The sequence below is a fragment of the Vigna angularis genome, chromosome 8 (genome assembly GCF_016808095.1).
Source record: "Vigna angularis cultivar LongXiaoDou No.4 chromosome 8, ASM1680809v1, whole genome shotgun sequence".
In the NCBI taxonomy this organism is placed as follows: Eukaryota; Viridiplantae; Streptophyta; class Magnoliopsida; order Fabales; family Fabaceae; genus Vigna; species Vigna angularis.
Genome location: NC_068977.1, coordinates 20613053 through 20685141, shown reverse-complemented (window position 1 = coordinate 20685141; position 72089 = coordinate 20613053). Strand labels below are relative to the sequence as shown.

The 72089-nt window shown below is 36.1% G+C and overlaps 3 protein-coding genes across 3 annotated transcripts; 1 reads left to right on the top strand and 2 right to left on the bottom strand.

Annotated features, from left to right (window-relative positions):
* Positions 1–353: 353 nt before the first annotated feature.
* LOC108344273 (protein FAR-RED ELONGATED HYPOCOTYL 3-like) lies at positions 354–1322 on the bottom strand. Its single transcript, XM_017582738.2, has one exon. The coding sequence runs from the start codon at positions 1320–1322 to the stop codon at positions 354–356; it is 969 nt and encodes a 322-aa protein (XP_017438227.2).
* Positions 1323–38889: 37567 nt separating this feature from the next.
* On the top strand, positions 38890–46108 carry LOC108344274 (uncharacterized). Its single transcript, XM_017582739.2, has 3 exons — positions 38890–39123; positions 39438–45732; positions 45813–46108. The coding sequence occupies exons 1-3, from the start codon at positions 38982–38984 to the stop codon at positions 45820–45822; spliced, it is 6447 nt and encodes a 2148-aa protein (XP_017438228.1). The 5' UTR covers positions 38890–38981; the 3' UTR covers positions 45823–46108.
* A 10330-nt stretch (positions 46109–56438) lies between these two features.
* Positions 56439–61598, bottom strand: LOC128193748 (uncharacterized). The gene has a single exon (XM_052867840.1). It carries the CDS (start codon positions 61596–61598, stop codon positions 56439–56441), a length of 5160 nt encoding a protein of 1719 aa, XP_052723800.1.
* Positions 61599–72089: the final 10491 nt, after the last annotated feature.

Genomic DNA, 72089 nt, shown 5'->3' with positions numbered 1-72089 from the left:
TAGTTGTGGACGATTGCGTGTTTTGCATGTCATTGTGTAATGATGTCAGCAGTGACATGAACCCAGTGGATTGCACAGCTGATACTTGCATGACAGAACAAGAGTATAAAATGACATTTAAATATATGCACGACTTACTAAATGTTAAATCAATAAATCATGAAAATGGAATTCAATCTTACCGGTCCAATTGAGTTGGATGTTGTGTAATGTGTGTTGAGCGTGACATCAATGTTGTTGCTCAATGTTATATTTGGTACGTCCATTATTGTTTCCTTTATGAGTAGTCAATATGAAGTTAGTTTAACTTGCATTGGTTTGGAAATTTTGACATAACCAAATGATTATTGCAACTAATAACGGTAAAAATTAATAACATAATTACTTACACCAATATCAATGGATGTTTGATTAATGCCTTTTGTTGATGGTTTCTTCCTCTTTATTCTCTCAATTGTTGACTTCAACCTTCTTGTCTTAGGTCGACCCTTTCGCTTGACAAATTTAGGGCTTTGGATTTGAATAGTGTTTGTAGTGGTGTCTACATCATGGCCTATGTTACTATCATACAGGTGTTCTTCTTGTATGTGGCTATTGTTGTCGACGTATGGTGAAGGTGAAATTTGTAGGCCATGCTTGTTTATAAATGAACTAAAGTTGTCAACCAATAATTGTGTCATGTGTACTGACTCACAGGCAATCTCAGCAATATTTCCAAAACTCTTCATTAAGTTATCATATCGTTCAATATGTGGGTCCTTTTCCTTGTTGTTGTATGTTGCTCTAATATACCTGTGCTTTTTGTGGACATTTTTACACCATCTTGTGAGTATGTACTTAGCAGGAACCTCTGTTACTCGCTCTTGGGCCAAAACACAAACACAATGTCTACATATAATGCCCCTAATCTCAAAAAGCAAACAACTACAATTAACATCCATTGTGTCTCGCTGAAATGTAACCATGAATGCCCTCTCTTCCCTTATTTCATTATGAATGAAGTCCTCCATGACCTTGTACAGTGACGAATTATCTTCTACCACAATGCCATCAACGAAACAATTAATTTTACCTCTAAATTCTGACTGTGTTTCTGTAAACTTAGCATGTGTGTAATGCTTTTGGAATTGCCGCTCTATGAGTGATTGTGAACTGCATGCAAGAGTTGTGTTTAATGACGTGAAGTCAGCTTGGGTCTCTTTCTTTGTCTTGTGTTGTAGTGCATTTTCGTATTGTTTAACAAATTCTTGAACAGTAGTGCGTGAGTTAATATATCCATCAAAGAATGCATTCATGCTCTTGCTTCTTTGAGTTGTTGACATGCCAGCCCAAAAACTGTTTCTCAAGTAACAAGGAACCCACCTACGTCGTTCTTCGTAAAGTGAAGAAAGTCATTCATTGGTGTGAAGTGAAAAGGTTGTTATCATCCTCTCCCATCCATAAACAAAACTATCAACTGAATCAGAATTGTACACAACTTGCTTAAGTTGGCGCTTGATATCTTTGTAAGCTGCATAACCTTGTAACTTCTCAGGTATTTTTTTCATTATATGCCACAAGCACCACTTATGACGAGTGTTAGGAAACACTAGTTCTATGGCTTTCTTCATTGCTTTGCACTGATCCGTAACAATTCCCTCGGGTGGTCTATTGGACATGCACCGAAGCCATGAATTAAATAGCCAAACAAATGAATCTGTGTCCTCTGAACATAACAAACCACAACCTAACAATATAGATTGGCCATGATGGTTGACAACAATGAAAGGAGCAAATGGCATGTCGTACTTATTCGTTAAGTATGTTGTGTCAAAAGATATGACATCACCAAAATACTCACAAGCTGCCCTTCTTCGTGCATCAACTCAAAACACATTAAGTATGCGGTTGTCATTGATAACAGTTGAAAAACTGTTATTTTCATGCTTAAATTTGATACTAAAAGCAACCTTTAACACTTAGAAACTAGCTTGAAATCATGTTTTTGGTTATATTTTCAGAAATAAGAGAGCTGGACAGGTTTATGCTTGATTTCAATGTTTTATGCAGGTTTTAAGGTGAATTTGGTGAAAGAAGTGAAGAAGAACAGAAAGGGAATCAGAAAAGACATCAAAAAGTGCAAAAAGAGAAGCCGCAACGACCGCTCAGCGGCAGTTTACCGCTAAGCGGCACTCAGAAACCCATGTTAGCTCCGCTGAAGGGTGAAATGGCCGCTGAGGGGAAGAAACGAACTCGCGCACTTATCCCTGAGCGGTAGTTTACCGCTGAGCGGCACTATTTTGGGCTTGGGCCTAATTTTCTGTAATTTACGAATAGTATATAAGCTTTTAGGTTTTCCTAGGGTTTGTATCTTTGGCTGGGACGAAGCAAACACTCTCTTTTCCACCCCTTTGAAGGAAGATCTTGGATGCTCAGGCTACCTCTCTACCTTTCTAGGGTTTTATCTTTTATTCTTTCATTATTATTCATCTAGTTTAACCATGAATATGGTGAACTAAACCTTGTATTGTTGTTGGGGAATCAATGTAGTCTTGTGAAACTCTCATATATGGAATTTGTATTTAAACATCTTATTTGAGATACATGCTTTCTTTCATCATTAGTTAGGGTTTTTCCTCTTTGCTCAAAGCATGCATTGTTTAACTCATTCATTGTCATGATCATTGATTTTGTCGATATGGGAACGTACAGGGAAGTCTAGATCCGAGGAATTTCTCCCAATAGCATATTGGTTGCCTTTAAGCTCCTGCACTTCAGAACTAATTACTAGGAATGCTAGGAATTGTATGAACTCGTAATTAAGGATAGGCCTTCTTGACAAGGTAATTTAGAGAGTGACATTAACATTGATGAAAAGATTGATGAATTCCTAAAGTATATGAGAGTGGATAAGATGAAATTGATAACCCCAACAACATACTCATCCATATAATTCATTCCGTGTTTTTTTTAATCTTTTTGCCATTGATCACATTCATGCATACATGTTTAATTACTGTCTTTTGCATTAAAACTACAAACAATCGTTCATAAGTCTTAAATAATCAACAAATCAAATAGCTAACCTAGGCCGTGAGTCCTTTGGGAAAACGATACTTGGTCTTACCGAGTTTTATTACTTGAACGATTCGGTCACACTTGCCGATTGTTAAACACGTTTGTGGCGTCGTTTTCGGTGTTCATAAATTTGTCATCAAGTTTTTGGCGCCGTTGCCGGGGGACTCTTGTTTAAATAGTTCATTTGTTTGATTATTGATTAACTTTGACTTGTTATTTTCTATTTATATTTTTCTGTTTTTATTTTATCTTATTTTATTTTATTTTATTTTATTTTTCTGTTTTCTATTTTTTATTTTTCTATTTTTATTTTATCTTCTTTTATATTTTTTTGTGCTAACCAATTCTTTTAGGGATTTGTTTTCTTGTGTATGCAGGAAGCAATCCGAACAAGGAGCAAGAAAACTGCAGATCCTCTTCTTGAAGGTTTGGACGAGAGTAGACGGAGGAGAAGAATCAGAACATCTAGAGAACTCTTTCCTTCTCCGGAAACTCTGTTACAACCATCACCACAGAATTCTGACCATAGCACTGAAAATATGGAGAACAATAGACGAACTCTTGCTGATTATACAAATGTAGCTGGACCTCAACACTTTAACAACATAGCAAGACCTAGAGTCAATGCAACAAATATGGAGGTGAAACCAACACTAATCCAATTGGTTAAGAGTAACCAGTTTAATGGGTTGTCTCATGAAAGCCCATATGAGCACCTCACTACATTTAATGAGATTTGCAACACAGTCAAGATAAATGGGGTGCCAGATGAAGCAATCAAACTTAGCTTGTTTCCATTCTCATTAGGAGGCAACGCTAAGATTTGGTTAAACTCTTTTCCAGAAGGAAGTTTTACAGAGTGGGAAGAGGTGGTAACAAAATTCTTAAACAAGTACTTTCCACAATCAAAGATAAATAAAGGAAGGCAAGAGATTACAACTTTCAGGCAAGGTATGGAGGAATCACTAGGTCATGCATGGGATAGATATAAAAGCTTACTGAGAAAAACTCCTACACATGATTTTGACGAGGGGGAGGTAGTCTTGGCTTTTCTTACAGGTCTTGGTTCTCAAACCAAGATGATGCTTGACGCCACAGCTGGAGGGAACATCAAATGGAAAACTCCAGAAGAAGCTACAGAAATTATTGATAATATGGCAACTAGTGATAATGATCTGAATAGTGAAAGAGGAGCTCTTAGTCAACAAAAAGGAGTTCTACAGCTGCAAACCCATGACGCCTTGCTAGCACAAAATAAGATTCTAACTCAACAACTGGAAGCTCTTACGAAAACACTTGCACAATTGCCGAAAGAGTTAAAGACTGTTGCACAGGTTCAATCACAGTTGTGTGAATTGTGTGGAGGTGACCATATAAATGGTCAGTGTGCCTTTCCAGCAGAAGCTTTGGAAGATGTGAATTTCATGGCCAATCAGTTTCCGTACCGTCATGGGAACTTCAATCAAGGGTGGAAACCACACCCAAGCATTGGTCAAGGGCAGAATGGGCAGGCTGGACAAAATGGGCAATTCAACAAGCAACAACAACAACCAACTTTATGGCAACAGTTTGCTGCATTTAATGAAAAGGTTCATAAAGATGGAAGAAACTGTTAATCAATTTATACAGAAAACTGAATCTTCTCAAAAGAGTACTAATGCTGCCATTAAGAATTTGGAGATTCAAATGGGTCAGATTACCAAGAAAGTGGAAGAAAAGCCTAATAGAAATTTTGGGGCTAATACTGAGGTTAACCCCAGAGAAGAATGTAGAGTGGTGGAGAGCACAAATGATGAAATAGTTGAGTTAGACGAAAAGAAGAAAGAGAAAAAAGGTATAAAGAATCATGATATGCTTCCTTTTCCAATGAATCAAGAGAAACAATTTGATTTTACTAAATTATTCAATATGGTGGACAATGACGCACCTTGGAAGGAGATACTACAACAAATTGCAGTTTATACCAAACCTGAGGAAGAAATCTCTACAAAGAAAAGATGTAGAGATGAAGATACAAAGAAGTATGAAACTGTCAAAAAGGAGTCATTCCCTCCAAAAGCCGAGGATCCAGGAGGATTTTCCATTCCATGGACAATAGGGAAGAAAAGAGTCAGAAAAGCTTTACTTGATTTAGGATCAAGTGTCAACTTGATACCTTATTCTTTACTAGAACAGATTGGTGATGTGGATGTGAAACCTATAAAGGTTAACCTGGTAATGGCAGATGGATCTTCGAAGAAACCTTATGGAATAGCAGAGGACATTATAGTTTGTGTAGGCAAACTACAGTTCTTGGCAGATTTTGTGGTGATGGAGATGGAGACCAAAAAGATACCCATTATTCTCGGAAGACCGTTTATGAAAACGGCCAAAGCTATCATTGATGTGAACGAAGGTATAGTAGCATTCCAAGACCGAGAAGAGAGGGTTATTGTAGATGTTTTCAAAGAGGAGAGACGGATGCAGGAGGAAGAAGCTAGTCATAAAGCTGCATTTCAAGATGTACTCATGACTAGCCCCAAAGATGAAAAGCTCAAGGTTAAAGGTAAACATTGTTTGTTGTTTCAGGTACATGAAAAAGAGAAGATTAGCAGAGGAAGAAAAGTTCATGATGATGGGATGAAAGAACAACTCAAACTTGGTACACATGTGAGATTCAAAAACAAGTTGTGGGTTGTGAAAGGCTATAAAGAAAAGGAGATGATAGAGATAGAGTCTCCATATTCTAGAAGAGTCAAAACAGTACATCGGAAGCAGTTAAGGAGTTGGTTGGATACGGATATTAATCTTGAAGAAGGAACTTGAACTTTACTGGGTCAAGCTAATGACGTTAAAAGAGCGCTTGCTGGGAGGCAACCCAGTGATTTAAGAACTTTTAATTTTTGTTTTGGTGATGTAATTTTGAACTTTGGGACATTTTGTGTTTTGGTTATAAGTTTGTACAGGGTTTACATCTACTGATGGATGTTAGGCGGAAAAGTATCTACTGAAGGATACTATGTTTGTGTACACCTACTGATGGGTGTTGGTAAGAAAGATTTGCACCTACTGATGGGTGTTGGTGGATTTTGGGTCAGGCTCGTGACGTTAAACAAGCGCTACCTAGGAGGCAACCCAGTTGATTTATTTTTCTGTATTATTTGTTTTGATCTTGTTTTAGTTGCATAATAGGGTTGTGCATGAGTGATTTGAAAATTTTATTGCAGGGAGTCAGTGAGGGGGTAGGTCTAGGACGCATCTAGGTCAAGCCAGGAAGAAGAAGAACACTTCCCGAAAGTGCCGCTGAGCGGCAAACTACCGCTGAGCGGTAGTATCGCAGAACGGGCTTGGGTTGCCCCTTAGCGGAACCCGAGCCCATTAGGGTATTTTTATACCCTAAGCTGCGTCTTGGCTTTTCTTTCCACACTTTGCTCTGCACACACACTCCTACTCACTCTTTTAAAGGATCTCTACAATTTTTCCCTCATCCCTATTGAGAAAATCTCTCTTTCACTCACTTTCTTACTAGTTTTCCATCTAAGTTTGGGGTTGGAAGAGAGCATCATAGCTTGAAAGCATTCTCCATTCATCTAGCATCTCCACCCAAGTAAGTCAAGCATTTTTCATTCTAGGGTTCTTGAGTTTGAATTGGATTGTTGAAGCATGAATCTTTAGGGATTTTAATTTTTATGCATGATTTAATTGATGTTTGAACCGATTGAACTGAATGATTTTGATCTGGAAACTAAAAATTGCATGTGGGTGGAGTTAGGACAGGTTAAAAACGAGTTTTTCAGAATTCTGCAGAGGTACCACTAAGCGGCAGTTTACCGCTGAGCGGCACTCTGACAGATTCGTGCTCTTGCTGAGTTTGGGCTCTGGATTGTTGCACTGGTGGCGCTGAGGGGTGATTTTGACCCTCAGCGGTGGTTTAGCTTTGAAATAATGGTGTTGGATGTGTGTTACTAATGCTTAACAACATGTTTGTGGTTTTGTATGTGTGTTTGATATAGGGATGGCATCTTCTTCAGGCAAAAGGATGAAGACCATGGCATCCAAAAGAAAAGAAAAGGAACCAGAACAACCCCATTCTAGTAGGTTCCTATCTTGCAAACATGAGAAGCACTTCAAGGTGGTCCAAGATAGGAGATTACTTATGGAGAGAAAGGTTGGAATGATACCTAACTTTGCTCCTCAATTTGGAGAGCAATTGTTAGGGAATGATTGGGGGAAGCTAGCCACATATCCTACACCTGCCAATATAGCTGTGGTGAAAGAATTCTACACTAATGCAAGAAAGATTGGTGATTACCCAGCTGAGAATTACCTAGGCTATGTCAGAGGCCATGCTATTAGGTATGATCCTGATTCCATCAACAACTTTCTAGATACTGTGTGGGCTGGTGAGTAGTGCCAGTTTGCTCTCTTTATGGAAGAAGGCACTGACTTTGATGATGTGGAGAGAGTTTTATGTGTACCTGGAGGACACTTTCAAAGGAATAGAACTGGCTCTGTGGTTAACATTAGGAGAACTGATTTAACTCCTCTTGCAAAGTACTGGATGGCATTTTCTCATGCCAATATTCAGCCATGTTCTCATGTGTCAGACATTACTCTGAGCAGGGCATTTCTCATTTACTGTGCAATCAGGAACTTGAATGTCAATATTGGACAGGTGATAGCTGATGAGATAAGGATGAGTGCCAACACAACAAACAGTAAAGCACCATTAGGCCATCCTTCTTTGATTACGCATCTCTGCAAGATAGCTGGGGTGGATATTTCTGCTCCACCATTTGAAAGGCCGAGAAAAGCAATTGATGAGGCCTATTACAGACAATATTGTGGAGGTGAGGAGGCGGCTCAACCAGTTCCATCACGCCGTCATCGCAGAGAAAGAGGGCAAGCACAGAGTCAAGCATCTGCTGAGACACATGAAGCAGAACCTTTCCAGATGAGGGACATGTACATGTCTCTTATAGGTGCACAGCTACAGTCTATCCACAGAGGGCAGGTGGCCACTACTGAGATGATTGTTGGAATGTATGATACACCTCCAGCACACAGGTGGACTATGGAGGAATTTCATAATGTGGTAGCTTGGTCAGAAGAGCAGGTACAAGGAGCTAGAGCTGAAGCAGCTGAAGCTTCAGCTATGGAGATGGAAGAAGATGATGCTGATGATGATGAGGATGAGGCATTTGAAGATGCCGAAGATGAGGAAGAAGAGGAAGATACAGATGATAGCTCAGATTGAGGAGGAGCTGAGATAGCATTTACTGATGAATGCTATCATAACTGAAGCAGGACTTATGTTTTTGTTTGGTTTTCTGAACTTATTTATTTGTGTTTTAGAATAGGGTTTGATGTACTCAATTGGAAACCTTGTCTGTTATGATGGTTTGCTTATGATTGTGATTGTTTGATAAGTAATGCTTGATGATGATTTGATATAGATTGATGTTGAGATGTGCACATTACATGCTTATACAAGTGGTTCACAAGCTTTGTGAACAAATGCAAGTTATTGTGATTGTGATTATGAGACTAAGCAGGATGTGTATGTCAAATGTGAATGAGCTTATATGTGAGGTTTTGAGCTCCAGAGTTGTTGTGATTGAGTGCTATTACTTTGGAAGCATGAATAACTTTGCCCAGGTTTTCTATGATTGAATCAATTGCTTGTTTGCATTATATGATCAAGGCCGTTTGTTAGAAACCCTTATATTAGCCAAATTTCATGAAATGAGCCACTAAAAGAGAACACTATGTGTTCTATCCTTTGAACCCTTAGCCTTGAACATAAATTTAAAACCCTTGTTGAAAGCTTTACCTTGAGTTAAGTAGAAAATATTTTGTGGTATTGGCAAATGTTCAAGTTTGGGGTTGTTGCAAAATAGAAAGGGAAATTGAAAGCATTGAGCTAAGAGCTAAGAAGTAAATATGTGAAAAGCAAAAGAAAAAGAGAAAAGAAAGGAAAAGAAAAGCAAAGCTCAATGTAAAGGAAAGTTGGGAAAGTAAGAATGATTGTGTTTATATGACTCTCTTAACTCAAGGGTTTTGTGATCTAGAAAAACCAATTTTCTTGTTAGCCCAGCCACATTGTAATCCATTGAAAAGTCCTTGTGATGATGCATGCTTGTGAATTTATTTGATTGTGGTTAAATGAAAGGCAAAGCCAATTTATGTAACATTGTGATAGTAGAGCGAACGAGTGATTACCTCTTATACACTTGTGTTTGAGTGAAACACTTTACCTAGTGAGGAAATATTCCATGAGCACATGAACATCCATGCTTAGTTGATTGATCATTCATGAAAAATAGCATTTGTTGGATATTAAGTGATTTTTTGAACACCCAAAGCATGTGCACATCTTGATTGAAATCTTTGTCATGAATTTGATTGAAGTTTTTACTTATCTTGAAAAGAGGATTTTGAATGGAGTGAACCATTGTATAGATTGGTAGAAGATTGAGTTACATTTTGTTTGCTTGAGGATAAGCAAAGTTCGAAGTTTGGGGTTGTGATAACAGTTGAAAAACTGTTATTTTCATGCTTAAATTTGATACTAAAAGCAACCTTTAACACTTAGAAACTAGCTTGAAATCATGTTTTTGGTTATATTTTCAGAAATAAGAGAGCTGGACAGGTTTATGCTTGATTTCAGTGTTTTATGCAGGTTTTAAGGTGAATTTGGTGAAAGAAGTGAAGAAGAACAGAAAGGGAATCAGAAAAGACATCAAAAAGTGCAAAAGGAGAAGCCGCAACCACCGCTCAGCGGCAGTTTACCGCTGAGCGGCACTCAGAAACCCACGTTAGCTCCGCTGAGGGGAAGAAACGAACTCGCGCACTTATCGCTGAGCGGTAGTTTACCGCTAAGCGGCACTATTTTGGGCTTGGGCCTAACTTTCTGTAATTTACGAATAGTATATAAGCTTTAGGTTTTCCTAGGGTTTGTATCTTTGGCTGGGACGAAGCAAACACTCTATTTTCCACCCCTTTGAAGGAAGATCTTGGATGCTCAGGCTACCTCTCTACCTTTCTAGGGTTTTATCTTTTATTCTTTCATTATTATTCATCTAGTTTCACCATGAATATGGTGAACTAAACCTTGTATTGTTGTTGGGGAATCAATGTAGTCTTGTGAAACTCTCATATATGGAATTTGTGTTTAAACATCTTATTTGAGATACATGCTTTCTTTCATCATTAGTTAGGGTTTTTCCTCTTTGCTCAAAGCATGCATTGTTTAACTCATTCATTGTCATGATCATTGATTTTGTCGATATGGGAACGTACGGGGAAGTCTAGATCCGGGGAATTTCTCCCAATAGCATATTGGTTGCCTTTAAGCTCCTGCACTTCAGAACTAATTACTAGGAATGCTAGGAATTGTATGAACTCGTAATTAAGGATAGGCCTTCTTGACAAGGTAATTTAAAGAGTGGCATTAACATTGATGAAAAGATTGATGAATTCCTAAAGTATATGAGAGTGGATAAGATGAAATTGATAACCCCAACAACATACTCATCCATATAATTCATTCCGTGTTTGTTTTAATCTTTTTGCCATTGATCACATTCATGCATACATGTTTAATTACTGTCTTTTGCATTAAAACTACAAACAATCGTTCATAAGTCTTAAATAATCATCAAATCAAATAGCTAAACTAGGCCATGAGTCCTTTGGGAAAACGATACTTGGTCTTACCGAGTTTTATTACTTGAACGATTCGGTCACACTTGCCGATTGTTAAACAAGTTTGTGGCGCCGTTTTCGGTGTTCATAAATTTGTCATCAGTCATCATCCACATCAATGTCGTAAAAAAAATCCTTATTTAATTCTCTCATGGAAGAGAAATGGTTTAAGAGTGTCTTAGCATCACCATCTTTTGATAAGGCTCTTCTTTGTTTGGCCATATAATTTCTGCTAATTTACTTAATAACTTATGTACACAAAATGGATATTGGTCATTTAAACCTTTTCATTCACACGTGTTGCAACTACATTGGACATTGGTGGTAGTAGTACATAAGTAATGCAATTTGTGATCGTATATTATACATACTAAACAACTTCAAAAACAATAACAAAAATTGTATCATATTCTATCATATTCCACCAACTTCATTACAAGTTCTATCCCTTCTTTAGTGTCTTCAAATTCTTCATGTTGTCCTACTTCATGACTTCTTCATTTGCTATAGCATTCCACAATTCTTCATTACTGTACTTCTGTGAAGATTTCCTTTATGTAATACCCAATCACAAACCGTTTGTTGTCGAATAAGTTGTAATTGCTCCTGCATTGATATTACAGTTGTGAAATATTACAATTAATAACCTCTTATCATAAACCATATAAAACAATACAAACATATACTTAAAGAAGACCAACCGTTGTGTAATCGGGCATTTTTTTGCCATCAAATTTAGGTTGGTTGTCCCATAACTCCATATATTTCATCACCAACAAACCACAATCATACCTACACATTAAACTAATATTAGAAAGATTACATATATGAGACAACCCAATACATTGGTTATGGATAAGGTCACTAACGTATTTGGTTGGATTGGCAAATCTTCTTTAATGACCTTCAATTGTCACTCCTTACAATTTGTTTCATTATCAATCATATTGAATAACTCTTGCAAACAACCAACCTTACAAATTTGTATTCAACACATTCAATATTATTGTAAAGCTTTTACTCTAAAATAATACTTTCATCAAAAGAATAAGACTACAAAACAACTTCTCTTACCATTGCCTTATCAATAGCATATCTGGTCCGCCTCTTATGACCAAGAGAATCTAAAATGAACAATTCCCTTGATTGGCAATTGACACAATAGCACCACCAATGGTCATCACCCACAGTGGGCACAAACAACTAAAGAACCACAACCACAAAGATCAATATAGTGAACAAGACATGTTATGATAAAGGTATAGGTTGAAGTACTTACAAATTCAGAAATTAACAAATGATTCAATGAAGAACTTTGAGGTTGGAAGAAATGATGGTAATCTGTTGCTTGCAATAATTCTCTCTTTTTTTTTAGGAATCTTCATTTTTTCAATGATCATTGTCTACAAAAATTGCATCTTTAACATTAGTTCTAACATGTGTACTTTAGTAAGGTGAAACATCAATGAATAATTAACGTACCGCAAAAAATGGATTGAAACAACATCGAGTAATCATTCCAGATTTATGCAATTGATTGTACACAGTCATCGCAGTCGCAAACAACATAACCTACACCAAAAGTTCATAACCAATCATTGAATATCCTTTTCACATTTATATTTCATTAATATAAAATAATGTAGATATTTTGATTCCTAACCATTCTATATACTCCTCACATAGTACTTGTACACAACGCTTTTACCTGACTACATACATGGTATTACAAAAAAAAATGTCTCTTGGATATCGTAATAACCAACCGATACAAACAATGATTTCAAGTTTTCGGGTATTTGAACTTACGATGTTATCAATTTTTGCACGAGGTCGAAAGCATTGCAAGTCTCCTCTAGTTAAGATGTTGTTAGACACCTCCACAAGCGCTCTATATACAAAACAAATTCATCATAAATTTCAATTATAAAAACATTTATACATCATTTAATTTATTTTTGTAACCATTGTGTTATGTATAACTTACACATCACCATCATTACAAAGCAATGAAGTGTAGGTGGTGTAAACACTTCCAAAATCAATGTTCTCATGTTTGGAAGCTCCCTCCATACCCACATCCACAAAATTGACAATAGCTAAATCATTCGTTTTGTCATCTGTGGATGATCCCTCCATACCATCATTAAAAGATGGAATTTCATTGAGAACCTCTTCTTGAAGACGTCTTATTTTCATTTCTAACTCATCAAGTCATTCTGCATGCTTATCAAGTCTTCTCCTCAACACTTTCTCCTTTTCCACAAGTCTAGCAAACTCTAAGTTCTCATCATTTGACTCAGGATTACTTTTCCCACCGTAAGTTTGTGATTCCTTTATTTCATCATTATCTAATTGCTCTTCAGACAAGTTGCATTCCCACAATATCTTCAAAACAAAATAGAATTTTACCAACGCTAATAAATCATATTAAGTAAATAACACAACAAATCTAAGGATTATATAAAAAAATATGGAATTACCTCTGTTTGTTGAAAAGTTAATTTGATTCTTTTCCTTTTATCTTTAATAATAACCCAATGAAGAAATCGGGGATAAATACACCCTCCACCAACATAATACAAACTGATGTGTTCAACAACCTAAACTGTAAAGTTCATCACAACAGTTATAACTCTTTCAAAAAATATCATCATTTATTTCCTAACAGTTAAATAAATGAATGTATAAACATACCTGCAAAACTGTTGCACACCCAGCTATGTGTATAACTTCTTGGTAAGATCTGCGATTGTATTTATCGCATGCCCGATTCAAACTACTTACTATCAAACCATGTACAACATCACCCGAGTAGTATATATTTAGATTATTAATGTTATCTAGTTTACTAAAAGGGACACTATTTATCACATTACTATTCCTAGGAAAATAAAATGCTCCAAAACCTAACAAAATATACAACCTACAAAACATGTCAACACTTTTTTTGGATTTAAATGTCTTATGCGTCATCTTTTCCATTATACTTAAAACTGTGATGTCCTCATCCTTAAACAAGTCATTGACAATGCCACCAACATCATTCTCTAAATCAACACTCTCACCAACATTAGGTAAACCTAAAAAAAAACAAACTCCACCAACTCTAAAACGCACTAAATTCTCCCTAATCCTAAACGACTTATGAACCATGTCCCACCTAATAATTAACTCTACAAGAATGGGGCTAGAAATAACCATATTGTCAACCATATCCACCAACCACTTGAAAGGTGTCGACTTTAAACGTTCCTTTTGAAAGGATGACAGGCAACCGTTCTTGAACTATATGTTGTGTCTAGACTCGATGCCTAACTCTAAGTGAGGCCTACAGGTATAAATCAAACCATATGTTACTTAATTGAATATAACAATGTGCATATTCAATATTAAATTATTAAAATTTAACCATACTTACCATTTCACTAACTTCTTTGTCCATATAACTATATCCTGCAAATTTATCAAAACAAAATAAAATTGATTGTATAATACTATGTATCTCACTTGACAATCACATGTTCAAATTAATAAATTGGTTAAATACAATGTATCTAACTAATGCATGCATAAAGTGGACCTGTGATATTAAAATTTGAACATTGACCACTTACTGTACCAAAAAATACAATGTATCTAACTAATGCATGCATAACTGACCATATCACCACTTACTGCAGCAAAAAATGTGAACATTGATATTCAATATAAAAACTTCTACATATGTACAAAACCCGATTTACAAATAACCACATCCGACTAACAAGATAACCAGTTACTGCAGCTCATTACTCAACTAATGCATGCATATAGTGGAATTGTAATATTAAAATACTACCAACTACATACGCGACTTATGGTGCAGATCAAACTACCATACCATGAACAATATGGAAAGTGTAATAATAAAGTGGTTGGTCAACTTTTCAATTCAGATATGCCTTTTATAATCATCAAATCATTTTTAATCCAAAACTCTGTCATCACTTTACTTTCAATCAAGATGACAGTGAACCTGAAGAGGTGAGGAACTTGGTGCAAGACACTGTCCTTCTTACAGGGAACTTTAATGTGTCGGATTTCGTTTGGTTCTTGTGGGAAGAGGAAGAGATGATGATCAAATCAAGGATCTACTTCATGTGTAATTGGACATACATGAAGATAAGAACTCTGACATAAAGTTGACAAAAGAGAACATAAAGGCCTTCATCTTGGTAAGTCCACTTTCTGTGGCTAAAATTTGGTTGACTTCAATTTGAAGAAATTTTTGTGTTGGATCCAAAATTTGTGGAACATGAAAAACTGATGATGTACTTGTATAAATTTTACAGGACGTATTTATGGCAGGAACAGACACTACAGCCTTGACAATCGTATGGGCTCTGACTGAGTTGATCAACCGTCCAGATGTGATGGACAGAGCAAGCCAAGACATTGATGGTGTGATTGGAAGTGGTAGATTAGTAGAAGAATCAGACTAGGAGAACCTATAGTCAAAGAAACACTGAGGATTCCACCAAAGACTCAGTTGTTTGTTAATGTGTGGGCTATTGGTAGGGATCCCAACCACTAGGAGAACCCACTTGAGTTTATACCAGATAGGTTTCTTAATCAAGAGGGAAGTGGTAAGAGCCCGTTAGATTTGAGGGGACAATATTTTCATTTGATTCCATTTGGGAGTGGAAAAAGAGGTTGTCCTGGTACCTCACTGGCTTTGCAGGTTGTATAGGCCAACCATGTTCCTATGATTCAGTGCTTTGAATGGAAGGTTAAAGGACAAAATGAGACTGTTGACATGGAAGACAAACCTGGGTTAACTCTTTTAAGGGCTCATCCATTGCTTTGTGTTCCCTTGCCTAGGCTTAATCCTTTTCCTCCCCTCTCATATACTCTTCACCATAAATTTCACATAGCCCATCTATGCTTTTCAAAATGAAAAGGTTTATTCCAAAGTTAACGTTGTTATTCAATTACAACTAAGATTTCGTTCCTGTTATACAAACCCTTTTTATGTATTGAAGGGTCTCATTGTTTCTAAGGGTCTCATTGTCTCATTGAATATAAAAACTTCTACTGTTGCACAAAACCCGATTTACAAATAACCAAATAGGACTAACAACATAACCACTTACTGCAGCTCATTACTCAACTAATGCATGCATAAAGTTTGTTTTAGGAAAATGCTTCGTGGACATGCATTGTGCTGTCCACATGATTTTGAGATGTGAATGTCTCTTTTTTGCAAAGTTAACACATGATTTTGTTCTTAAAATTATGTATGTACACCATATGTTGTTGTCTTTTAACTGGGGGACAACAAAGGGAAGAGGATGGGCAATTTATCTGAGAATGAGGCACAATCAAGAGGGAAACACACTAACACAAATTATATTCAACTTCTGTAAACTTCATACTACCACTGAAATATAATCTAGTGGAATCATGGCTGCTCATAATGTTAATCAATAATACCTAAACATAAAATATGAAATTAACTTCTCTAAATGAAATTTAAAATTTTAACTATATATATTATAACTATTTCCAATTTATTTTGGGTGAATCTAAATTTTGCATCAGCCAAGGTTTCATTGTAAAGCAACCCAAACCCACCTCGGCCAATGAAGTTCTTATATGAAAAAATATCAGTCACTTTCTAAAGGTCCCCAATTTTTAACAAAATGGACCCCGTATTATGCCTCAATTTACGGGATCAAAATCAAACTCAAAAGTCTCAACCTTTTTACTAGTGTGCTTCCTGTCGCACCAAACATAAAGCTCCTACAGAAAAGTCTCAAAGAGTACTAATAAAACACGTCACCAACAAATTGATAACGGTTGAAAAACCGTTATTTTTATACTTAATTTTGATATTAAAAACATCCTTTATGACTTAGAAACTAGCTTGGAATCATGCTTTTGCTTATGTTTTTGAAATAAGGGAGTTGGATGGATTTTATGCTTGGTTTTCCTTCTTTTCGCAGGTTCTAAGATGAATTGAGTGAAAGAAGTGAAGTACGCAGAAGTTGGATTCAGAAAATGAAGAAAATGTGCATAAAAGAAGAGCCGCAAGTACCGTTCAACGCCAATTACCGTTGAGCGGCACTCTGAAGACCCGCAGTCATCGCTAAGGGGAAAAACTACAACTGAGAGGCAAAATAGAAGAAACGCACTTACCGTTAAGCGCCACTTTATTGAGCTTTGGGCCAATTTTCATCTTTTTATTTTTTATTTTTTTATCTTTTGTACTAATTGGGTGCTCTAGTGCAGTGTCCTTTAGTGTCTGCAGGATCAAATTTGAAAATCTGTACTAGGAGCACAAGATCATCAAGAGAAGAAGCACAACATCTACTGATGGATGCCAGCTGATTGAGTATCTACTGAAGGATACTATGCTATCAGACACTTACTGATGAGTGTTGATGAAAAGGATTTGCATCTACTGATGGATGTTAGTGGAAGAGTATCTACTGAAGGATACTATGTTTGTATACACCTACTGATGGGTGTTGATGATAAAGATATGCGTCTACTGAAGGATGCTGGAGGATTTTGGGTTAGGCTCATGACGTTAAACAAGCGCTTATTGGGAGGCAACCCAATTTATGACTTTTTCTTTTGGATTTGAATTTACTTTGCAGGAATGACAGCATCTATTGATGGATGCTGCTATGATGAGGGTGATGAATGATAGCGTCTACTGATGGATGCTATTGAAGGCGTCTACTGATGGATGTCGATGAAGAGGAGAAAGATTAGCATCTACTGATGGATGCTGATGAGAAGGATCCGCATCTACTAATGGATGCAGGAAGATTCAGATAAGAGAGCATCTACTGATGGATGCTACTAAGAGCATCTACTGATGGATGCTATGCTACTAGACATCTATTGATGGATGTTATTGACAACATCTACTGATGGATGCTGTTGGATCAGGATTTTTATGTTTTTGCTTTATTTTATTTGAATTTTGTTTTATTTTTGCTTATGTACTTGGTTTAATGAGTTGTGCTGCAATGGTTTGGTATGATGTGGTAAATTGTTTGTGATGAGTAATATTCTTGTTTTTGCTCTATTGTTCTATGATGCATGTCGAGTTAATGATTGTTGAGGCGTTTTAAGCATAGATAGTGGTTTCTCATAGTTTTGTTAAAAAACAGATGCATGATTAATATGTTGGGCAAGATGTTTATCAAATTGTGGAACTTGAGTTAACCTGTGAGAGATTAGGCTCCAGAGTTTTTGATTGATTGAGTGCTATTGCTTTGGAAGCATGATTGATTTTTCCTAATTTTCTATGATTGAACCACTTTCTTGCTTGTTACAAAAGATCAAGGCCATGTTTTTTCTTCTCCCTTAGAGCCAATGTTTATAGGTGAACCCAATAAAGATCAATGTTTTCTCTAACCTTTGCACCTTGAGCCTAAATTTGAAAAGTGGAAAAACCCTTTTTGAAATTCTTACCTTGAGTTAAGTATAATATGTTTTTGTGGTAATAGAGAATGGTTCAAGTTTGGGGTGGTGAGAAACCGAAAAAACTTTGTGAAATTCATTAAAGAGTATTGGGCAAAAGCAAAAAGCAAAAGAGAAGAAAAGAAAGAAAAGAAAAAGTTAAACTCAATGCAAGTAAATTTTGGGAATGAGTTGAATATTGGTTTCTCACATAAAAAAGGAGAAAGAGTGATTATTGCTAATGTGAATGAATGAATTATGCACTCTCTTAACTCGAGGAATTTAGTTGTCTAGAAAAACCAATTTTCTTCTTAGCCCGGCCTCAATACAAGCCTTGAAAAGCCCTTGTGATGATAACTTGCTTGTAAGTGTGTTTGATATGTGTTTAAATGAAAGGAAAAGTTTATTCATGTGACATTGTGATGGTAGAGTGTAAAAGTGTCACCTCACTATACACTTTTGAGTGCTTGAGTGAAACACTTTTGAGTGCTTGAGTGAAACACTATCTTTGGTGAGGAATTGTTCCATACATTTTATGATAACATTCTTGCTTGGTTGTTGATTATTCATGAGGTTTGCATCTATTGTGTATGTCTTGATTATGTGAGCACCATAGTTGAAGCTTGATTGGCTAAAGCATCATTATATCTTGACTAATCTTTCTATGATGAGAATTCATGAGTGATTTACTTGTCCTAAGAGAAAAATTCTTTTTAGTGTGCTAGACCATTGTAGTATCATTATTTCATTAAAACCAGGTTTTGTTTTGCTTGAGGACAAGCAAAGTTTCAAGTTTGGGGTTGTGATAACGGTTGAAAAACCGTTATTTTTATACCTAATTTTGATATTAAAAACACCCTTTATGACTTAGAAATTAGCTTGAAATCATGCTTTTGCTTATGTTTTTGAAATAAGAGAGTTGGATGGGTTTTATGCTTGGTTTTCCTTGTTTTTGCAGGTTCTAAGATGAATTGAGTGAAAGAAGTGAAGTAGGCAGAAGTTGGCTTCAGAAAATGAAGAAAATGTGCATAAAAGAAGAGCCGCAAGTACCACTCAGCGCCAATTACCGCTGAGCGGCACTCTGAAGACCCGCAGTCATCGCTGAGGGGCAAAACTACAACTGAGGGGCAAAATAGAAGAAATGCACTTCCCGCTGAGCGGTAATTATCGCTGAGCGCCACTTTATTGAGCTTTGGGCCAATTTTCTGTAATTTTTATGATCTGTTTTGGGCTTGGACCTGTTTTCTGTTATTCTTATGGGCTTGGGCTTACTTTTCTGTAATATTTAGAAGTCTATATAAGGCTTTAGTCTTCCTAGGGTTAGTATCTTTTGATGGCTTAAGCACATAAACACTTTTCACCCCTTAGGGGTAGATTTGGAGATGGTGACGGCTTTCCTCTTCTCTTTCTACGGTTTTTCTATCTCTTTCATTCTTTCATTCCATTATTCATCTAGTTCTTCCATGACGATGGAGGGCTAACCCTTATTGTTGTTAGGAAAGATGTAACCTTCTTAAACTCTCATGTATTGAATTTGTTCTTCAAAATCTTCTTTAAGATACATGCTTTCTTTTAACCAACCGGAATCCTCCACAACAAACCACTAAAGCGCCTCAAACACAGAAATGGGAAGCAATTAAGAGTGATGGAAATCAGGTTTTGAAAGAAAACCTAAATGGGGATTTTACCGTCCATCACTTTGCAATTTTTTTAAAAAAAAGCTTATGTGGACCGTGTCAAATTAGTGTAACACGTAGGCATGTGAACCTATTACTACTCTTTAAAGTAGTGATGTTTGAGCCGTTCTCAGTTGGGAATTTCATCGGCATGTGTGGGTGATAACAGTTGAAAAACTGTTATTTTTATACTTAAATTTGACCTTAAAGACAACCTTTATGACTTAGAAACTAGCTTTGAATCATGTTTTTGTTGATGTTTTGGAAATAAGAGAGTTGGACAGGTTTTATACTTGATTTACTTGTTTTTGCAGGTTTTAAAGATGAATTCAGTGAAAGAAGTGAAGGAGCTAAGAATTGGATTCAGAAAAGGAAGAAAAAGTCCATAAAAGGAGCTAAGAGTTGGATTCAGCGGTAAATGGTGTTGAGCGACACTTTGAAGACCCGTAGTCACCGTTGAGGAGCAAAACTGTAGCTGAGGGGAAAAATAGCAGTCACGCACTTACCGCTGAGCGGCATTCTTATGGGCTTGGCCTTAGTTTTCTATAATTTTTAGAATATTACAGAATAAGGTGAACTAAACATTTATTGTTGTTGGGGAATCAATGTAATCCTTTGAAGCTCTCATGTATTGAATCTGTTCTTCAAGATCTTTTAAAAATACATGCTTTCTGTCATTAATTGTTTGGGTTTTTTCTCTTTGCTCTAAGCATGCAATGTTTAACTCATTCGATGTCATGATTATTGATTTTGTCGATATGGACACATACGGAGAAATCTAGATCTAGAAAATCTCTCCGAATAGTAGTATAAACCTAGACATAGGAGTATGATGGTTGGTTGCCTTTAAGCTTCTGTTCTTTATAATGCATGAGTGATTGTTAGGAAGACAAGACATTGTAAACTAGTGATTATGATTAGGCTTTCTTCGCCGCAACATCGGGTTTAAGGTAATTTAGAAAGTGGCATTAACAATTAATGAAGAAAGATGAATTCTAGAATACATGAGAGTGGATAGAATGAAATTGATAAACTCCAACAACATATTCATTCATATATTTCAAACCACGTGTTTTGTCTCTTCTTGCCCATTGATCAATATATGGATTCATATTTACTTTTCAGTATTTTGCATTTAAACCTACAATATTTTGGTCACAAGTCTTAGATAATCAACAAATCACATAAATGTCTAGGCCGTGAGTCCTTTGAGAGAACGATACTTGGTCTTACCAGTTTTATTACTTGATACGATTCGGTTGGTCTTACCAGTTTTATTACTTGATACGATTCGGTTACACTTGCCGAGAGTTTAACAGTGGAGTAGACATCACTCCTCCAAGCTTTTTAAGAGTTTTTCGTCCGATCAAGACATTGTAGGGTGAGCTAGCATCAACTATGATGTATTGTACTATCACAATTCTATGAACATCAAATGTACCAAAAGTCGTAAGCAGGAAGACGTACCCTTTGTACTAGACTCTCTCTCCAGCGAACCCACGTAGGAGCTCTGGATAAGGTTGAACTAGTTGGGCAGGCACATCCAACTTTGTAAAAGCACATCCAACTTTGTAAAAGCGTGCCAATACAAGATATTTGTCGAGCTACCTTGGTCCACAAGGATCTTATGGACCCACCAATTGGCTATTGTTGCAGTGATAACCACCGGGTCGTCTTGGTTTGGGTCGCTTAGGGAGAAATCTTCGTCGGAAAACACTATGGGTGACAAGCTCCGAGGTGGAAAATTACTTACAGAGTTTATACTTATCCGATATCTTTTCGGGGTAGCTTAGGAGCTTCCTCCTCTTGCAGAACCTTCGACGATTGTATGGATGCTTCCCCTTGGCTGGGTCGAGCTAGGCTGAACAACCTGGCTACGTATGGTCGGTTGCACATTGACAGGTTGGTTTTCCTGAGTGATCTTTAGAACGTGGAGTATCATGTTGGGCTGCTTTTTTTGTCCACGTCCTCTGTCTACGAAGCCACTTCGATCGCGGCCTCGACACTGACTTAGGTAGCCACCACGACCACGGCTTTGTTGGTCGTCTCCCTGTAGAATGAACTGGGCAAGAGCTCTAGAGCAAATAAGCTCTTAAATAATGTCCCTAAGGTGGCGACAATCCTCACTGTTATGCCCTATCCGTTGGTGGTAGGTACACATTTTAATGGGGTCGAATCCCTGCTTGTGTTCAAGTGAGTGTAATGCTCGAATCGATTGGTAGGTTGGTTCGTACCATTGTTTCTCTTGCTCTTCCCTGTCGGGATGTCGGGATGTCGGGTTGCTGCTTTACTCTCTTCAATCTATTTTCTTCAATGGCCTTATATTTGGCCGCATGTTTTCTGAGTTCGTCCAGGCTATCTGGGCTCTTTATGAAGAGAGAATCTAGAAAAGGTTTGGGTAGATCGCTCATGAATGAGTGCATGATCACAACCGGGTTGAGATCAACAATTATGCTTAGGAAACTTCTTAGTGTGTTCGAGAAGGTTGGGAAGCATGGAGAAATTCACCTGCAAAAAGTTCTCTTGACACTTAAATCAGCAATGAATCAGAATATTATGAGTATCTATTAGTGTATATTTCAATACGTGTTTCTAATATGCATGCATGAGTTTATATAGGATCTTAGGATCTATGTCATTTATGCGACCTAAATATGAAATTTGTATGTTGGAGACAGACTGTTAAAGAACAATGATTTTGCAGTTAGAAACAAAGAAAACTTTTGAGATTATAATAATAAGCCTCTAATGGGCCGTGCTACCTAGCCTTTTTGGGGCGGGTATATACAAAATGTTTTTTTTAAGCATGTTTATTGTGAGGATTAAGAAGAGTGATGTTTGGAACCTGTCAAAGAAAGCAAATGGAGAGAGAGCAAGTGATGCAAAGGCTTCTCTATAAACGACAAACACATAAGGGCTCATTCCCTTGGAGATTGCAGCTTTGGGCAACAAGGCCATTCCTGCATACACAAACTGAACAAAAAACATTGCAACATAAGGTTTATTTTTCTCCACAGTGGCCAAACATCCCAATAGAAAACTCTTCATTTTGTGGTACGTACGTATGAATGGTCATGTAGCAAGGAAACTTGTTGGAATATATATAGAGATTTTTTGGAGTCAAGATGAGATGAGATCAGAAAGTTGGCTATAAGCTTTTGTTATTGGTATTGTTTCTTTATATATTTTAACCATATGAAAAGTGTATACAGACAGTAGAATCCATAAAAGTCTTAGTGGCTAAGATTATTGTACCTTTGCATAGAAAATAGGCGTTTTCAATTGAAAGATTAAACCACCACCACCACCAATCCTTACCTTAAATATTATATTTTTGTTGTTTATGAGGTTGCAGGGTTGTAGACGAGGATCAAGAAGGAGCCTTGTGTATGGTAGATGAGAACAAAGATGAAGAACACAGTGGTTGAAAGATGAAGACGAGTTTTGAAGCTGGAGAAGATGAAAAAGAGTGATTTGTTGGAGGCGTATTCAGTTCCAAGTTGTATTCGGTTCTCACTAGGTTTTATTCAGTTCCATCATTTCGCAGAACCTACATATTCAGTTCCCAACCATGGACTACTTTATGCACAGCAAAAACAACACAGTGGGATCTTATTTTAGCTATTGCAAATTATGCCATGGCATGGTCTTAATTGACGTGGGAAAGGGTCGCTTTCACTGTGTTCTTGTGTTGTGAGAGTGATGCAAGGCAAGTAGATCCATTTGAGATGAGCTGATAGAGACACCTTTCTCTTTCCATGATGATTTTTGAGTGTGTGTTTCTCTCCTTCAATGTCTTGTTTATTATTTGGAAGGAGGTATCTTTCTTTGCTCTCTTGAAAAGGAATAAAAACAGAGAGAGAATCATCTCTTCCAGATTCATGTAGTGACTCCAATTTTTGTTTATTTCTGGATTGTTGTTTTTCTTTTCTTTTTTTATTTTATTACCTATCTTGTTACAAATATTTCGTATGTTTAATGTTTTGATGAAGGAAAGTAGATGATTCAAAGAAATAAAAATGAAATTATTTAAATATACGAGTCTTGTAAGTTATTTATATATGAGTGGATGTCATCTTACTACAATTTTATTTTAATAACATTGATTTTAAAACAACATATTTTTTTATAAAAATTATAAATATTAAATTTCACTTCAATAACAAATAAAAATATATCACTTGGTAATAAATTGTATTACAAAAATATAATATTTAAAAAAAATTATTTCATTTTACTAAATTACAAATTTTTAAAATTATTTTTAATATTTAATTTTTAATATTTTCTTTATAAATATTTTTACGATTAAATATAACATTAACCATTATCATTTTATATTACTTTTATTATTATAGGCATTTTGGTAATCTTCAATTTCTACTAATTAAACAATTTTTTTTATCTATAACATCAATTAGAATTTTCACAAATTTCACTTCCAAATTTACTCTCATATTTACTTTTGAATTCACTCAAATAAATAACAAAATTACTTTCTTTTAAATCCATCTACTCATTCTCCCTCCAAAATCATCTCTTAAACACAGTGTGAAAAACCTAAAGTTGTATTCTAAACTAATTTAACGTGAAATCTATTATTTTTGGGTTGGCTATTATGGGATCCGAAGTTTAACGTGAGGTATCAAAGTCTTTTTTTACTAATAGTTAAAAAAATCTGTGGTTAAGGACACGAGCGTGAGAATCCTATTATAGAGTTTCTTTTACTTTTAAAGATATTTTTAATGTTGTTTAGGTATGATTTTGTACCAAATTAGAAAAGATTTATATTAATTTTTAATAAAACTAAAAACCAACTTGATAGAATTAATATAAATTTAAATATTGCATTTGGACGATACATCTGGAGTGTAAAATGTTATGAATATAATGAATCAATTAATTTAGAATGTTAAAAGATGACTCATTCAGAAAGAGAATTAATTTGTTAAAAGAAAAGGAAAATAGATGGGAAGTTTTGAAAAGGATGACGCAACTGAGGCGGACTTCAACTCCAAATTCAACTCCATTTGATATTTTAAAAAGGAAAAAGCAGCTATCCTATTCTTTTCCGAAGAAAACCATAAAAAGGTAAAAATAAATATTTAAATAAAAAATAAGAAACATGTAGACAAAAGACAAAATCAAAGTCCATGTGTAACGGGACTAAAAACGAAAATGTTTCTTTAACAATTAAATTTTGTGAATTATTTTACAATACTATGTGACACACATTGATTGGTTACTTTGAAAGTTTTTTTTAAAAGAAATGTAAGGTGTTGTTGAGGACATTTTAAGAAGGAAAAAGAGGTTTCGTAATTTCATTTAGAAAATTCCTACGCGTTTTGCATCTTTTTTTCCTCTCGTGAATATCATTATTGTTCTCATTCTTTCTCCACCATTGCTCTCACTGTCTTTTCACTGAAGTTCTCATTCTCTCTCCATCTCGCTCTTCCTCTCTCCGTCATTGGCGAAGTTGATCCAATAAGCATGGTTCTCGCTCTTTTCTTTCGGCATTTTCCCCTTTCTTACTCTCTCTCTGTTATGTGCTTTCATGTAAGCTAGATGAGGTCCATTATCATTGCTGGCCATTTTCTACCTTGGTAATCGATTACAGGGGTCTTGTAATCGATTACTAGAGGCCTCAGAGGCATTTATACAGAAACTTCAATGTTACTCCCCAATTGGAACAAGCGCACTCCCTATGATGGTTTTTGCTCTCTTTTTGTTGAATTTTTCCATTTTTTCATATGGGTGAGTGAGTTCAATGTTATTGGGTGTTTCCCTTACACTAATGATGAAGTTAAGCCATTGATTTCTTCAAAACAATGTCCGTTTAGGTGGTTTTCTCCAACTAAGGTGAGGTGCATGACTATTGGTGTAACACCCCATCTCATAGTGTCATAGGAAAAATTTTCATTTTATTAATTAAGAACTATGTCATCTAATATTGTTATAATGCACAAATTTTAAAAGGCATTTTCAATAAATAATACATCTTTGAACAAGAGGAAAAGATATACGTATAAGATAACGTGTTGTCAACTTATACCTTTGTTGACTATTTTAATCATAACTTTTCTCACAAATTTCCAAATGATGAGATTCTTTTTTATAGAAAATAGACTCAAAACGACTTCTAGTGACTACTAATTTGTAACTTTTGGACATCTGAGTAGGTACAGTTTATACCTTAAAGTTAACGTTTTACATATTCTTGGCAACTCTGACCTTTGATGCTTATTTTGTTCTTAACTTTGACCACCGAGTCCAAATGAGTTGATTCTTGTTTTGTTGGAATCTAGACTCAAAGAGCTTTCGAATGACTACTAACTCATAATTTTTAAACCACTATACTAGATGCAATTAATTTCCCAAAAACAATGTTTTTCTAAGCTTCGTAAATGAGTTTACTTTCAAGTTATTGTTTCATGTTTCTTAATTTCCCAAAAACAACATTTTTCTACGCTTCCTAAATGAGTTTACCTTCAAGTTATTGTTTCATATTTCTTATTTTAGATGTGTGAGTGAGTTTAATGGTCATGGGTGGTGTTTAGTGCACAATTGAACACATTAGGTCATTGAATTGTTAAGAAAAAATGTCATTTAGGTGCTTTCATGTAAATTAGATGAGGTCTATGAGCATTGCTGGCCATTTTCTACCCTGGTAATCGATTAAAGGGGTCTTATAATCGATTACTAGAGGCTAAAGGACCATTTGTACAGAACTTCAACTATACTCCCCAGTTGGATGAACAATACTCCTCATGAAGGGTTTTGATCTGTTTTTGTTGAATTTTTCATTTTTTTTGAGTTGGGTGAGTGAGTTCAATGTTATTGGGTGTGTTCCTTGCACCAATGATAAAGTTAGACCATTGATTTCTTCAAAAAAAAATGTTCCTTTAAGTGGTTTTCTCCAACTAAGTTGAGCTGCATGACCATTGTTGTAACACCCCATCTTGGAGTGTCATAGAAAAAATTTTCATTTTATTAATTAAGAACTATGTCATCTAATATTGTTATAATGCACAAATTTTAGAAATAATTTTCAATAAATAATATATCTTTGAACAAGAGGAAAAGATATATGTATAAGATAATGTGTTATCAACGTTTACCTTTACTTACTATTTTAATCATAAATATTTCCATAGACCTCCAAATGATGCGATTCTTTTTTATAAGAAAATAGACTCAAAAAGATTTCCAATGACTACAAATTTGTAATTTTTGGACATCTGAGTAGGTATAGTTTATTTGTTAAAGTTAACGTTTTATATATTCTTGCCAACTCTAATATTTGCTGGTTGTTTTGCTCTTAACTTTCTCCACCGAAATCCAAATGAGTTTATTCTTGTTTTGTTGGAATCTAGACTCAAAGAGCTTTCAAATTACTACTAACTCATAATTTTTAAACCACTATACTAGATGTAGTTAATTTCCCAAAAACAATGTTTTTCTAAGATTCCTAAATGAGCTCACTATCAAATTATTGTTTCATGTTTCTTAATTTCCCCAAAATGACATTTTTCTACGCTTCCTGAATAAGTTTACCTTCAAATTATTGTTCTATATTTCTTATTTTAGATGGGTGAATGAGTTTAATGGTCATAAATAGTGTGTAGTGAACCAATGAACATGTTAGGTTATTGAATTGTTGAGAAAAAAAATTCATTTTGCTGCTTTCATGTAAGTTAGATGAGGTCCATGAGCATTGCTAGCCATTTTCTGTCCGGGTAATCGATTAAAGGAAAAAATTTTGTTTTATTAATTAAGAACTATGTCATATGATATTGTTATAACGCACAAATTTTAAAATGCATTTTCAATAATTAATATATCTTTGAACAAAAGGGGAAGATATACGTATAAGATAACGTGTTGCCAACTTTAACATTTGCTGACTATTTTAATGATAACTTTTTCCACAGACCTCCAAATGATGCGATTCTTTTTTTATTAGAAAATAAACTAAAAAATATTTCCAATGACTACTTATTTGTAATTTTTGGACAGTTTATTACTTAAAGTTAACGTTTTAGATATTCTTGCCAAATCTGACCTTTGTTGGTTGTTTTGTTCTTAACTTTCTCCATCAAACTCCAAATAAGTTGATTCTTGTTTTGTTTGAACCTAGACTCAAAGAGCTTTCAAATGAATACCAACACATAATTTTTATACCATTGTACTAGATGCAGTTAATTTCCCAAATACATCATTTTTATAAGCTTCCTAAATGAGTTTACTTTCAAGTTATTGTTTAATGTTTCTTATTATTTATGGGTGAGTGAGTTTAATGGTAATGGGTGGTGTTTAGTGAACCAATGAACATGTTAGGCCATTGAATTGTTGAGAAAAAAGGTTATTTTCTGCTGGCCATGAACATTCTGGCCATTTTTTGCCTTGGTAATCGATTATAAGGGTATTGTAATCGATTACTATAGGCCAAGATGGCCATTTGTACAAAATCTTCGACTATACTCCCTAGCTGGATGAAAAACACTCTCGTGAAGGGTTTTGCTATAGTTTTGATCATTTTTTCCATTTTTTTAGATGAGTGAGTGAGTTGAATGTGAATGGTTGTTTTTTAAGTGCAGTGATGGGAAAATAATTTAACATTTGATGATGAGCGCAAAGGTTCATTGTATTCCATTACTATTAACTTGACCATGTTCATTAGAATGATACCATGATACATTAATCATAAAAAATAATACAACCATCCTAAAAGATAATACAATCATCCTTATTAAGCACATATCCATTTCCTTGAATTCTACAAATTTTTCTCAAAGAAAAAGCCCACCACTAGAGTTTACCCATCTAACTAATAACTCATTCAATAGATTTCTACCTAACTTAACATTGTCAGAATATTCTAAAAACCAACAGAATGGTCTCTTTGCAATTTACTTCCTCTGCTGCGGGGTCAATCTTCCATTTAAATCACCAACATACTTCATTTTCAAAAAATGATGCACATTCAATTGCATGAAAAATAAATCAATGACCAAAGCGTAAAATGTAAATTGAAATGGGTATATCGAAAATGCTAAAAGGTAAATTAAAATGGAGTAAGTGAAAAAAGGAAAGGGGAAACGGGATAGGGGAAATGGCAAAGGTGATGGCAATACTCTAGCCAGGACAAGCCAAATCTAGAAGCAAATCAAGCCATAAGTTCATGGATGAAGATTGCGAAATTGGCGGTGGTGAAAGGTGTTGATATCTCATGGTTTTGGTGAGTTGTACGGTGAGGGAAGATGTCTTTAAGGGTTCTCTAAGAGAGGTTGGACCAACTCTTAGAAGAAGGTGGATAGAGGAGGCCACTTGGGTTGCTCTAGCCTAGGGTGACCTTAAAAAAGTAGTATGGCAAAAAAATGACAGCATAACTTTACTTTAAATCAAAGGTGATTATGTGATGGAGAACACCTCTATTTATAGGCTAAGGTGTCTCAAAATGGGAAGAAGCTTTAACCTAAAATAGCCACCTTCATTGGCTTGGAGAGCAAGGAGAAATCCTCTTCAATAGGAAGGAGACAAGTGGCAAAAATCCTCTCAAATGAGAGAGTGACATGTGGCAACTACCTATGGAAAAACTCTCAATTCCTAGAGTGACACATGGCCACTAACTAGGAGGAAAACTCTCCAATGGGAAGCCTCCACATGCCATGGACAAAATCTTTCTCCCTTGTCCTCCAAGCTTAGCCAGAATCTTGACTCCTTGGTCGATACACCCATTTTGGATGTCCAAGCATAGTCAACTTTGGGTCTTTGCCCTTTGTTTACTTGTTTGGTCAAAATCCTATTATACTTGGCCTAAAATACAAAACCCAATTGAAATCCTATACTAATAGGCCTATAATACAAAGCCCAAATAAAATCTAGACTAGTTGGCCCAAAATACAAAACCCAAATAAAATCTAGACTATTTGGCCTAAAATACAAGGCCCAAAATTATTTTTACTCTACTAAATCTTCATGATGACTTAAGATGGTCCAAGAGAAGGAGTCTAGGTCCATCTTCCATAAATGCCTCCAACTCTTCATGAATGTGCTAGGTTATGACAAGGGGTATGTCATCATCCCCGCCCTTTTGAAATGAATTTTCCTTCAAATCTTCAACATGGGCTGGCAACTTCCTTCAATTCTTCCTTATTTTTCCACCAAGGTCAAATACACATTTTATAACAAAAGTTAGAACAAGTTTTATAACAGTGAACATATGAAGGATATAGCTCCCAATAAGGATACACCATAAATCAAATGAATGATTAAGGTCTTGGAAAGTAGGAGCATTTTTCTTGAAATTTTATTTCCAACACAAGGATGCTTTGGATTTTTTCTTGTCATGCTTCTAGAGGTAGATGGCAAGGAGACCTTTACACTTTTACACAAGCTTTTGGCCCTTAACATCATAATTTTCTTGTTGGGGGCATTCTTGAGACTTGTGCATCATGCTTTGACACTTAGAACAAAAGGTGTCTTTTATTTTCTTTTTACCTTCTTTTTATCTTTCTTTTTCTATTTTCTTTGTCATTTGTGCTTGATCCTCTTCCACTTGAGAAGGTGTGAGAGGATGAAGTACAAACTTCTTTTTATTGTGAGTGATGGTTATTTCATTGGTGTGACCATTATGTAGAGATTTTCTATCAAAAAGCCAAGGTCTTCCCAATAAAATGTGTCAAGCATCCATAGGTACTATATAACATAACACACTATCGTCATAATTCCCTATGGATAGCTTAACCATCACTTGTTGATTAACTTCCAATTCCTTATCCTCATTGATTCATTAAAGCTTATAAGATTAGGATGAGGAAAAATAGCTAATCCAAGCTTGTTAACCAACCTAGTGCTATAACAATTTGAACATGAGCCACTATCCACAACAAGGGAACATGTTTTGTCTAAGATTTTACATCTAGTGTGGAAGATGTTATCTTTTTGTGTGTGCTCTTGTGAACTAGGTTGATTATGGAGAACCTTTTTTATCATAAGAAGTTCTCCCTCACAAGGATGGGCATCCTCACTTGCGCTTTCTTCTTGTTTCTTTGCACCACTTCTCTCACTCTCACTTTCTTTATCTTGGCTACTATATACATCAATACCCCTTAAGATCATGGTCTTTTTGGTGGGGCATTGTGATGCAATGTGACCTCTAGAAAGACACTTGAAACACTTAATTTCACTAGTGCGAATGTGAGATGATGTTCCCTTGGCCTATCTTTTTCTTTCTCTTCTCTCTTCTGCCCCCTTAGATTCCTAGAGAGTTCTTCTTCTACCACTTGCTTGCCCTCCCTCTTGTAGTCTTTCTTAACACTAGAGTTAGAGTGGAAAACTTTAAAACCTTTTCTTAAAACTTGTTGCTCTACCTTAATGCAAATTTGTACCAAGTCATTTAAGTCTTGGTAGGGCAAAAATTTCACTCTATCCCTAATCTCAAGATTAAGCCCACTTAGAAATCTAGAGATGGTGGTCTCTTTTTCCTCCCTAATTTTCGCCCTCAATATGTAGAGCTTCATTTTTTTCCTATAGCTCTAAATACTCATGTCTCTTTGTTGGAGTCTTTGGAGTTTGTCCATTAGCTCCCTATGATAGTATGAGGGAATGTGCATTCTTCACATGGCACTTTTCAAGTCATTGCAATAGGTGACTTGGAGAAAACTAGAGAGTCTTATCTCTCTCACAAGGGAGGTCCATCAATACATGGCATTCCCTTGGAAACTCAATGTGGCCAATGTGACCTTTCTCTCCTCACTCACTTGATGGCACTCAAAGAGTTGTTCAACTTTCATCTCCCAATCTAAGTATGCCTCAACATCTTTTTTACCATGGAAATGGGGGAGGTCTACTCTAACCTCTCTTGGAGTGTGCTCTCTATCATGAATTCTATGTGGGTGTGGTTGATAGTATTGCTTTGCAAGCCTACTATCTACCTCATGGTGTGTGAGTTAAGTTGAAGTTTTAGAACTCCTCCTTGTATGACTCCTACTTCTCTTTATTTCCTCTTAGGCTTTTTCTTGTTTCTCATTAAGGACTCTAAGTTCTTCCAACTTAGCAATATACTCTTCTCTTTCAATTCTTTCTTTATCTTTGAGAAGAGTTTATTGCCTTTGCCAAATTTTAAGTGACTTTATCTCTTTTGCTAAATTTTTCAAAGTAGGTTTTACATCCTCACTAGAGTCACTTACAATTTCATAGGAATTAGTGTTAGAAATCCTTAAAGGTTTTGAAAAAGATGCAATGTAACAAACAAATACTTAAATTTCAAATAAAGTTCCTTAAGAGACTTAAGGAGGCAAAAGACACTGAAGTTCACTTCCAGGAAAGGGAGGTGAATCACAATGGATTTCTTAAATACCAAACCTTTCCTAGCCAAAGTTTACCTTAGGCACTCTTGAACCAAATTTCTCAAAGGGAACTATAGTTTAAATTAAATTTGACACATACTAAACTATCACAATTAAAGAAAACAAATAAACTAGCTATGCGGCCTAATGATTAAGTTAGAAGAAATTTGGTTCCTCCAACCAACTAAAAATGAAATTTACTAAGAAATAAAGGTTCTTGTTAGGAGATGGGGTTAAGAACCAAAGAATACCCCAAGACACCTAACAAGGTCGTGAGTTATAAGAGAAAAAAAAAAAGATTACAAAGCCAAAAAAGTTACAATCAAATCAAAGCTTCCTCCCAAGATGTTTCCCTCCTTTCTTTTTGGCTACCACTCTAGACTTCTATCTCCCTTTGGGTCTCCACCACCTAAAAGGATACCTCTAAGATATTGGATCACCTCACAAAGAGAACCTACACCACACAAAGTAACCAAAACCGAAATTGTGCAAGAAGAAATAAGGAATAAAACAAATAAAAAGGTAAAAAAAAATAAAGGTTTTGCAAAAGGAATTTAATTATGACAAAACTAATAAATCCAAGAAGATAAGAAATTAAAGTTTAAGAAAGAAAGGTTAGCACTCAAAAGAAATCTTAATGAAAGGTGCTAGAATAGATTCACAAAAGAAAAATTACTAGAAGAAAAGTGGGTGGTTCTTGTCTTTTGGAAACTTTGAGAAAATGGGGCACTAAGGCCACTCTTTTAACATCATAGTGAAGACTTTTAGCCACTGTAAAATTGAAGAGAAAAAGCCCAAAAATAGTGAGCAAAACGTTCCAAACAGATTGCACAAAAATAGTGGTAGTGGTCCAAGCACACAATTGTTTTCAACACTTTTTAGGCTCTCTTTTGGTACTCTTTTGAAGCCTTATGCTTAAAATCTTTTACTACTTCTTTTTCCACTCTTTTAAGGTGCAAAATAAGACAACCATGCACTTGGAACAGAGATGATATATGGGTTTTAAAAGCCACAAAGACAAGAAACACAAAATAGGAAAGAATCCTACTATAATCAAAATGAAGTTGAAAACTAGAAACGTCAATAGAATTTTTTTTTTAAGGTCTTTCCAATTATCTAATGGAAAGTATGAACCCAAAACATCAAAGATAAGACCCTCAAATGGTTGTATATGGTGCAGTTTTTCAAACTAAGTTACATAGTTCTTTTGATGATTTTTCAAAGTTTCAACTAGGAAATAAAGACATCAAAAGGACTAAACATGACTCTAGACAACATGGAAAGATTTGAAACATAAAATGACTCAAAAAAACATATATTGACCAACAAAAAACTTTAAGGAATGACTCAAAAAAGAAAAGGCACAAAACAGTAGTCAAAACTACCAAAACATAACTTGAAAAACGCTAATGCCAACATTCTAGCAGCTTTGACCTTTGTTGAGTGTTTTACTCATAACTTTCTCCAAAGAAATCCAAATGAAATGATTTTTTTTGTTTGAAACTAGACTCATGGGCTTTCATTTGAGTATATTTTACGTATTTTTTGGCCAACTGGGCTAGGTGCAGTTTAAGTTTGAAAATCGTCACAGTTTACTACCAGAACAAATGATATGAAAAAAACACAAGACAAATAAGGAATAACATCAACAACACAGAACAATAAAGGATAGACAAGGACCAAAAGACAAGAATCCTCTCAAATAAGAAAGTGAATTGTGGTCACTACCAATGGAAAAACTCTTCATTTCTAGAGTGGCACATGACCACTAACTAGGAGGAAAACTCTCCAATGGGAAGCCTCCACATGCCTTGGAAAAAAATATTTCTCCCTTGCCCTCCAAGCTTAGCCAAAATGTTGACTCCTTGGTTGATACACCCATTTTTGATGTCCAAGCATAGTCAACTTTGGGTCTTGGCCCTTTGTTTACTTGTTTGGTCAAAATCCTATTATACTCGGCCTAAAATACAAGGCCCAATTGAAATCCTATACTACTAGGTCCATAATACAAAGCCCAAATAAAATCTAAACTACTTGGCCCAAAATACATTGTGAGAGAAAGGAGAGGAACCTTTATGATTGCTTCATGAGAGAGAAAGGAGAGGAACCACACATTGTGAGAGAGAGCACGTAGAAAATGAAAACGAAAATGGAGAGTAGAGAGAGAATGAAAATGAAAATGGGAGGGGTATTTTCAGAAATGAATTCCTAGCACTCTTGCACATATAATTCGTTGTTAACATATCGGGATCCAGCTAAGAATTCGGTTCAAGCGCCTATGTCGTCAACATCATTACATTAGACTCTTTCTTTCTTTTCTTTTTTTTTTCCATTATAAGCCTCCCAAAACGTTATTAATTCACTATGGCAAAAAGTTAACAAACAGGATGTTTCCATTCATGGAATAATTTGACTTTTTTGTTTCAGTATCATTTTGCATGGCATTAATAGTATGTGATATTATAAGCTTTCATTTGATAGAAGTTGCAACTTTATTTCTCTGATTGCTTGAAAAGTGGACTAATATTTTTTAACATATAAGTGAAGAAAATTCATAATTTGACATATCACGTCACAAAACACAACAAGTCACAGAGTTACACTATAGAAGCTAATGAGCTCACTTCCCAAAAGCCCCAAAACATTTAAAAAAATCATGCTCTGATACTACTAATGTAACATCACATTCTTTTACCAAAAGAAATATGAAATTTAAGAATAGAAGCTTTGTTTATTCGAAACATCATTCTTGTCCAAAATACTTAAAACGAATTTTAAATATTAAAACTTAAAACATTTTTCCAAATGCTTTCCGAAAACAACCAAAAGTTTCCTAGTGTATCTCCTCACACTTATACGTATTCAACTATATTTGTATAAAACTTTGTTCCTGTATAACACACACGTTATACGACCATCGCACAAACACAAACAAGTAGGGGTGAGCTAACATGCAAAAGATCATTCATAAAACATGTATAAATATATTACTTCACATAACAATGATCATGGGGTCGTACACTTGTGGGGCCTCCACTACTCTTACAGAGTCATTGTCAATGCAATACATCATGTCATCCACAAGATTAGTCCGTCAACACTTATGTCCAAAAAAGGCACATAGACTAGGATCTCATGTCACTCTCACCACACAAATCATCCTTCTCTACTTGAGACTAGATGGTTATTAAAGTATGAGGATAACCTCCAACATCAGAACTTCCAACATCAACGTGTACACTAGTCCATTACAAACATAGAATCTATCTGCAAGACCCTTGACCAATCTCATATCATGTTCATATTCATCAACCAATTAATCATGCAAATTTGGTCTAATTTCATGTTCATATCTTAACTTAGAATAGTTTTCAAGTCAATGATACAATCATATATACAAATCAATAATACAATCACTCAAGATTTCACTCGATTTGATCAAAGATTATTAACAACTTAACCAATTGAAATATTACAGGGAAGCATTTTTCTAATTGTAGACATTTAATCAATGATCTAATCTGATCAAAGTAAATAACAACATGTTTAGAATATATGGTAAAATTTTAGTTCAATCCAACAGTTAATGAAATAGAAATCTTAATTTTGCCTAGATGATCCAAAAATAGAATTAAGGTGGCGTTGAGTTCCCTAAGAAGTATAAAACTAATTTCTCTGTATTTAAACATTTAATTACAAATCTGAGCTGTCAATGTGAATCAATATGTGTTAAAAACTACATATCCAAATTTCAGGTTAATCTAACGGTTAACTAGGTAGAAATTGAGGTTTTACCGAGAGAACTTAAGGACATAAATAAAGTGGTGATCAAGTTACTCAAAAATTAGAAATTAATAACCTTAATCACATACCTCATCTTAATAATCTAAACGGTAGAAGTAAAGTAATAGATCTTAGGAATCATAAATCAAAATATTAGCTTAATCTAATGGTAAACAAAGTGAAAATTGATGTTTTACTTATATAACTTAGAGCTAGAAATAGAGTGATGATCAGTTTACTCAAAAAAGAAAAATTAATTCCTTAATAATCTGAGCATTCAAAATGAAGTAATATGTCTTATGAACCATATATCTAAATTTGAGGTTAATCTAATGGTAAATGAAGTAAAAATGGATGCTTTACCGAAGTAACTGGAAAAATAAAAAATAGTGAAAGCATAGTCTAGAAAGAGTTAGCTCTCCCTACCTCTTTTTTAGAATTTGTCCTTAGTCCAAGAATTTTTTTTAACCCATGTCCCTAGTGTCACCACACATAACTACCATATGAGCTATCACAATTTCTTGTTTTATTTACCACTTTTCTTTCATATAAATCCATTCATCACATTTTTTATCCATAAAAATTACTAATAATAATAATAATAAGAGAAAGTCATTACTATTTATTATTAAGGTAATTATTTTCATTGGTCTTACATTCTTCGTGTAGCTCAAAAACCATTTTGAATCAACATAATCAATTATTATTAAACATAGCCGATTATTTACGAATTAAAATCTCTTTAACATAATTGATTATTGTCTAAATTAATTGATAATTTGTAAAACATGTAAAAATCACATTTTGATAAGGATAATTGATTTTTTTAAATATAATCAATTATTTTTTTAACATAATTGATTATTTTTTATCATAATCAATTATGTTAAAAAGAACATAAAATTAATTTTTCGATGCAAATTTACTCAAAAGTATATTAGAGATTGATTTATGCTTTACATTTTGAAAAAATTAAGATAATGAGTCATGGAGAGAGGAACCAACAACAAGAGGTGAATTTATCTTCACATATATAAATGTTGTAATTGGTTTGTAGATAGTATTTGATAAAGTAAAGGAATTAGGTGTTATATATATATATATATATATATATATATATATATATATATATATATATATATATATATATTCATTCGAGGACTTTAGTTCGATACTAATTTCAATGCTAATGAATGAACTAAATCAATTCAACGTAGATTCTTATGGAGTGGACTAGCAAATTTATATTTTTCAATATGAATTAAAGTGTTTATGAATTCATTACCAAGATCAAATGGATGAAAAATCCACTTATATTATGAAATAGAATCACAAATATCTTCAAATTAAGTTTTCTCTTAACATAAATTTCAATCAATAATTTGTGCATTTATCTTCAACAATCATATTTTTGGTATTTTTTTTAAGGCTTAATACCCTATTTTGTCCCCAGTTTCGCTCGAAAATGTCAAATTAGTCCATCCTTTAAAAAGTGCGTCAATTACGTCAATTACGTTTTTACCAATAAGGCAAAGAGATATATAAATTTCACAAATTCCTAAATCATGCACATGGGAGGGAGTATTGGAGATGAGAAGTTGACAAGAGTTCTTGCATTATCCTCATTATAGTAAAATGGAAGGAGTTGCATTAAAACCTTGTGAACTACTCGGTTATTAAGATGTAGTAATACCTCTTTTTTTCTAGATTGAAGTGTACTTTAATTCAAAAGTCCTTTGGAAATTTCTTCCAGCAACTTAATCACTTCATGTAAGACTGCAGAATATCAATCCTACATTTGCAACGTATTAAACATCTATTCAAGAAGAAAAGGAGAACAGAACTAAAAATCAAGTACGATTGTTTTATTTATCAAAACTAAGATTTAATTTATCTAAAGAATGAATTATAAGGTTGATTTAGTGATAAAAATTTTAAAAAAAATGAGAGAAATTGTGAGTTCAATTTTCCTTATTAATATTTGGGGAATATAATAGTTGAAATTACTGTTATTGTTTAGTGGAATTAATAACATGAAAATAACAATATTTGTTTCATCCATTTACCTTGTCCAAAAAATGTTGAAATAAAGTTGTTATGAGTCTGTATTTTCTATTTTATTATTTTATTTTAATGAGCTAATAACATTTATATTAATTTTAATTTTATATGTTTTTAAAATAAAATGGTTTGTATTTTAAAATTTAAAGTTTAACTATGCAAGGGTTTCACTCATCACAATTACACTCTCATTTTGTTAACCTGCGTTCCTTCCCTTCCACATTACACAATACATTTATTACAAATAAAAGTAAAATAAAAGCATAATTTATATACACCAAATAAAAAATTCTTATTCTCATTATACATTACCAAAAATTATAAATTATACTATAATTACGATATTTATACACTTAAATTTGTAGTTTGTAGAATAAGAAAAGAAAGGGGGTTATGGAATATATTTTATTTTTACTTCTGCTTGAAATGTTTTTCTTCATTAAACAAAAGCTATTAATCAATCTTTTGGGCATAGCATTAAACCTAGTTCATCACATAACATTTCCAACCATGCTTCAAACCTTGGTTTTCTGAAACAAGAAAAGCAATAGTAAGTGACACAAATAGTATTGGAATTTCATTACAAGACAATAATCATGAATTCACTGAACAAAGGTCTGGTTTTTAATGAAGAGAGCTTTAAAAACTAGAATCCTTGAAAGGAATGGAAGTACTAACTTCCCTCAAAAGAAAGAACAACACAAACCGTATAAGCATCATCCTCATATTTAGGACTCACAATGAAAGAAAAGAATAATACTTCACAATTATGACCAGCCAATGATAGAAGCCTCAAATATCATTTTTCTGTTCGGATACTTATTACAAAATCTAAAACTTTTTATTTTAAATTCTGACACCACAATTTTTTAATCCTTGTTCTGGAAATATTATAGCAGCAACATAATAGATGGACCTGGAATTGGGACTCAAAATCACCAAAACTAGAGATGACATTGCTTCCATCTCTGAATATCGATTAGCAAAAGCAGGACCTGTTTTTCAATCTAGAGAAACAAACACTGCTTTCATCCTCACTGCTCATCTCAAAGGTCAGTCTTGTAACATCTTGCATAACTCATTTAGCTTTTTATCAGAGATCACAATTATTCTTCATGATATACAATCTTGCTTGAATCAGGCAAAACTATTATGATGGCAAAACCCTCTTTCAAATTATTTAATGCAATTATATACTTAGAATTCAAACTTGAGTGTTATGTAAGAACAAGGCTTGTGTAGGATTTGAAGGATATCTGTGATCTAATATATAAGTGATGTACTTGTTTGTCCTTATTTTCTTTTCATTTTTTTTTCTTTTATTCTTTATGGAATAAATCATGGTAAGTACCCAATGCAAACACAGGTTTTAAGAAGAATAACATTAACATCAAGATTAGTGAAGATGGTAACAAGATATCAGTTAGTGGAGAGAAGCCTGTTCAGAATATTTTGATGATGGGATGGTTAATGCATAGGAAAGAGGTTGATGTTGCAGGGTTTAATAAGGTTTTCAGAATTCCTGATGGCGTGAAATTGGATGGGATCAAGGCCAAGTATGATGAGGACGAATGGATAATGAACATTATCATGCCAAAATTGGTTAAAGGAATTTGTGGGGTTAAGATTAAAGAGGTCAAGGAAGAAGAATCTGATGGAAGGAGATCAGAACAAGAGAAAAGTGAAGGTGATCACATTCCTAGTGCTGTTGGAGAGACAAGCCAAAAGGGGTCTAAAGAGTCTGAAGTTCAGGAAATGGAGGAGAGTGAACATTCTATGGAGAAGAAGGAAGAAGTGTCTAACAAGATGCTTGATGATTCCAACAGGAAAATAACTAAGGATACTGTACATAAAGAATTAGAAGAATCTAAAGTTGGAACTGATGGTGAAAATGGAGATAGTTTTAGAGAAGTTGGAAAGGAAGAATATGAAGTGAAGAAGACATCAGAACCAGAGCAAAAAGTTGGAGTAGCCACCTCACAGAAAATTGGAGAAGCAAGCCAAAAGGAAATCAAAGAATTAAAGTTGAAGAATGAGGATGGAAGAGTAAAACCATCAGCAAAGGGGAAAAGTGTAGATGAAGGTATGCCTAAAGACATTGGAGGAGATACAAGACAAGATAAAGAGTTGAAGGTTCAAGAAATGGAGGGCAATGAAGGTTTTGTAGAGAAGGAGGAGAAAGGAGCAAGTGAAAATATGCTTGATGATGCCAATGCAAACATAATTGGAGAGGTGATCCAGAAAGAAGAAGAATCCAAGTCAGAAATTAAGGAAAGAGATGGAGAAAGTGTGAAAGAAAATAATGTGAGAGCAGGACATAAAGGAATGAAGATATCAGAAATTGAGCAGAATGTAGGTGCAGATGTCACACAGAATATTGGAGATAAAATCCAAAGAGTATCTAAAGATTCTGTTATAGAACAAATGGGGGGAAACAAAAGTATTGTAGAGAATATGGAGAGAGAAGAGCCAGAAGAGATGGTTGTTGAAGCCAATGTGTCTACTGAAGGAGAGACACTTGGAGAGTCAAACCAAAAACAATTTGGAGAACCGAGTTCTGAAACTGAGGATAGACTAAATGAAAGTCTGAAGGAAAATAGAATGGAAACAATGAAGGCCCCACAACTTGACCAAAATGTAGATGATCAGATTCCTGCTAACATTGGTGGTATAAGCCAAGAAGGATATAAGGAGTCCAGGATTCAATGGAAGAAGAAAACTAAAAGCATAAAAGAGAATATGGATGAAGGGAAATCTGAAAAAATTCCTATTCAGGCAAGTAAGGATGGTAAAAAGCACATATATGGCAAGAGCATGCAAGAGAACATTAAAAAGCCTAGGATTCAAACAGGGAATAAAGATCATATTCTGCCTAAGATTGAAACTGGGAATGGAGATCAAGTATATGATGGAGTAAAGGCTGGTAAGGAAGAATTTGATTTAATGGAAATAAGAAGGAAAGAATTTCCTCAGAAGTTACCAAAAGGCACAACTGAGGATGGCAAAAGGTTGAGTGTTTCAAAAATGCAAGAAACTGAAGATGTCAAAGAAGCAAAGATCAAAACAAAATGGAAAGATAATGAATATTTGGTGGATAAGGATGAAGGTGAAGAACTCAGAAGGATGCACAAGGAAGCCAAAAAAGACTTGGCAAAAAAGACACTGCAAGAAAATGCAGATGTCAAAGAAGAAATGTCCAAAAGAAAAGACGAAGGGATTGAAAAATTTGAAGATAAGGGTGAAAGGAAAGAACACAACAGGTTATATATGGAAGCGAAGGACTTCAAAAAAGAGAAAATACAAGAAAATGAAGATATCCATGAAGCAATTCTAAAAAGAGAAGGCAAAAATAATGAACATTTTGGGGATAAGCGTGGTGAAAACCCCGAAAGGATGCATATGGAAGCAAAGAAGAACATAGCAAAGGAGATAATGCAAGAAACATATGGTGTCAAAGAAGCAATCGTTAAAGGAAAAGGAGAAGAGATTGGAAATTTTACTGATAAGGGTGAAGGTGAAGAACCCACAAAGATTATTACGCATGCAAAGAAAGAATTAACAAAAGAAACAGAGCAAGAAAATGAAAAAGTAAAAGAAGCTATGCTCAAAACGAAAGACAAAGAAATTGAACATTTTGTGGATAAAGGTGAACCCAAAAGCATGGATGTGGAACCAAAGAAGGGCTTAACAGCAAAGACCATGCAAAAAAGTGAACATGTCAGAGAAGCAATGGTCAAAGGAGAAGGCAACGGTTATAAATATTTTGTGAATAAAGGTGTAAGTGAAGGACCCAAAAGGATGCATATAGGACCAAAGAAGGACATGGCAAAAGAGAAATTGCAAGAAATAGAAGGTTCCAAAGAAACAATGGTGAAAATAAAAGGCAAAGAGATTGAAAATTTTGTTGTTAAGGATGGAGGTGAAGAAAACAAGAAGATGAATATGAAACTAAAGAAAGAGTCAACAAAAGAAACAAAGAAAGGAAGTGAAAATGTCAAAGAAGCCATGGGGAAAATGAAAGGCAAAGAGACTAAATATTTTGTAGACAAGGGTGAAGGTGAAGAACTCAAAAGCATGAATGTGGAAGCAAAGAATGAAGATGATAAAGAATGCAAAGATTGTGAATGTTTTGTGGATAAGGGTGAAGGTGAAGAGACCAAAAGGATGCTAATAGAACCAAAGAACGTAGCAAAAGAGACAATGCAAGAAATAAAAGGTGTCAAGGAAGCAATGGTCAAAAGAAAAGGCAAAGAGATTGAAAATTTGGCTGATAAGGATGAAGTTGGGGAACTCACAAAGATGCTTCCGAAGTCAAACAAAGAGTTAACAAAAGAAAAAAAGCAACAAAGTGAAAAAATCAAAGAAGTTATGGTCAAAAGGAATGGCAAAGAGACTGAATATTTTGCAGATAAGGGTGAAGATAAAGAACCCAAAAGCATGTATGTGGAAGAAAAGAAAGACTTAACAACAAAGACTACACAAGAAAGTGAAGAACCCAAAAGGATGCATATCAAACCAAAGGACATAACAAAAGATACAATACCAAAAACGGGTGTCAAAGAGGCAAAGGTCAAAACAAAAGACAAAGAGATTGGAAATTTTGTTCACAAGTATGATGGTGAAGAACACATAAAGATGCTCGTGAAAGAGTTACCAAAAGAAAGAGACAAAGAAAGAGAAAAATTCAAAGAAGTTATGGTACAAAAGAAAGTCAAAGAAACTGAATATTCTATGGATAAGGGTGAAGATGAAGAACCCATAACCATGCATGTGGAAGCAGAGAAGGACTTAACATCAAAGAGTATACTAGAAAGTGAAGATGTGAGAGAAGAAGTGGTCGAAACAGAAGGAAAAGATTATGAATATTTTGTTGATAAGGGTGAGAGTGAAGAACTTAAAATGACAAATATGGAAACAAAGAAGAACACGGGAAAAGAGTCAATGCAAGAAACAAAAGGTGCAAAAGAAGCAATGGCTAAAAGAAAAGGCAAAGAGATTGGAAGTTTTGAAAAGGGTGAAGATAAAGAGACTAAAAGGGTGCATGTGGAAGACAAGAAGGACTTAACAACAGTGACAGTGCAGGAAAGTGATGGTGCCGATGAAGGCAATGTAAACAAATGCTTTTCGGATGAGGGTGAAGATGAAGAACCCAACAGGATGTATTTGGAAACAAGAAAGGATTTTAGAGAAGAGACATTGCATGAAAGTGAAAATGTAAAAAATGTGAAGGTAAAAAGTGAAGGCAAAGACATTGAATGTTTTGCAGATAAGAGTGCAGACAAAGAATCAATAAGGATGCTTATGGGAACAAAGAGAGACTTGACAAAAGAGGAAGTGCATGAAAAAGACGATGTCAAAGAAACTATGATCAAAAGGAAGGGCAAAGAGATTGAGTATTTTGTGGATAACAGTGAAGGTGAAGTTGAAGAATACAAAAGGATGCATATTGAAGAAAAGAAAAACCTAGCAACAAAGACAATGCATGAAATTGAAGATGCCAATGAAGTCATGGTCAAAAGCAAAGAAAATGAGATTGAAAATTTTGGTAAAGAATCCAAAATTAGGGAAACAAAGAAAGACTCAACAAAAGTGACAATGAAAGAAAGTGATGATACCAGAAAAGCAATGGTCAAAAGAAAAGGTAAAGAGGTTGAATGTCTTGTGGATAAGGGAGAAGAACCGAAATGGATGCATACGGAAGCAAAGAAGGACTTAACAACCAAGACAAGAGAAGAAAGGGAAGTTATCAGAGAAGCGATGGTCAAAAGAGAAGGGGAAGAAGAGATGGACTATTTTCTGGAAAAGGGAGAAGATGAGAAAGACATACCAAAAGAGAAAATTCAGATAGTTGAGAAGATTAAGCATGGAATTACGGATAATGATCAACGAAATGTACTAGGAAAAACTACTGAAGGAAAATCTGAAGTACCATCTGAAGAGGGTCCCAAGCTGGTGGGGGAACAAGATGGAAGTAGAGGACTTAAGGTTTCAAACATAGAAGACCCAAAAGAAATTATCAAAGAAGAAATGGCTGAAACAGAAAATTTAATGGAAAAGGTTCAATGGCAAAAGTCTAAGAAGGGCGAAGAAGCAAGGAGAGTTATTCAGAAAAACACAGCAACTGAGATCTTACAGAAAGAAACTGAGTCCAACAATGAAAGGAAGTCCAGAGAAGGACCAAATGTACCAAACAATATGGTCAAAGTCGTATTTGAAGTGTTGGGGACTTTTCAGGCAATGCTTCCCAAGAAGGTGATGGAAGCAATTGGCCAAAATAAGGATAAGAATGAATATGTTACTGTGAAGTTGAAAGCAGAGGGGTCTATAAAGATGCATGTTGAACCAATTGAGGCTTTTGATGAGGATGAAACTGAAGAAAGAAGCGAGAAAGAAGTTAGAAAGCCAGAACTCAAGTCTACTGACCAAATAAGTGGGAAAGAGAATGTTGATTTTGGGGTATTTGATGGAAGAAAGAGACCACAATTTCTAGAGATAGGAGAAACACAAGGCGCAAAAGAAGACAATGCACAAATAGAGGAGTGTGCGAAGAAAATAGATGGAGATCAATCTGAGAAGATACAAGTTGAAGAAAAAGGACGGAAGTCATCTCAGAAAGGAAGAGAAGGTCCAAAGATCCAAACGATGGTAAAAGATCAACATCGTTTGCAAGAAGAAAAGGAAAAGCCCTTGGGAAAAACAACAGCAGCAGAAGATAAGAAGCCTAAAATGGGGGAAATAACTCCAGAGTTTGAGAAGGCTAGTGGATTCAAAATGGCTGAAGAAAATTCGCATGAAAGTAGCAAGAGAGAACATCAAATAATGACTCCAAAGAAAGAAGTTGAAAAATCAAAGAAGGAAGAGCATTCTCCTATGCCTACAGCAAGCCAAAGAAAAGAACCTCTTGAATTATCACTGCCAAGCAAGGACTACAAAACTTCAAAGATAGAGGAAGTACAACAAAAGGAGGGAAAAATAACCATGCATTTACTAGAAGCAACCTTTTCCAAAGAAGGAGAACTTGCACAAGCCATAGCTACACATTCAAAAGAAAAAAGTGAGATTGATGAGCTGCAGGTAAATCAACTACCATCTCCATCTACAGAAATGGGGAGTACAGAACCACGTGAATCAGAAAAGTATGGTTTGAAAGAAGATGGCTATAAGGCTGTGAGTTTAGATCATATGCAAGAAGGAAAAGATGAAACGGATGAACCATCAAAATTTCCAAGTTCATCTTCCACTCAACCATTTGAAGTTGAAGGAAAGGATAAGATAAATGCTAGTTGTGATGATGAATCTCAAGATTCAGACACGGACTCTGAAATAGATGGGGAAACATCAAACCAAGGTGAAACAGACGAAGAAGTTGTACAAAGAGAGACACCCCAGCCAGAGTCCCCTGAAGATCAACAATGCACCCACAAAGCTCTGGAAGAAAGCAATGGAACACATGAAATAGAAGAAGAAAAGACAGATGAACAAGGAGATGAATCCGATCAGGAAGAGTTGGACGAGCAAAAAGAAGGTGAGGAGGAAGCCATTGGAGGGAAGAAGGACCAGAAAAGGTCAAAGAAACTAATCATTTCCACCATCATAGCAGGATCAGCCCTTCTTGCTTCTGGAATATTTCTTATCATTCGACAAAGAAGATCCATAAAAGGGTAAGTATGTGTTCATCAAATCTAGTTTCCACTTTTCTATGTGAAGAGAATCTTCCTTAGTGTTCCTGTTTTGCTCTCAGTGCTAAGTGATATTCAAAGTGAGTTGAAGTTCACATTTCTGCTCAATTTTTGAACTCCTGAGAATTCAACGGAGAAGAATATGCAATGGCTTGTTTGCTGTGTACATGGCAACACCTATGTTGTTTGGGTAAGCAAATTGGTACGCATGACTTGGATCTTCTCATGTTTTATGTAATGAGAAAGAAAAATGTATATTGGCATGATTAACCAAACTTACACAATTAACAGTGGCTCTTGTTGTAGTCCTAAAATGATTTGCAAAAATGTTATCTTTAAATTTATATTTTCTTCATCATTTCAATTGATTAACTATTTTATGTTGGTGTTATCATAATTCATAGTATTTATCATTTGTACTAAACGATTTGTCACGACATTAGTAAACAATCTTCAGTAGATGATATTTTTCTTCCTTCCATCAGACAATATAAGACTCTGATTAAACTCCAGAATTGTCTATTGAACATGATTTAGAATGAATCATAACACATGAGAGCAGTACTGCAATTAGCGCAATATTCCAATATTAGACCCTGATTTATAACATTGTTCTTATGACATCAGATTCTGATGTGCTTGAAATTGGAAATGGAAGAATGAGCGCGCACTAAACAAAATCGTGTCTAGTTCCCAATTTCAGCATTAGCTAAGCCAAGGTACCGTGAAGTCAAATTCAAACGCTTATTTGTAACTTTTAAATTAAAATTTAAGGCTTTAAAAATAAAGATATTTTTAAAGAGTTATGCTGCATAATTTTGAGTTATCTGTTTATGGGTATGTGTGTTGTTACCCCCACTTGTAAGTGTATCAAATTCTAATTTTATTATACAAAAATCTTCTCTTTAAAGACTACTTTTACTTATCACTATATAAATTATTTTTTGGTGTTAAGAATATTTTATTTAAATTATTTTTAAGAAATTCTTTAGAATATTCTTTCAGTTTTTAGTTATTATTTAGATTTATAAATATTTAATATTTTGTTATGTTTTGTTCTATTTATAAAATATATGAATAAAATAAAAAAGTTCATTCAGACAACATATGATTCATATCTTTTCTAAAAAACAGTGATGAGTTTATCTTGGTGACATGTTTGGAGAAACAAAACTCATAATAATGATGGCATAAGTAAAGGTCACATTAAAAAAAAAAACTCAATTCTATTATTTCAAGGTTTTGAGTAAATGGTATTGATTTGTTGAGTAAATTGGATTCATGTAACATTTATTTCTAAAAAGAAAAAACCATTATTTAAAAACCAAACCAAACAATCAGGAGAATAAATTTTATTATAAACATGAAACAAAATTATTTAATAAATATCTATGATTGCTAATTTCTTAGCTCAAAAATCAAACTGCTTGTTCTTAGAAATCTCTACCTATAACATCCTAAAATCACTAGAAAGTTTCAACTGAATTAGGGTAAAATATATATTGTATCGCTCAAAACATTTCAACATTTCGGAATGCTTGTTCAAAAAAAAAAAGTAATCCATTTACTTTAAAACATGTGTTTTGAATAAATATAAAAACTAAGTCTATTAAAATTTTGTCGAAATTAAAACTAATATTTTAAATACTTTAAAGTGCCGAAAACTTTTCTTCTCATTATTTACCACCAAACTCCTTCATTTATGATAAAACTTACATATATTTATAATTTCGTTATATATTTAAAAAAGATTTTCTATATATCATTTTTGAAAATCATGTCTAGCACTAGTAAGTTGTATTATCGTAAGACTGTGATGTCAAGATGAACGCAAACTAGCTAACATTATGTTTGTGAAAATGTGATCGTGATCTTTACTATAATCATTAGTTTGTTCTTTATCATATAATTTTATAGTTTTCCTATCAAGATATATAAACCATAAGTATGATCAACAACTTCATAAGTTCACTCCAAAAGGAGCAACTCAGAATTCAGGTATTATACCACTAATCAAAGAAAAATTACTTAGAGGAATAACATTGTGAAAAGAAAGAAAGAAAACGAAGAATCTAATTCGAACATCAAGTTTGATCCCTCCTTATATTGTTCCTCGGTTACTGTGTTATTTGCTTTTGCATCCTTTTCGTTTCTACGTGCGTCTATATGAAACGTTGGAAAAGTCTTAAAATCTTCATTCTTTACATTTCTAGAATTTAGAATTTAGAAACTTGTTATGAAATGCACAAATATAAATGTGAAAATATATTTCAAATATATAAATTACATAAATTCAAAATATATTTTCAAATTTTAAGATACATTTTAGATTATACATTCTAAATATATATTTATATTATAAAACTTAAAAAAATACATTATAGATTATAATTTAAATTAAATTTTTAAATTTAAAAATATATTTAAAGATTAAACAACTCAAAATACTTTTTTTTTAATTTCAAATTGCACACTAGAATTATATTTTCAAATTCACATATTTTCTTTCATTGATTATTTAGAAACTTTTTTTTTCTCACACTTACAAGGAGAGGAAAAAAGGTATCTTTTAGCAACCCAAATTTAGGCATTCAAAGTTTTTATATTCATCATGAGGATTGAAGTTTCAATTCTAACTGAAAAATCAAACGGCACCATTATACTTAAAACATAATAAATACCTATAAAACTAAAAGAAAAATAAATATACAAATCCTAATAAAAAAATATTAAAAAACTTGAAAGAGTTTCAAAAAAAACTACATGGTGAATACTTCCTAAAGATACTTCGATATTTTAAGTCTGTGTTTGTATGAGCGGAAAGTACTGTTTATTCAGTTTTGAGAGCGATGAATTGAGATGAATGTCATGTTCGCATAAGAAGAAATACGCAAACGGATTTGAAGATAAAAGCGGAATGACTCTACTCTTCACTCACCCGCGAATGTGGTGAGATTTGGAGGAATCCTTTCCAAAAAATCACAAGTGTCCCCTCCATGTGAAACTAATTCCAGTTGTTTGGCACCTTAATATAATGGGATATAAGTAAATTCAAATCGATTCCAGTTGCATTGTTTAAAATAAAAACACAGTTACGCTGCTGCAATGTGATGAGGTTAGTATGAGTGTATGATTGTTTAGAAGTATTTGTTGTTTTTTCCTTGCAGGTTGGTGGTAGATGAAGAAGATAATGTTGATGGAAGATGAAAAAGAAAGTGGTTGATGAAGAAAACGAGTGTTTGAAGCTGGAAAAGATGAAGAAGAGCAAAGCGCATTCGATTCCAAGGGGCATTTATTTGGTTCCAGTCCCGTGAAGAACACCAAAGGCAAGCTGTATTCGATTCCAAAGAACCTGTATTCGGTTCTAGCCCCATGAAGAACAACAAAGGCAAGGTGTATTCGGTTACCATTACCTAGTATTTGATTCCACGCGTACAAAGAACTCCTGCTCCTGCGCGAAACTGGAATCGAAAACAGAGAGTAATTAATTGGAGGACGAATTGCGGTGGAAAGGCAGGAATAACAGAAAACTTACCTCGCGAGAAACATCTTCGATGCGGCGTTGGCGATTGGCGTGGGTTTGTTCGGCGATCCACTTGCAGCGTTGGTTAGGATAAGAGAGAGGATGCCATGGCTTCTGGTTGAGATAGGAGTGGCTCCAGGCAGTGCCAGATTTGGTCTTGTAATCAACTTATGCCTCCTCCTTCTTCCCCTTCCATCACATAGATTCTCAATTCTTCTTCACCTCTGATGAATGAAAAATACTGTAAAATCTCGTCAATTTTTAAAATCCAGAAAGGTAACTAAAGTAGATTTTAAATTGTTTTTTAGATAAATAAGTGGAAACATAGGTATATAGAATAAATACTTTTTAGAATTTTAATATAGATAATTTTGTTTATTAAAGATAGATTAATTGGATTAAGCAAAATAATTATACAACTTAAAGATAAAATAAATAATATTACAAATAAAATAACAAATAAAATCATACCGGTTTGTCATAAATAATATTACAAAAATATTACAATTAAAAATACTACAATTAAAATAAAATTTTTGTACAATATTAAAATTAATTTTAATAATTAAGATTAATTTTTTACTCTTTATAAACATTTTTACAATTAAATATAACATTAACAAATATCATTTTATATTATTTTAATAACTAGAGACATTTTGGTAATATTTAATTTCTACCTATTAAACAAATTTTTTAAATATGTCACATCAATTAAATCCTACACTAATTCTTACAAACTTTACTTCCAAATCTACCCTCAATTACCTCTAAATCCACTCAAACAAACAACAAAAAATTTATCTTCAATCTCTTCAAATCCATTGAATTACTCTCTCCAAATGATCTCATATGCCTAAGTTATGAATAAAAAAAAACTAGTTCTTCGTACTAAATAGTCATAATAATAGTTGTATTCAACAATTCGATTGACTTTAAAGTTGATTTATTAAGTGATTGACCGATGGATTCGCGTAAACCCGTCAATCCATATAATACACTAAGCATAATCATGGGATATGAAAATTGGTGAGTCATTCTCCCTGTACCTCACCACCCTCGTCCTGCACCTCCAAAAAAAATTATAATTCCAAAGTGTGCCCTTATCAGTCAACGAAGAGAGAGAAAAATATTGTGGTTAAAAAGTTTAGTAAAACTTTAAACCCTAAAACTTTAACTCCTCTTCTTCTTCCCTCTGCATCTCACTCCCTGTCGCATCTCACACAGCAGTGAAACCCTACACCTACACCCCCTCCTTCCTCCCTCTTTTTCTCTCCGTCCTTTGTCTCTGCCATCCCACGGTGCTTTGCTCGCGTTCCTCGTTTGTTTTCCTCACAGATCTGAGCTGGCGTCCAGGTTAGTACCATCTTCGTGTAATCTGTAATATATTTGTTTGCTGTTATGTGCTGCGTGGGTCGTGTTCAGAGAGCTCGCTAGAGAAAAGGATCAGAATAAACGCAGTTCGAACTGCGGTAAGCACAAACCGCAGTTCGATCTGCGGCACACATATAACCGAGGCACACCGGACTTCGATCTACGGCAAGGAGAAGCCGGACTTCGATCTACGGCAAGGAGAACAGAGGCCGGACTTCGATCTGCGGCAAGGAGCGCCAGACTTCGATCTGCGGCAAGGAGCGCCGGACTTCGATCTGCGGCAAGGAGCGTCAGACTTCGATCTGCGGCGAGGGGTTTTGAGACTTAGTTTTTTAATTAAATATCTATCTATTCATAATAATATATGTGATCTCCAGAATAGGCTTGGCTTTGATTTGAATGTCTGGTTGAAATCTCTGTTTGTCTTGTTGTCATATATATTGGTTATGATATATTTTTTTCAATGTTTATTTTTTTTTCAAATGTTTTTTCATTTCCACTATACCCAGTAGATACTAATGTAGAATGATTTTTTTATATTAGTAGATACTAATGTAGAATGATTTTTTTATACTAGTAGATACTAATGTAAAATGATTTTTTTATACTAGTAGATACTAATGTAAAATGGTTTATTGACACTATAAGCAGTAGATACTAATGTAGTAGATACTAATGTGAACCAGTAGATACTAATGTAAAATGGTTTTTTTATACTAGTTAAAAAGATTTTTTTTATACTAGGTATCAAAATAATATAAAAGTATAAAGTATTTTTGTGGTTGGGAGTTAGGAAAATGGTTGGAGGTTAAAAAAATTAAATTCATTAATTACTGTTTTGACTTTTTATTAAATGAAGGACAAACAAGTAAATTTGGAGGTGCAGGGTGAGGTGAGGGAGGTGTAGGAAGATTCACTCAAATTGGTAGGCTCGTGCATCTTATCAAATTTCTTCTTGCACACACCATCCAAGGAAAATACTTAAATACCCTTATCATTGTATCACACCATCATTATCATTATCTCATTGCTGGTGTCACCACCGGATCACATAAAGATACAAAAAATGCTAAAAGAACTCATTCCGGAATGGTTTTTTCTGGAAAATATTTCATGTATTCAGAAATATTCAATCCGAAACATATAGGGGTGTTTAGAAAAATTCATTCCCAAGACTATTATATGTATTCTACAAAATTTGTTGCAGAAATATATTTCGAAAAACGTAATCAGTAATATATTTTACGTGTACCCGAAAATTTTATTTTGAAAATCTCATTTCAAAAATTCGTGTAGAAAATTTTGTTTCCAAATATTTCATTCCAGAAATTCTACAAATCCTGTTTTGAAAAACCTGTCCCAGAATTAATAATTCGGAAGTCACTTCTACAAAAGTAATATGTCATTGTAAAAAATTGATGGGTGCAGGAAGAAATTTATGGGGTGCAGGAAACCATATTCCACTCCTCATCATCTTATTCTTATGAGTCATTTTCTTCTACATCCCCTCCTTTCTTCTCCTAAAAAAAACATCACTACTTTTTTCAATACATCTCATAATCAATTTTAAATTGTATTTATGATTAACTAATTTAAATAATAATTATAACTTACATAATTCAAAAATATAATTCTAAACTGCAAAATCTTAAACGTAGCTCTAAATTATGCAATTTGAAGTATAATTCTAAATTATTAAGTCTAGGTTATGGTTTTAAATTACAAAATTTAGAATATAGTTCTAGTTTGTAGAATCTAGAATATAATTTATGTTATGTAATCTAAAATCATGGTTTAAATTATGAAATTTGAAACTGTTTCGGTATGAGGTATGGGGACCAAAATATCAACCTAACAATCCTGGATTCCTGCTTCTGATCAGACCATTTCCATGCTATCTTGCCTTCGACGTTGTTGATCCTCCGAGGAAAGCGGGCTGGGCACCTGAAAAAGGCACTCCGACGCTCAAGTTAGATCAGAACTCTCCCTGTCTATGTATTTTTTAGTTCAAAAGTGAATGAATCCTGAAAACTCCCTGCCCCCTCCCTTTTACCCGTTACCTGGATCTATTGGAAGTGGGCAGTAAGTGAATGGTGGGTCCCTCCACTTTTAGTGCTTGCCGTTACTTCTTACCTGGATCTAATGGAAGTGGGCAGCAAACGTGAGTGGTAGGTCCCTCCACCTCTAGTGCTTTAGCCATTATTAAGACCTTTATCATTGCCTGGATCAGTTTATTTCCCTGATTCGCGGTGACAGTGTCTTTTTGTTCGTATCTGCAAAACCGCTTGACTTTTGTGTGAGAATTTTGTGTCGCGACATCAGACCATAAATGGTCTGTCGCCAAGTGATCGACATCTAATCGTGAACAATTGATCCTCAGTGGTCGACATCAAATAGTCGATCTTTTAGTAATCGTCGATCATCAGATGATCGACATATATATACTAAGATCTGTGGAAGTCGACAGTTGCCAAGCGCTCGAAGTTAAATCGGAAACGATAGACTATCAATGGTCGACATACCAGTGTTCGACATCAGTTCAGACGTGTGTGGTGAACAATGGTTGACATTAAACGGTTGATCTTCAAGCGGTCGACATCAATTTAGTTGTGTGTTGACAATCAGTGGTCGACATTTAGTGGTCGACACTTAACGGTTGGACGTCGAGTGGTCGACATCAGTTCAGATGTGTGTTGGTGAACAGTGGTCGACATTAAGCGGTTGATCTTCAAGCGGTCGACATCAGTTCAGATGTGTGTTGGTGAACAGTGGGTATCCTATGGTACATGCCCCCCGAGTCCTAGTAAATAAGCGTAAGTGTCGCTTACGTGTTTACTAAAGGACGTTGAGTAATGAGTTATTTCGGGGTCTCGATACGCACCGTTTTGACGTTTAGATTTTTAGGGTTTTCCCGCTTTCTTCGGGTAACGAAAAGACGCGGAAGGGCAGCCGTTGGATTAAGAAGAATCGAACGGCGCTGACGCTTGACCTCCCAGCTTCTTCAACACGCTTCTGAGGGGGAGTTAACCATTTTTCGGGAAAACAGAATTGAGTATTGTGTGCTGTGTGCGAGGGGATTCATCGCCAAACCTCTGATTGTACTGATTCAGTAATTTACCAGGTAACCTTCTAATTCGTCTTAGTGTGTTTAGTTCTGATAATGGAAGGGAGTGGGCATAACGCTGGTGTTCGTATGCCGGAACCGTCTTCTGCGGCGGAATGTCCTGAAGTGACCACCGTTCCTTACGGTGAAGCTGCTTTTGTTTATGGGAATGTTATGAGTGAAGGTCCAGAGGGACGTTTGATGTCTCCGATTAGCGGTGATGAATATGATTGGGCCGCGAGTGAAGTGAAGGGACTCGTGAGTCAGTTTAGGAGTAGGGCAGTTTTAGATAATTGGATAGAGAATAGCTGTATCTTGAGAACCCTAGGGTATCAATCATGTGTGAAGTTGGTGGCCTGTCGGGGAGATGAGAGGGTCTGTTATGGTAGGGAGAACTCTCCAAGCGAGTTTTTTTACTGTTATGGTTCCCCCTTTTATGACCTGTATTTGAGATTGCCGTTTTCCCTCTTTCAAATGGATGTGTTGCGGACCTTGAATGTTGCCCCCAGTCAATTGCATCCCAATAGTTGGGCATATATGCAAGCATTCGCTATTTTATGTCGGGTGATAGGAATTAGACCAACAGTTGGGTTGTTTCTGCACTTCTTTAGGTGTCGTCCTGTTGAGAAGAGGGGGTGGGTGTCGTTGATTTCCGAACCGGGTAATGCTCTTTTAGAGCTGTATCTGCAGTCGTATAGGGGTTTCAAAGATAAGTTTTTTAAGGTGTCGATCACCCAAGCCGGGCAGAGATATTTTTTCAGTGGTGATGGGAGTCCCAAATTCCCATTGTATTGGACTCAAGATCCGCTGAGATTCACCTCTTGACCCGAAGACAAGATGACCATTGAAGAGTTAGAGGCGCTAAATGTGTTGACCTCATTGCCCCGTCCCTTTTCGTCTCGTGAGCTAATAAACTGCCTTGAGTTTGATGACGCTGATGCGAGAGTGTTTGGTATGTGTCTTTGCTCGATATATTTGCAAGTTACTTTGGCGTTGCTGATTATGGTTTGAAATTTGTTTTGCAGAAATAATGGGAAGGAAAGGGCGTGGCATAAATTGGTTTCAATCCATCGGCGGCGAGAGGAAAGCTGAAGCTACTCGCCTAGAATCGTCTTCTGTACGTACCGCCAGCCCCCAACGTACACAACCGCAACAAGATGCTCCAGTGGTGGTGTCGTTGTCGACTGATGAGGCAACAGTCGTCGAACAACCTCTGGTTCGGAAAAGGAAAGTGAAAGCAGTCGACACTAGCGGTGCAGTGTCGAAAAAGCAAAAAGAGGTAGCGGATGAGCCGAGGCGTCCGATTCCTCTTGGTGTGTGGGACTCCTCCTTCACGATGGGCCATAAGGTTGAGCTCAACCTGGACAGCTCAGAGAAGGCGATCATAGAAAATATGAGCGAGCAGCAAATTGCTGATGCCGCGCTTGAGATGTCGGCTCGGGTCCATATGTTGACTTGGCATATGGCATATGCTTCTGATAGAGGTTTGCTTCGGGCTGAGCTGGAGAAGTTAAAAGCTCAACATAAAGAAATTGTTGAGACTCATGCTGTTTGTGAGTCGAGGCAGAAGCGATCGGAGCAACTCTTGAAAGAGGCTGAAGGGTTGTTAAATGATACCCGTAATGCTGGCCAAGCTCTCAAAAAGGAACTCGATCAAATGTCATCTGAGTTGGTAGAAGCCAAGAAGGCTAAGGCTGAGTTGGAACAGGCCAAGAAGGAGATGGCAACCCTGATGAAGGAGAGGGATGAGTGGCGTGCGGAAGCCCTGGAAAACAAAGATCTTGTGGAAGATCTGAAGGATGCAGTAATGCTTGAACATACTAGGGGCTTCCGGAAGGCTTTGAGACAAGCCGGCCATCTGCTTAAGGTGTCGACCAAGGGAATGGAATTTGACGACCAGAAGGACGTGTATGAAGGCGAATTAAAGCCTCTCAGTGAAATCCCAGGGGACGCCTTCATGGGAGAAGAAGAGGTTGAAGAAGCGGCAGCGGCAGTAGGACCGGCTATCGAGAACACTGCTGATGTTGTCGGCCGTACTGAAAATATTGTAACAGATTAGGATCTTTCCTGGGTGTGTAAATTTAAACAATTGTGTTTGTCTAAATATTTGAAATTTGATGATATTCGAAAATTTTGAGATTGTTGATGTTTGATTTCCAAATTGCATGTGTTGACTGATGTTGAAAATTTTCTCTGTTGAAGCCAATGTATTGAATAATTATATCGAATGAATATATGTTGCAGATAATGATCGACTGTCGAGCTATCAGTTGAACGTTGATGTCGAACGTTTTAATAATGTCGAGTACAGTCGTCGAGGATGAGATCCAAATATGAGAATTCTGGGTGTTCGAGGGTGAACATCTACCAGTGGGAGTGTATCCCAAGGAGACTGGGTGTTCGAGGGTGAACATCTACCAGTGGGAGTGTATCCCGAGAGAACTGGGTGTTCGAGGGTGAACATCTAGCAGTGGGAGTATGTCCCGAGAGAACTGGGTGTTCGAGGGTGAACATCTACCAGTCTTAGGAGTTCCACGTTTTTTGAAAAGCGGTCGTGCCTTGGGTGGGAGATCACGATCCTGAATTCGACATAGATAAAAGTATAGAAGAAATGGAAAAGTAATGATAGCGCAATGTATATTTTCAATTGAAACTAAAGTGAACGATATGCCATTGAAGAGATGAATGCTAACTAAAATAAAATTTGAGGTGAGTAGCATTCCATGTGTTGGGAATGGGCTGCCCGTCGAGAAGTTGGAGGCGGTATGCGCCATTAGACATATCCTCGGCTATACGGAAAGGGCCCTCCCAATTGGAGGCTAGCTTACCGTGTGTGCGATTTTTCCTAGCCTCTCCTCGTTTTCTCCACACGAGATCGCCGATTTTGAAGGATCTGGGTTTGACCTTGCTGTTGTAACGGCGACTGAGCACTCTCTTTTGTGCCTCGGCCCGGATGATGGCGATCTCTCGACGTTCAGGAAGAATGTCGAGGTTTATTCGTAGTTGTTCTTCATTGAGCGACATATCTGTGATATTTCGTCTTAATGAAGGTTCTCCGACCTCGACTGGGAGCATTGCATCGGTGCCATAAGTTAGGTTGAATGGCGTATCTCCTGTGGATCCGTGAGGAGTGCATCTATATGCCCACAAGACCTCTGGCAGCTCCTCTACCCACAAACCTTTAGCTTCGCCGAGTCGCTTCTTCAATTCAGTGAGTATGGCCTTCTTCGCGGCCTCGGCTTGGCCATTCGTTTGTGGATGTTCGACTGATGAGGTGATATGTTTGATGCCCAAACTGTTAAGGAATTCTTCTAACTTACGTTCGATGAATTGTCGACCATTATCAGTGATGATTTTTTGCGGCAGGCCGAACCGACAGATGAGGTGCCAAATGAACTTCTGCACCCGTTGGGCGCTAATGACGGACAGTGGTTCGGCTTCTATCCACTTTGTGAAGTAATCGACCGCAACAAGGAGGAACTTGTTTTGTGCTTTGGCAGGTGGTAATGGTCCGACTATGTCGAGACCCCACTGAGCGAACGGCCATGGGGCGACAATGCCGTGCAATTCCTCTGGCGGTGCGTGAATTTCGTTGCCATGTGCTTGGCAGGAGACACACTTCTTTACGAATTCTTCACAATCGTGGTCGATCGTGGGCCAGTAATATCCTGCGCGAAGAATCCGGGCCTTGAGTGTTCGTTTACCCGAGTGGAATCCACATATCCCTGTATGTAACTCGCGTAAAACGTAGTCGGCCTCTTCCTCGGATATGCATTTCAACAGGGGAGAGCTGTGCCCACGGCGATAAAGGTCGTCGCCTATGCACACAAAACGTGCAATGCGTTTGGAGTCGGTCACTGTAATATCTTCTCCTTGTTCTTGCTTCATCATGAGATCTTTGATTTTTAGACGCCAATCTACTTTGGGGGTCGACATGTCGATGGCGAGTGTTTCCACAACTGGGTGGTCTAGCGTCATCTTAATTATTGAAGATAACTGTGCTCGCTCCTTGGAGTGAGTTAATTTGGACAAGATGTCTGTCCTTGCGTTTTGCTCCCTGGGTATATGGACGATGCTGAACTCTGTGAAGTTGTGAAGCAAGGTCTGGGTTTTGTGGAAATAGCGCAACAACTGATTATCTTTGACTTGATAAGTTCCGTTAACCTGTCCGACAACCAACTGCGAATCCATCCGACACTCTAGGCAAGTAATCTGGAGTTCGACAGCCAGGGATAGACCAGCAATTAAGGCTTCATACTCTGCTTGATTGTTGCTGGCATGAAATTTGAACATGATGGCTTGCTCTATAATTAAGCCATCCGGTCCTTCTAAGAGAACACCGGCTCCTCCTCCCCTTTTGTCTGAGGATCCGTCGACGCTGAGGAGCCATTTTATTGTTGAACTTCCCGGTGGGGGTACTAACTCGGTGGCGAAGTCTGCCAAATGTTGACCCTTAATGGATCCCCTTGGCTCGTAGCGGAGACCGAACTCTGACAGTTCTATTGACCAAGCGACTATACGTCCTGCTAAATCGGGTTTACGGAGTATCTTAGCAATAGGATGATCGGTGCGAACTGTTACCTGATGGCTCTGGAAGTATGGTCGGAGTCGACGCGAAGCCGTAAGGAGGGCCAATGCGATCTTCTCGATCTGAGAATATCTCTCTTCCGCTCCCTGTAGCGTACGGCTGATGAAGTATATAAGCTTGAATGATGGAACCTCCTGTATCAAGGCAGCGCTTACGGCTTGATGGGATGCCGCAATGTATAATAATAAGTTGGATCCAGCGTCTGGTCGAGCCATAATGGGAGGGCTAGTGAGTATATGTTTGACCTTGTCGAATGCGGTCTCGCAATCGTCATTCCAGTGTTGCGTGGTGTCCTTTTTTAGACTCTTCAGAATGGGTTTGATATGTTCGGCTAGTTTCGGTATGAAGCGAGACAGGGCTGTGAGCCTCCCTACCAGACGTTGTACCTCCCTCAGAGTTTTTGGAGAAGTCATGTCGAGCACGGCTTTGCACTTATCTGGATTAGCTTCGATGCCTCGACTGGTAAGCATGAAACCCAAGAATTTTCCTGCTGGTACCCCGAAAGTACATTTGGAAGGGTTGAGACGCATGTTATACCTGCTGATTTGGCTGAATACCTCTTTTATATCATGCAGGTGTTGTTCCATGGAGTTGCTTCTGATTACCATGTCATCGACATAGACGTCCATGCAACGTCCTATCTGTTGATGGAAGACTTTATCCATCAGACGTTGATAGGTAGCCCCTGCGTTCTTCAAACCGAATGGCATTACTTCATAACAGTAATTAGCCTGTTCAGTGATGAAGGCTGTTTTGCTCTGGTCGGGTGCGTACATGGGGATTTGGTTGTATCCCGAGTACGCGTCGAGGAAACTGAGTATTGCATGACCGGACGCTCCGTCTACCAAGCGGTCTATGCTAGGCAAAGGATATGAATCTTTGGGGTATGCTTTGTTGAGGTCGGTGAAATCGACACACATTCTCCACTGGCCGCTAGACTTTTTGACCATAACTACGTTCGACAACCAGGTGGTGTAAGTTAACTCCTTGATGAACCGGGCGTTCATCAACTTTTCCACCTCGACCTGGATGGCTTTACGTTTCTCTTCCCCGAACCGTCGTTTCTTTTGTGTGACGGGTCGTGCTTCTCGGAAGATGGACAACTTGTGTGCCATGATTCCAGGGTGGATTCCTGGCATATCAGCAGCTGTCCAAGCGAACAGGTCTGCGTTATTTCGTAATATACGTCCCAGATTTTGTTCATCGTTAAAATCCAGGTTCCCACCAATGGTCGTAGTTTTGTTCGGGTCCTTCATTAACGGAAGGAGTTTGACATCGCCCTGAGGATGGAGACGGTCCTCGGTATTGGTTCGCGGGTCCAATTCGATGGCCGCTATATCAGCCCTTCTCGACTTTCTCATGGGTACAAGAGGGGAGAGTTTCAATCCCGCAACATAACACTGTCGAGCTGTTCGTTGATCTGCCTTTACAGTGCAAATGGTGCTGCGCTCCGTAGGAAACTTCATGGCTAGGTGAGGGGTCGACACGATTGCCCCAAAGGCATTTAGACAGGGTCGTCCTATCAAAGCGTTGTACGAAGTATTGGCATCGACCAGTAAGAATCGAATTCTGAGTTCTGGTGCTTCTAGAGTTATTCTGAGTCGTGTTCGTAGGTCGAGGTATCCTCGGGTGTCCACTCTTTCTCCTGAGAAACCTACAATTTGTTCATTAAAAGGGGCGATGAGGTCTTCGGATAGGTCCATCTTTTTAAAGGTTGACCAAAACAGGATATTGACTGAACTTCCCTGATCAATTAGAACCTTACTGACATCGTATCGAGCTATGCTGGCGGTGATAACCATGGGGTCATCATGGTCAGGGTCGGGTGCATGGAAGTCTGCGTTGGTGAACGTAATATCGGGGATCGACCGGGGTTGTCGGTTGACCATGTGCACTGATTTTAGATTCCTCAAGCTGCGTTTCCTGGCTGAAGAGGACGCTCCCCCCCCGGCGAATCCACCGGATATGGTGTCGATCCGACCTCGGACTGAACGTTCCCGTTCTATCCGTCGAGGCAGACTACGTGATCTCCTGTGTCGTCGTTCGACTCTGGGAGGCGATCGCTCGGGGCCTTGTCGAAAAGGACCTTTTCGAGGGGAAGCGGTGGCTCTGGCGGAGATTCTGTCTTTAACGTAATTTTGGAGGTATCCTGCCCGGATAAGCCGTTCCAGTTTGTCCTTCACCATATTGCATTCTTCAGTGTCGTGCCCATGATTCATGTGGAATATGCAGGCTTTACTGTTATCCGCATTTTTTGGGGTGGCCTTTCGTCGTACGGTTAAGAGTTCGGCCTGTAATGCCTCTTCGAGCACCTTCGCCCTTGGTGCGTTAAGGGTGGTGTAATGATCATATTTTGATATCCATCCCAGCTCTTTTCGAGGTGCTCGATCCGGTTTATAATCGTTGATGGGACGTTTGAATGGCTTCTTGGCGTCATGGTTGGAGGTATCTTGTTGCTGCTTCTTCCGCGAATTCCGGAGATCTTCAATGCGAATGAACTTCGCAATGGTGGATTGCAGATCTTCTAAAGATGCGGGAGGGTCAGCATATAGTTGTTCTGCAAAATGCCCCGGCTTTAAACACGAAGGTAGATTGCTGATGATGAAGGTGTGATTGATATTCTTCACACGCCGGGCGGTTTCATTGTATCGTTGCATGAACGACCTCAACGTCTCATCCTTCTCCTGCTTGGTATTCACCAGCTCAGCCGCAGTCATCTCCGGTTTTTTATTGGTTGCATACTGTTTTCGGAACAGAGTCTCAATTGTTGCAAAACAATCTATTGAATTTCCTGGAAGAGTGTGGAACCACTCTAAGGCATCATCCTTAAGAGATAAGGAGAAAGCTCTGCAAATGACTGGATTGCTGTCGGTGTAGAACGCCATGGAGTCTATAAAGTTACGCATATGATTGTCAGGATCGGCGGAACCATCATAACGGTCTAAAGCCGGGGGAGGTTTATCCGGCATGTGTGCTTGCATGATGGCATCTGTGAATGGGAGCATATTGGTGATACGCACAGAGGAAGGTCCCCTTTTTCTCCCAGCTAAGGGATCAGATGGCCCTCCATGATGGCTCCCTTCATTATTGTCATGCCGGTTAGAGGCTGACAATTCTGGCGGTGGTTGTTGCGCCCTCAGTGCTGCCAGCTCTTCCGTCTGCTTGCGTTGGATTTCATGCTGCTCCCGTATAGTTTGTGCTTGCGCCTCGATCTGTGTCTGCAGCTGCTGGATCAACTCTCGAGTGCTAAGATCGTCCATGGTTCCGGTGGTCGTAGTTGGGCTTTCCAATCTCATTCCCCACAGACGGCGCCAAAATGTTTCGGTATGAGGTATGGGGACCAAAATATCAACCTAACAATCCTGGATTCCTGCTTCTGATCAGACCATTTCCATGCTATCTTGCCTTCGACGTTGTTGATCCTCCGAGGAAAGCGGGCTGGGCACCTGAAAAAGGCACTCCGACGCTCAAGTTAGATCAGAACTCTCCCTGTCTATGTATTTTTTAGTTCAAAAGTGAATGAATCCTGAAAACTCCCTGCCCCCTCCCTTTTACCCGTTACCTGGATCTATTGGAAGTGGGCAGTAAGTGAATGGTGGGTCCCTCCACTTTTAGTGCTTGCCATTACTTCTTACCTGGATCTAATGGAAGTGGGCAGCAAACGTGAGTGGTAGGTCCCTCCACCTCTAGTGCTTTAGCCATTATTAAGACCTTTATCATTGCCTGGATCAGTTTATTTCCCTGATTCGCGGTGACAGTGTCTTTTTGTTCGTATCTGCAAAACCGCTTGACTTTTGTGTGAGAATTTTGTGTCGCGACATCAGACCATAAATGGTCTGTCGCCAAGTGATCGACATCTAATCGTGAACAATTGATCCTCAGTGGTCGACATCAAATAGTCGATCTTTTAGTAATCGTCGATCATCAGATGATCGACATATATATACTAAGATCTGTGGAAGTCGACAGTTGCCAAGCGCTCGAAGTTAAATCGGAAACGATAGACTATCAATGGTCGACATACCAGTGTTCGACATCAGTTCAGACGTGTGTGGTGAACAATGGTTGACATTAAACGGTTGATCTTCAAGCGGTCGACATCAATTTAGTTGTGTGTTGACAATCAGTGGTCGACATTTAGTGGTCGACACTTAACGGTTGGACGTCGAGTGGTCGACATCAGTTCAGATGTGTGTTGGTGAACAGTGGTCGACATTAAGCGGTTGATCTTCAAGCGGTCGACATCAGTTCAGATGTGTGTTGGTGAACAGTGGGTATCCTATGGTACAGAAACTATAATTACATAATTAAAAACCATATTTCACATTTTGTAATTCAAAACGATATTTTAAATTACGCAATTAAGAATCCAAAGAATATTTAGGGATTATGTAATTTATTCTATGGTTCAATGATTTAAGAACGTCCTACATTGCTTAATTTAAAATCACAGATGTAGTTTGGAATAGACTTTTCGAAACCTATTCAAAACACATAATTTGTGTTCAATGTATTCCGAAACAAGTGAGGTTTGTTTATTTAAATAGTAGACAAAGTTATTTTATTAAATGCATTATAATTATAGAGTGTGTCAAATGTGAATTTTAAGTAAAAATAAATGCTAAAATTGACAATTAAATGTATTTTAATAAAATGACTGTTTATAAAATAATTAGAAAAGACTCAATCTTAAAGTAATATGTACCTAATCAATTTTTATACAAAAGTTGAGAAGAAAAAGAAAAAAGAAAAAGTTTGAATACTAGTTCTTAAACTAATATTATGTCTGTTTAATGTATTCTCTCTTTTAATTCGGACGATGTAACATTCCAAAAATATAACATAAAACTATATAAAGGAGTTATCATATAATAATATAATAAAACAGTTATTGGAAATAAAGTTACCTTACAGTTATTACAAAATAACCATAAAATTTAAAACTTTACAAAATTCTTATACTACTACAAAACTATGTAGATAACCGAACGATTATTACAAAGATAGAGTTATGACCGAGTGGTTAATATAAAACTATGATTAGAGGTATGACGAATGGTCCTAATCTAAACAGCAAGGTCCTCGACATCCAATGCCTGCTCCAACGAACACTCCTCTCTAACTACTTACATCCACAGGATGATCATTGCAAAAGAAGAACCGAACAGGAAACATGGACAAAACAGGAAATAAGGATAAGCTAATGTAATTTAATTGTATACACATACATACATTTCACACAAGTCCAAACAATGCAAGACCGAACACTACAACATACCAAAACCAAATACAAGCAAGCATATACAAACCGAATACTCAAGTTGTTATGACCGAACACTATACTCATGCATAGACCGAACACCATAATTCATGCATAGACCGAACACCTGATTTGACCATCCGGATTGTATGAATGTGTAGCTACAGGCGTTCCTGCACTTGTGGTGGTGAAATAGTAAGACCCCCATCAAGCTACCCCATAAGGTTAGTCCAGCGAAGATTACCTCGATACCCTGAGGTTAAAGGACCTCTTGCCATTCTCACACATGAGTTACTACTCTCTACTTGAGAATGAGTAATCACAGAATACCAGGATAAACGCCAGCTTAGCACGATACCCACATTCATACTTTACAATTCCAATACCATCCACGAGACATTCCTCCTTGGAATTCTCTTCCACATTACTTGAAAACATAAATCCTCATCAATTAACATAGCATGTCATTCACCAATCATATACTCACTCATAAGGCTGAAAACCCTGTGAACTTTGGAGACCGAACAATTTCTCACCACCCTAGGACAAGACCGAACAGTCTATAACAGACAAGACCTAACAATTTATCGAACACTAACGAAGACCGACTACTAGGGAAAGTCTAACATTATATTAAAATTGAGTACTAAAACTAAGTTGAATACCGAGACTAAACCGAATGTTATTATAATACCGAGCGCTAACACTAGCATAAATGCTAGTATAAGAGCGAGCGCTAACACTAGCATAACTGCTAGTATAAGACCGAGCGCTAACACCAACATAACTGCTAGTATAAAACTGAACGCTAACACTAGCATAACTACTAGTATAAGACCGAGCGCTAACACTAACATAAATGCTAGTATAATACCGAGACGAACACTAGCATAAATACTAGTATAAGAACGAACGCTGACACTAGCATAACTTCTAGTATAAGACCGAGCGCTAACAGTAGCATAACTGCTAGTATAAGATCGAGCGCTTAACCAAGACCGAACAACCAACTGTGTACACTTCGTGTTTTGCAAAATTCTGCAGAATTACGAAGAACACCAGAATTTACCACTTTTATACATTTTTTTGCCAACTTAATGATTCTTACAGGTCACAATGCCTTATTCAAACTCACTTCATTGCCAAAAATCACTCCCAACCTCAAACTCTCCTTTTCACTCTCTCACTTCCTCAAATTGACACTAACCGAACTCTTTTTCTGCATATTACTCCCTTAATCCAGTTCACAGAGTTCAGTCCTCACATTCAATCGAAAACAGAAATTCAACATGCATATCAATCATACAATTCATTTCAAATATATAAAAATACAAGTTAAATTATTTAGCTTCCCATACCTCGAATGAACCAGACAAATTCTACACTTCCATAGTCTTGCCTAACCCGCAAGTGACTAACTTCTAAGGCAGCCTACAAATTTTTGATTGGTGAAAAGGAACGAACGAGAGGATCAAAGACAAAAAATAGATTCAGAGAAGTAGTGAATGAACACATGCAAGCTGAACAGTGCTTGCATGTAACGGAAAATGTAGGAACCTCAAAGGACGAAGGAATTGAACTTAACAACTCCAAAACAACAACTTGATCGATGAAAAGAGAAGCTATTGACACTAGGAAAGTTCAGTCACTACCTGATTGATGATCAGTTGAAGAAAAAGTGAGAATTTTTAGAGAGAATTTGTAGAGAGAAGGAGGAGAAAATAAAACTCATAAGTTTGGAGAGAAGAGTTGCATGCAGAGACTAAATTTTAAAATTTTTACTTATATACTACCGTCAAAAATCGATCAGTCTTCTCAGCTGCATACACCTGTCTTCCTCCACTTTCTTTGAATTTCACTGTCTTTACATGCAATATAATTTGAATGTTATGTGACGAAATATATTATTTTTAAATTAATTTTCTAAAAAAATATAAAAAGTTATCTTTAATATTAGAATTGATTAAAATTATTAATATATTAAAATATTATAATTATTATTTAATACAATTTAGTATGCTTGTAATGTTTGAATTATTAGATGAACCCATATAATTATAATTAGAAAGTATAGAAAGATTTGGGAAATGATTTCTACAACTCGACATCATTAAATTTACTTAACAGAATGGATTTCAAATGTATTGATTGTTTACTTATAAACATGAAACTTAATGTAAGAATATTTTTGTCAGATACTTGAGGAATCCATTTTTTATAAATATTCTTAAGAAAATGTTATAAGAATATTTTATAATCATGTTACAAAAATATTATAATTAAGAAAACATTTACTTTATTCAAAAAATAGTTAAGAAGAATATTTTTCAATTTCATATTTAGTTACTTTAATATTGTTATTTGATGAACTTGTTTTTCTTTATAATCAACATAAGTTACTTTCTATAATTATTATATTTATAGTCATTTTAACAAGTCATCACTTTAATTTTTTTTTATAAAAGATGTTTTTGAAGTACCTTAGAAAAACAGGGATTAAATAATATTAATGAAAAAAAAATTCGCAACTCTTCTAATATAGCACGTTCGTCAAGTATTAGATTTGTTAAATAAGTATTTAAGCGTTCGACCTTGTAAATAATTTTGAAAGATAGTTTCCTTTTTACGTGTTCTTCAGAATATACACTGTAGTGTTTATAAGAACTTTCTTAGTTAAACGAGAATCGTTTAGTGCGAAAGTTACTTGTATGTAGAAATAAAATGTAGCTGTAGGTTTTAATAAAAGAAGCAATTAGACACAAGTAAACAATAATTGCACTGGTATTTTTATACTCGTTCACTCAAACTAAGTTACGTCCATTCTCCTCTATTCAAAGAGGGTTCCGCTATAATCTTCAACAAGATTACAACTCAGTATTCTCACCACTCCTGGTATTCTTAATCGACGAACACTAGTACAATTTTAACTCGCGCATTTGACATCGGTTTAGCTGTAACCGAAGAAAAAAATTACGTGGTGACATTTTTGTAATTATTAGAAACGTATATGCCTCGGTTCAAAAAGAACCGATGCCTAAAACTGGTGGGTTACATTTTTGTAATTATCGCAAACGTATATGCCTCGGTTCAAAAAGAACCGATGCCTTAAACTGGCACGGTGGCAATTTTGTAATTATCGCAAAGGTTTATTACATCGGTTGTCTAAATAACTGAGACATAAAATAGCTGAAATTTTTTTTAGAGATTTTAGGCATCAGTTCTTTATAAAACCGAGGCCGTAGACCCTTATTGCCTCGATTAAAAAAATAACTGAGGTAATAACATGTGTTTAGGGTTAAATTTCGTGAACAGAGACAGAAGTTGTGCAGCTCCTCTCTTTTCTCCCATTTTATTTCGTTGGCAAGAGGGATGCTTCCTTCCTCTTCTCTGTTTCGATGGAGGCGCGGCGGAGGGATCATCAATGGCGCGACAGAGGCGCGATGGAGACGCGGCAGAGGCGCAAGGGCGCAGTGGTCGTTCTCGTTCTTCTTCTTCTTCTCTCCGTTTTGATTTATAGCGACGGAGGAAGCTTCCTTCCGTTCCTTTTTCTGATTTCGATTTGGTTGTTTTATGTTTGATTGATTATATGCAGGAGTGGTGGTGTTTGATTGATTTTTTGTAGGTGATGGTGGGAGCGCACCGTCCTTTGATTATGGTGGTGTGAGATGGAGCGGTGGGCGTTGATGATTTACGGCCAAGGGCTAACAACTCACCTGGCGAATGGTGAAAACAAAAAAAAAAAAGAAAAAACCCCTTTACTGCCTCGGTCTTATTTGAACCGAGGCAAAAGCACACACCTTTTTGCCTCGGTTGAGAATCGAGGCAAAAAGCCTACCCCTTTTCGCCTCGCCTGTATATGCCTCAGTTGCAGAACCGCAGCGTATAAGCGAAAATAACCTCATTCATTTTCCTTTACTGTATTAGTGGAATAACCTTTTGTTATCCTAGACTGGATGAGTATTCGCACCACTCCTCATATCCTCAATCAGCGAATAACCTCTTGTTACCCTAGACTAGATAAGTATTCGCACCACTCCTAGTGTTCCTGATCAGCGAATAACCTTCTATTACCCTAGATCAGTTGAGTATTAGAACTACTCCTAGTACTAGACAACACTACCTAGAATTCCTTATTAACTACATTGAGTTCAAAAATAAGTGTTTTAATTCTCTTCAAAATTGCAATCAACGATTGCTTACTAGTCGTTTAGACTATTAGTCTCGCATAGAGGATATGTGAACAATACAATACAATCTAAACACTCGCAGGCGTTTCTCTCTTTTCTCTTTTTCTCTTTTTCTTACAAGCGTAAGCAAATTTTACAATGAAGCTCGAGAGTATTGATTAACTTCTTTTTCTTCTCATATATTCTCTTTTTCTTAAGCTCTTTCGTGCTTCTCTTTTGAATGCTTTTCTCAAGATGAATATTTTCGTTGTAAGTTATTCTCTTCATTCTTGCTTTGAGTGTTCTTCTATTTAAAGGCTGTTGGAGAAAATCTGTTAGAATGAGCTCTTAGCCTTGATTCTTATGTCTTCTCTTTCTTCATGTACACTTCTGATATTTTGAATAAAGCATGTGGATGCGTGTAAAGTAGGTTATCTACAAAGAATGGAGTAGATTCTGCATGCAGAAAATATGTCTTATCTCTTATCACTTTGTTGTTTTTGAACGTTAAGCATTTAATGTCATTTAATGTTTGCTCATTACAAAAAAGTGTTTTTCATTTTCTACCGTTGATGTAGCGTTTGACAATTAAGTTTTTCTTCTAAAGATGTCAAGCATTAAGAAGGAACTTCACCGTTGGACGAAGTAAAAGTTTTAGCTCATGGTACCATCTAGCAGATGTAAACGTTTTTTGTTTCTGTTTTTTCCTTTTTAGAGCAAGAGCGTTTAACAATTTATTTTATTTTATTTTATGTTTTAGGTTTAAGCTTTTTAGAGTGTCACTTTTTCTGTTTTCCCGAGAGTTCAACTAAATACCCCATGGGTACAGTATAGCTTTCGCATTTAGCATAACTCTCTTAAACGCTTTGACTTATTAATCGTTTAGCATTGCGTCTGGGTACTTGACTTAGGTGTTTATGTGTTTTCCACAATCCTAAGTGTTTTCCTAAGGCTTTTGTGTTGTTGGAAATTTTGAACCTAATACTCATGTTTTGCTAAGAAGTGGACTTAAGTCTAACTCAACCCCACAAAACTGGCTTGTAAGGTAAGGTTTGCACCCACTTATATACTCTAAATTGACCTTATCTCTAGTCGATGTGGGACTTCCAACACACCCCGTTCACGTTGAGGTATATACATCTCGAGTAGGAGACTAGACATCAATGGGTGGTCTGATAACAACCCAATAGGGAGTAGAACATGTTCTAACCTGACTTTGATACCATGTTAAGAAGTGAACTTAATCTTAATTCAACCCCACAAAATCAGCTTGTAAGGTGAGGTTTGCATCCACTTATATACTCTAAATTGATCTTATCTCTAGTCGATGTGTGACTTCCAACATGTTTCTACCTATGGTATTTTCAGATTCTTATTTTGTTTAATGTTATTTGGTTAAACTTCAAAACTTGAGAGCGTTTAGACGTATAAACGATTTTGTCTTAAGAGTCTTATTTATTACAATTTTATCTCAATTAAAATAAAATTGTTTTAGCATGACATGACTTCATTTTAGTTAAAATAAAATCATTTCAGTATAACATGACTTCTTCTTTATAAAGTCATGTCAAGTTAACACGATTTTTATATAATCAAAATTGTTATAAAAATGATTTTATTTCAATAATTTTATAATAAAATTAGACTATAATAATAAAAAAGTTATTCACTTTTTTTTCTTAAGATTACAACTAAATATTAATACACTTGTTTAATAAAAAATTATTTATAATAAAAATAAAAGAATATGAAAATAAAAAAAGAAATTACCTTTAATTATTAAGTGTGGAATAATTCCTTTGAATTTTTTACAATTAGAACATAGCAAGAAAATTAGAGTTAGAGTAGACCTCTTCATAATGTAAAAAGTATAATCACCCATAAGGTATATTATCTTTTAAATCTTTAAAATAGTATTCATCTAATATGAATTATATTTTCAACTCTTACTATTAGAGAATGAAAATGCACTCGAAAATTCACGTAAAATTATCTATAAATAATAGGTTTTTAAGAAAAAAAAGTGTCTTTTTTTAATTACCATAATTTGACATTTTCTTTTAAACAAATAATACACTTGAATATTTTTTCTTTTATTATTTTTTTCCATTATTTTCTTAAAAATGTATTTTCTTATTGAAACAATTTGACCACTAGAATTGGTCTAATGTTAAAAATAACGAATAATTAATTATAATGTATGCATTAACTGATACATGTAGAGAGTAATAGTGTCATCGATAGATCGCTTAAGCATGAAAAATATTGATCGTCATGAGTAGAATCAGTTAAACATCTAAGTAATAAGATTTAAAGAGAATTGAACCATAATTAGGTTGATTTTAAACACAAGCTCGTGGAAAAACCTATAAATATAGGTCAAAGGTATGGTTGTTGATGTTAGGATTATCAAGGAAGAGGTTCGTTGGGGAGACACAACACCAATAAGACTTAAGTCAAACCACATAAATGATTGACACCACTCTCAATCCAAAACATTAAGGCTTTGGGTAGAGAGTGGTGTCAATCTCTTATGTGGTTGAGCTCAAATGGTATCAGAGTCGATGGTTGGTCTTTGGTGACTGGCTTAGACGAGTACAATATGGTTCTTGTATCGAAAGTTTGGTAAGGGTTCCAAGTAAGTGTGTCCCGTTAAGATGAATGACAGTACGAATGGGTACTCGTGGTTAGAAATGCTTCTGTTGGATGTGGAGTGTACCAATGTGGAAGAGACTTACCCTTGAGGGAGAGATTGTTAGGAATTCAAGTGTGAGTCTAAGTCTCACATTGGATAGAAATGAGAAAGTGGAGTACCATATAAGGGTAAGGACCTATTAACTCATTGCCTTAAAGTTTTAGGTAGAGAGTGATGTTAATCTCTTATGTGGTTGGACTCAGATCTCATTGGTGATGTATCTCCTCACCGAACCACCTCCTAAGATAAACCTAATAATTGAGACTTTTATCATGCATTTATTGTAACATTAACTGCTTTAACCAATCCAACTTAAGCTAACTTTAGCATTAGAACACTTTTAGCAGATACCCCTTGATTGGTTGGTGAACAAATTACCTTAGCACATAAATGACAACATTGGATGCACAATCAGGAAATTGTTTTAATTAGATGTTCGACCCTACACCCGAAACATTTTAGTGCCCACCTTGGAGTCGAACAAAAACTTCTTAAAACTAGGAACATGGCAAGTAACGTTATGCTAGAGGAAGCTTTGGACAATCAGATGGATCCAAAGGAAATTATGCAAAGGCATTGCGAACCAAGAACGAGATCATTCGGCAGGAGAGAGATGGTAAAGATCACATGCCATCCACCCCGACCCTTTAGGGACCAGCAGCATTAGGATGAACCAAACCGGACAGTTCAAGTGAGAAGCTTCAGGGCAAGCAAAGACCATTACCTATTTGTCGCAATAGTCAACACAACCAGCTTGCTCTCATTCACTATGGGCATCATGGAGACCCCTTTACTTGACAACTAGAGGATGTTTATATCTGACTAGTATGTGGGTCTACTAACTCAAACAAACACATCAACATATTCATAAACCAGATGATGTTGTATACAACAAGTGACGCCATATGGGGAAGAGTCTTTCCCACCTCTTTGAAAGGAGAAGTCCTAGCTTAGTTTTCCCTTTTACCAACTTATTTTAGGAACTACTTCACAAGTATTCAATCAAGATTCTAAGCTCAAGTTGCCACTAGTTGACCCATCATGGAGCAATTCGGGAAAGTATCTTTTCAAATCAGGAACCTTAGTCCTGATGTGACCTGTAACGCCCCGGCAACTTACAGGGAATATTGACTGCTCCCACACATCACCACAAGGCTTTCCAATGTGCTTTGTCCTCACTCGCACACTTTCCGGAAAAACTTCCCAGAAGGTCACCCATCCCTAAATTACTCCAGGCTAAGCACGCTTAACCATGGAGTTCTCGTTCCGGTGTATGTTCGATTCATCCATGCCCACCAGCTTCCGCATGGTTCGTCCTCAAACCACACCGTACTGGGAGAGACTAGGCTCTGATACCACTTGTAACGTCAACTTACAGGGAATGTTGACTGCCCCCACACATCACCACGAGGCTTTCCAACGTGCTTTGTCCTCACTCGCACACTTTCCGGGAAAACTTTCCAAAAGGTCACCCATCCCTAAATTACTCCAGGCTAAGCACGCTTAACCATGGAGTTCTTATGAGTTAGGCTACCGAAAAACAAATGCATTTGGTGATATAAATAGCCAAATCAATCCCTTTAAGCTATTCTTCAACTATATAGTCTCATACCTATACAGTCTCTAGATC

Excerpts from the sequence above, each read along its gene's own strand:
- LOC108344273 (XM_017582738.2), bottom strand. The coding sequence starts at position 1,322 with ATGTCAACAACTCAAAGAAGCAAGAGCATGAATGCATTCTTTGATGGA.
- LOC108344274 (XM_017582739.2), top strand. The coding sequence starts at position 38,982 with ATGGACCTGGAATTGGGACTCAAAATCACCAAAACTAGAGATGACATT. Across the intron at positions 39,124-39,437 it reads CCTCACTGCTCATCTCAAAG|GTTTTAAGAAGAATAACATT; the intron begins GTCAGTCTTGTA and ends ATGCAAACACAG.
- LOC128193748 (XM_052867840.1), bottom strand. The coding sequence starts at position 61,598 with ATGGACGATCTTAGCACTCGAGAGTTGATCCAGCAGCTGCAGACACAG.